Source organism: Elaeis guineensis, chromosome 1, assembly GCF_000442705.2.
Source record: "Elaeis guineensis isolate ETL-2024a chromosome 1, EG11, whole genome shotgun sequence".
Taxonomy (NCBI): Eukaryota; Viridiplantae; Streptophyta; class Magnoliopsida; order Arecales; family Arecaceae; genus Elaeis; species Elaeis guineensis.
The window spans coordinates 139947799-140009344 of record NC_025993.2 but is presented as its reverse complement, the minus strand read 5'-3'; the positions used below and the strand labels follow the sequence as shown (position 1 = coordinate 140009344).

General features: G+C 40.1%; 1 protein-coding gene across 2 annotated transcripts; it reads left to right on the top strand.

Moving 5' to 3' along the window:
• The first annotated feature begins 11774 nt into the window (after positions 1-11774).
• Positions 11775-43332, top strand: LOC105060372 (ATP-dependent DNA helicase At3g02060, chloroplastic). 2 transcript variants are annotated; one of them, XM_010944040.4, is made up of 15 exons: positions 11778-12507; positions 13872-14097; positions 15409-15654; positions 16916-17050; positions 17459-17583; positions 18588-18727; positions 19153-19223; positions 20588-20749; positions 21423-21509; positions 21741-21914; positions 23219-23263; positions 23384-23554; positions 23640-23825; positions 42470-42898; positions 42976-43206. In XM_010944040.4, exons 1-14 carry the CDS (start codon positions 11906-11908, stop codon positions 42569-42571), a joined length of 2472 nt encoding a protein of 823 aa, XP_010942342.1. In that variant the 5' UTR covers positions 11778-11905; the 3' UTR covers positions 42572-42898; positions 42976-43206. The 2 variants fall into 2 exon arrangements, with proteins under 2 accessions (XP_073118342.1, XP_010942342.1); XM_073262241.1 differs by lacking the exon at positions 23219-23263 and having other exon boundaries at positions 11775-12507; positions 42976-43332.
• The last annotated feature ends 18214 nt before the right edge of the window (positions 43333-61546 follow it).

The following is a 61546-nucleotide window of genomic DNA, read 5'->3' as shown; positions in this document are numbered from 1 at the left end:
TAAGTTTAAATTTGAAATTCAAAATTAAAATTCGAAATTCAAAAAGATTTGAAATTTGAAATTTGAAATTTGTTAGAAGTTTCAAATTTGAAATTCAAAATTTGAAATTTGAAATTTGGTTGAAATCTCAAATTTGAAATTTGAAATTTGAAATTGAAATTAATTTGAAATTTGAAATTCAAAATTCAAAATTTGAAATTTGAAATTTGGTTGAAATCTCAAATTTGAAATTTGAAATTTGAAATTCGAAATTTGAAATTTGAAATTCAAAATTCAAAATTTAAAATTCAAAGATTGAAAATTCGAAATTTGAAATTTGGTTGAAATCTCAAATTTGAAATTTAAAATTTGAAATTTGAAATTTGAAATTTGAAATTCAAAATTTAAATTTTGAAATTTGTATATTTAGATATACTTGATCCAAGTAGCAAGTAATCTAATTGGGTTGGTTGCCATGGCCGTCCGGTCATAGGAGAAAAGTAGGGTTTAAAGGCCCTCTCTTCCCATTCGATGGGGTCTCCTATGGCGGTAGGGGTGCCGATGCAATTATATCCCATGCCGATGAAGCAGCGAAAGGACTTAATTAAGAAATTTATCATGAATGTGTTAGATTAGATCTAAAAGAAAATTTATGATTTATTTTGAGTTATTTTCTGTTATGAAATGAGCAATAGAATTGCTGTTTATGAAATGTGCTGACCTGTTTGTGAAATGAGTTAACACATTTGGTGAACAGAAAATAAAATCTTTCAAATTTGAAAATTATTTTCGAAATGCCAAAACCCTGACCCATTAGCCCAAGTACTTAATTAAAAGAATTAAGTGTTGTCTAGTAGGTCTAGAATTGTGAATTAAGACCTAAGACAATTGCATAAACTTTTGGGTCAATGGGTTAGATGAATTAGGTCCATAATTGGTTAGACCTAAGGTTAGTTTTAAAAATGGACGAATTGGAGTAATTGGTCAAATCTAATCAAAAGTTGAATTAGATTAGGTCAAGGATACTCTAGACTCAACTTCAATAGTTGTAGTTGAATGGGTCCATGTCTTTAACTAGACCAAGATGGACTTAATTCATGGCTACGCGGTGGAGCTCTATTTACTAAGTTGATCAAAATTAAAACTAATGAACCGGTTGGTGTCTAAGGTAAGTTCGGCAGTTTTGACCAGTGGTTCTTAAGCGGGAGCTACTCGCATTGATTCGATCATTGACGAGTTAATGGCAAATCCCCACCACTGATCTCACTTACCTGGCCAATCTGGTAAGTTAGATTTGATTAGATCACTTGGTGATTAGAGCTCACCCATGTCATTAGGTAAATCAGTATGACTGATTTAGGTGCTCCTAATGCCAGCTTTAATTAAATCCTTTTTAATCTGACTTGGTGAAGTCAGTGGGAGGATTGAAATTGGCTGGATGATTTTCTTCTCTACTATTCTTTAATAAAATCCTCAAAAATTATTAGGTCCCTAAATGATTAAGTTATAATGATAACTAAGTCATAGCCTCCCATTAAGTGAATGATTAATGAGTCCATTAGTTCAATGATCATTGGAGGCCCAAAGGCCTGGTGCTCATTGGCTAATAGAATTATTATTCATAATATGATAATTTATTGAGTCTTTTTGATGGTGGTTAGGTTGGCCGACCAAAGTCGGGCCTGATCATTATTGGTCCGATTCACTAAATTAAGTCATGTTAATGGTTGGACCTAACCAGATCTTTTCAGTGGAGGCCAAAGCCTACTGATTAGGTTCTGGGGCAAAATAAATTACTAGAAGTTGTTTAGAGAAACAACTGGTTAAGAACCTACCCATAGATGCACATGGGTTGACCAACCAAAGTTGGGTTCGTGTGTAGTCTGTGTGGATTCTAGTATCCATTAAGGAATTAAAGTAATTTCTCGAATTGGAGGATGAGGCTACCAGTTCGTAAAAATATTGGAAAAAACTTTAGACTAAAGTCCAAGTCTTTAGTATTAATTTATGTGCTAATAGAGGTCTCGTTTTCCTTTAAGCAGCTATGGCCACTACCCTGTCGCTCCGGTCATTATTAGATAATGACAAGCTCATGGGACCCAATTTCGATAGCTGGTATCGAAAATTAAAAATCGTCCTTGAGCATGAACGGATCCTTTATGTAGTAACGGATCCAGCACCTGAGGAGCCAGCTCCGAACGCTAGTAAAGCGATCCGAGATACTTACTTGAAGTGGCTCAATGACCGCACCACCGTTCGATGTATTATGCTGGCAGCAATGAATGACGAGTTCAGCCGAAGGTTTGAGAACGCCCAGCCACAGGAGATGCTTCAAATGTTGAACGACTCCTTTGGCACGCCTGACGACGTTGAAAGGCACAAAACTAGTTGTGCTATTTTCAATGCTCGGATGAGGGATGGGCCTCAGTCACTGATCATGTACTGTATATGATCGAGATGATTGAGCGCCTAAGCAAATTGGGCTTTCCTCTGCACAAGCAGCTCGGTAAGGATGCGATCCTTAATTCCTTGCCCAAGTCCTTCCTCCCATTTCTTACTCATTTTCGAATGACAAAGCCTGCAGTAAACTACCACGGATTGTTGGGGTTGCTGCAGAACTTTGAGAAGGATCACCAACTCCATAAGGAGTCGGTGAATGTAGTGGGAGGGTCTTCTTCTCGTCGTCAACCCTTTGGAAGGGGAACAAGAATAAGAAGAAGAAAATAAGAAGGTGCAATCTCATGCTGGGACAGTAGCACGGGGTCAGACTAAGAAGCGCAAGCATGACCAGAGCCAGGCGGAATGCTTCTTTTGCAAGAAGCACGGGCATTGAAAAGGAACTGTCCTCAATACATTGCCTCCCTGGACCCGAACAGGCCAAAGAAGAAGCAAGGTAATTATATGATAACTCCTTGCAACTTTTTGATTTGTGATACTACTGCCTGGGTATTGGATACCGGAAGCCCTTATCATATTTGTAATTCGATGCAGGGTCTGCAGGTCAGTAGGAGATTTGATGAAGGCGAGAGGTTCCTGAATGTTGGAGATGGAAGCAAAGTTCCAGTTCTAGCTTTAGGAATCATGAGTCTTGTAGTCAATTCTCGTAATGTAATTCTGAGTGAATGTCACTATTGTCCAAGTTTTTTATTAAATATTATTTCTGTAGGCCTTTTGGCCATGTACGGTTATGATTTTTTAATAAAAGGAAATATTTGCAATATCATTTTGAATGGTGTTACAATATTTGTTGGACAATTAAATAATGGAATTTACTTACTATCACAGCCTGTTAATGTGGTTCAAAAATTCGGTAAACGCTCTAGAATAGATAATGTGTCAGAAGTCTACCTTTGGCACTGTAGGCTAGGTCATATCAATAAGAACAGGATAAACAGGTTGGCTCAAGAAGGAATTTTTGAAGTTAGTGATTGTGAATCACTTCCAACCTGTGAGTCCTGTCTTCTTGGAAAGATGACCAAGTCACCTTTTACTGGAAAAGGTGAGCGAGCCAGTGAACTCTTAGGTCTGGTACATTCTGATATATGTGGACCCATGAGCTCAAGTGCAAGAGGTAGATTTTTCTACTTCATAACCTTCACAGACGACCTATCTAGGTATGGGTATGTCTATTTAATGAAGCATAAGTCGGAATCATTTGAAATGTTCAAACTATTCTGAAATGAGGTAGAAAAACAAACTGGGAAGTGTATTAAAACTCTTCGATCTGATCGAGGAGGTGAATATCTTTCCAATGAGTTTCTGACGTATCTAGGGGAGAATGAGATTCTCTCTCAGTGGACTCCTCCTGAAACACCACAGCATAATGGTGTGTCTGAAAGGAGGAATCGGACCCTGTTAGACATGGTTCGATCCATGATGGGGTTTGCTGGTCTGCCGATCTCCCTCTGGGGATATGCGCTCGAATCGGCTTGTTACCTTCTAAATAGAGTTTCGAGTAAGTCTGTAGCCAAAACGCCATATGAGATATGGATAGGACGTAAGCCAGTACTCTCGTACCTTAGGATTTGGGGGTGTCCGACTTATGTTAAACGTTTAATTACAGACAAGCTTAGACCTAGGTCTGACAAGTGTAATTTTATAGGGTACCCAAAAGAGACCAAAGGGTATTATTTCTACCTTGCTGATGAGCAAAAGGTGTTTGTCAGCCTTAAGGCAATCTTTTTAGAAAAGGAGTTCCTTAGTGAAGGAACTGTTGCCTCTAAAGTCGAACTTGACGAAGTTCGACAGGTGGAAAAACCGACACATGTTACTGAACCTGAACCGATTTGATTAGATCATATCCGGAGCCCATTGATTTTGCACCCTTAAGGCGGTCTGGTAGAGTACCACATCAACCGGACAGATATTATGGTTTCTTGGTCCGGGATGGTGATCCTATCGAACTTGATGAAAATGATGAGGATCCGATCACCTACATGGATGCAATGCAGAGACCTGACTCTGAGAAATGGCTAGAGGCCATGAAATCCGAAATGGAGTCCATGAAGGTCAACGATGTGTGGACATTGGTTGACCCACCCGAAGGAGTAAAACCCATAGGGTGTAAGTGGGTCTTCAAAAGGAAGAGGGGCGCAGACGGAAAGGTGGAGACCTATAAAGCCCGTCTGGTTGCCAAGGGATATCGTCAACGTTATGATATAGACTATAACGAGATGTTTTCTCCTGTGGCAATGCTCAAATCCATTCGGATTATGCTTGCGATAGCTGCCCATCTGGACTATGAAATCTGGCAGATGGATGTGAAGACAGCTTTCCTAAACGGAGAGCTGGACGAAGAGGTGTATATGATACAACCTGAAGGGTTCACATCCACAGATGAGTCTAAGGTGTGCAAGCTACAGAGGTCCATTTATGGACTTAAGCAGGCATCTCGGAGTTGGAACATACGTTTTGATAGGACGATCAAAACGTATGGCTTCGTTAAGAACGGAGAAGAACCCTGCATTTATAAGTGGGCTAATGGTCCAGCAGTAGTATTTCTTGTATTGTATGTGGATGACATTCTCTTAATCGGGAATGATGTCCCTGCATTACAGGGAATAAAGATTTGGCTATCGTCACAGTTCTCCATGAAGGATCTGGGAGAAGCTTCCTACATCCTAGGGATGAGGATCTATAGGGATAGATCCAAAAAGTTGCTTGGCTTATCCCAGTCCACGTACATTGATACTATGCTGAAAAGGTTCAGCATGGAAAATTCCAAGAAAGGCTATCTACCGATAGGCCATGGAATTTCTCTCTCGAAGAGGGATTGTCCGACAACACCTCAAGAGAGAGAGCGTATGGATAGGATTCCATATGCTTCGGCAGTGGGATCTATCATGTACGCCATGACATGTACACGACCAGATGTGGCATACTCACTAGGGGTAGTGAGTAGATACCAATCTGATCCAGGAGAGAATCACTGGAAGGTTGTTAAAACCATCCTGAAGTATTTGAGAAATACTAAGGACCAGTGGCTTATATATGGTGAATCGGACTTGAGACTTATAGGGTTTACAGACTCTAGTTTCCAGTCTGATCGAGATGATAGCAAGAGTGTGTCAGGATTTATTTTTACCCTTAATGGTGGGGCTGTCTGCTGGAAGAGTTCCAAGCAGCACACTGTGGCTGATTCAATATGCGAGGCGGAGTATATTGCTGCATCAGATGCTGCCAAAGAAGCGGTGTGGCTGAGAAAATTCATCATCGAGCTCGGAGTAGCACCCTCCCTTGTTGGTCCAGTTCTGCTCTACTGCGACAGCTCTGGAGCCATTGCTCAGGCGAAGGAACCAAAGGCACACCAGCGGACGAAGCATATTCTGCGCCGCTACCATCTCATCCGGAAGATCGTGGATCGAGGTGACGTCGACCTTCAGAAGATCGACGGGAAGGAGAACCTGGCCAACCCATTCACTAAAGCCATTGCGGTGAAGGAGTTCAACGACTACAAGTCGAAGATGGGTATTAGATACTGCACCGATAGGCTTTAGGCCAAGTGGGAGATTGTTGGGAATAGTGTCCCAAAGCCAATCGTCAGCCTGTTGACGGTTGTGCTCCTTTTGTATTAGTACATGAATTATAAATAAATAAAAGTTATTTTGATATTTTTTCATCACAAATGTTTCATCTTCTAATGAACTCCTGTGTTGTGGTGAAGTCCTTAGGACTATTTAGACTCGACAAAGGAGGATTTGTCGTTTAGTCCTTAAACATGTTCGCGACCAAATGATACGTTGTTACCAAGGACGACAATATTTATCGAGCATAGGTCGTTGTGTGCCATATGGGTTGGTTGTCCTCATAACCAAAGAGTGTGGAGACACTGGTATGGCATACAGGTGAGATGTAATGGTACATCTGCACTGAACGTGACCAACTCCGGAGCTATTTCTGCTGTCAAGATTTGCTCCGATGGGATATGGGTATAAATGTCCCTCCGACCTGAGACCATCACGGTGACTTGCAAGCAACTCACTGCACTTAGGCACTGGACTACCTGAATTTCTAATTCAGTGACGGAAGGTTGCTGGGTGTAGTCAAGTACTTGACTTGTCGGTGCGTGTCTCAAGATGGGATTGACCACTCCAGTTTAGGAGCTGTGTACAGTCATGTTTTAATTTAGCAAAACCTTGGCCAGGGTAGTCCTAGTGAGGAGTCACAGGACTAATTGAGTTGAGCACGATTCGGATGATATCATCAGGGTTGACAGTTTAACCCTGAGTCATCCTAAACACAGGGGTCAAAAGGGATGAATTATACGGTAACCATATTCACGTAGGTTCTGAATGTTGCGATTGCGATTATTCGACCTATCCGGTCGTCGGGTACCATTGCTAGATGGTCACTTCGATTAGTACAGAAATTGGTTCCTGTGCTACCGGTTTAGGTTCGAACCTGCGGGGTCACACACATTAGAGGTTCCTTTCTGATCTGATGGCTGATTATGAGTCTTATCTATCTGGAACTCTATGATTGAGAATTAGGATTCTCTAATCATGAGTTCCACACATTTTGGGTACCGGGGTCAAAATTTTGAATTTCGAATTTTGAATTTGAAATTTGAACTCTTTGATCAGGGTTTCATATCGATGGTCTCTGATGCCTGATTGCCCATCGAATTTGGATTCAACATTTATGAGAGGTTTAATTAGTGATTTAATCACTAATTAACTCAATTTGATTGAGTAATTATTTTTGGATCAAGTCCAATTGAATTGGATTCAGTTTGGATTGACCCGATTAGGTTAAATGTTGACCTAATCGCTAAGGTGGTTTAGTCCCTGATTTGATCAGGGGTTAGATTTAGTTAATTTCTGATTTGATTAGGATTTTATTAAGCCTAATTATGTTGGGTTTAATTTGGTCTAATTGTGCTCAACCTATTTTAAACTAGGTTGGCTCAATTTGAATCAAACCACCTTGTTTTAAATTCCCTGCGTCACCCAACTTCCTTGCACCCATTTGAATTCACGAGAAGAAACTTCTCGTGAAATTTTTCTCACATAAAACCCTTCCCCACGTCCTCATTTGTGCGCCATATGGATGGATAAATTAATTAGTTAGCCATTCAAATTCAAAGCATGTTTGAATTTGAATGGATAACTTATCACTTGCCCTTTCATCCTTATCCATTTTGTGCGCCACATTACTTACACGAGAAAAGGTTTCTCGTGAAACTTTTCCATGCACAAAGAGCCACGCCCCTTCTCTTCTCACGCCCAAAAGGATAGGGATAAGTTGATTTTCGTTTGAATTCAAATTTGATTTGAATTCAAATGTGTAACCTCTTGTCTTTATCCTCTCACGCGGATAAGACACGTTCGACGTTGTTTTAAAAAGAGGAGAAAGGTGGGACGTGCGTAGAAAAATTAGGAGAGAAACTTTGGGGCGTGAGGAAGGCTTCTGCGCAAGGTGAAGGTCCAAAACCTTCCGAAAGAAAAGGAAAGAAAAGAGAGAAAATTGGGCGCAGGGTTTTTGGTGTGTACCCTAGGGTTTCTACCTAGGGTTCGGGAAGTGAGATTGGTGTGCCACGAGTGTCGTGAGTCCACCAAATTTCAGAGAGAGATCCATCAGCCTCTCAAGTAACTGTGCAGATGATCCGGAGCATCCGAGAAGTCGGCACACATCGATCGAAGGAGTTCGATCAACATCTGCCATCAAAAGGGTAAAATCACGAACTAGCATTCGTGAGGAGCTGATCAGACGGGAGCTTCGTGTGGACGATCCGTAGAGGCCAGACAGTTGGGTGGCTGCGACGTGATGATCAGAGCCCTCCGACGGTGATCAGATTGCGGTGATCGACTACCCGCAAAAGGTGATGTGTTCTGAACACAGTACTGTAAAACGTTTACTGATTCAAATTTGAATTTCAAATTTAAATGCATGCTGTTGTATCATATTTAGATCTTAGTGTAGGGTTAATTAGTATTAATTAATGAGATTAATTAATAATTCCGCTGTAAAATAGTAATTTTGAAAAAGTTTTAAAATTACCATTTTGCCCCTGCACTAAATTTTCGCTTCAATATGTTGATATGATCAACATGTATTTCATGCTATATTTATATATTTTAATTTCTGATTTAACGCTATGTAATAATCATGTAATAGGATCTTAGATCTAAGGATTCTCTGATTTTAGAAAATAAATTTTGATTTATTTTAGTCTTCCGCTGTATGATCTTGAAAAAGTTTCAAGATCTAACCCTGAAACCCTAGATTTGGTTCTTACACCACTTCGAATGAAATTCAATGGATCTATAGCATTCATATTTTCATCCATAGGATCCCAAGTCCCTATTGAAATCCAACTGATAGCCAACGTATTACAAATGCGATGATCTAACCTCAGGCTTATATGATAGAAATAAAAATAATATAATAAATAAACATACTGCATAGAAATTCAAAAATTTGCTGGATCTTAGCTTAGCTATTAGCTATTAGTTTGATACGAAGAATATACTTCATAGTTTTATTGTTATATCTATATCACTATATTTATATCATTAGAAATATTAATTATGTGTAATATTATTAGTTATAACTAACATAACTAATAATATAAAGAACCAGATATGACTAAATAGAATTTTATGTTTTTAATAGATAATTTCTAATTAACTATATGACTATAGTATATTAGTAGAGGGGTTTTAAGACTTACAAAAGCTTCAATCTACCATGATAGGAAATGGGAGAGAGGGAATGAATGCTCATATCGGAGGGTTGTCAGATTTGAGGTCAATGATCGGTGGTGTAGAGAAGTTAGAATATATCCTAATTCCTTATAAGCTCTCTTAACCCTCAAACCAGTAGTCTAAACAATCCTTATTATGGTGAGGATAGTTCTATAATTTCATATACCTCATGAATGGCATCATAGGCTAAAAAAAGTGAAGAGTGACAAACTCAAATTGAAAGTTAAGGGGACTAATTGAAACATTTTAACAAAAGGTGTAGCTCTAAATGACTGAAAGTTGATAGATGTATATTTTTTCCTTAAAAATATTAACAAACTATGCTTTTATCCATGCATGACTAATTGTGAAATATATTTATACTCAATGTTGACTTTGTGTGTATAATGAACTATGTTTTTCTTAAGATGAAAGATTATTTACTTCCAATTTTACAATCAAAAAGGAAAAATCTAAGTTAGAGATCCATACCATAGGTTATGATCTACCATACAAAAAGTACATAGAAACTGAAAGACACATATTTTGTTGCCTCCAACTTATGCGTTAAGAATATTTAAAAATAGTTAAATGGTTAAAATGACATGAGGCTATTTAGCTATGATTCAAGCATTCAAATCTATTGATTTTATTTTTGTATATATTTGAACATGTGCAGATCATGATCAATACAATGGATTCTCAAATTAAGTGGTTATTTTGTATTTTAGCACACTAATATCATGAAAATATTCTATCTTTATATCCACATGATACATAGCTTAGAGATCACAACAATAGATAATTTTTTATTTCTAGGTATTTTTCATGGCATGGATCATGATAAGCGAGAAGTTTTGAGTTAGATATTTCAATATTGATTTTGGATTCATAGGAATAAATACTTTTTCTTTTGATAGGAGAATAAACAAACACAGATGTTCATGCATGCATGTGTGTACTTTTCTTTGCTCCCCACCCTCCCACCCTCCTAGCTCACTAAATTTATTGGAGAAACCCTCCTATAGTGACTCATGAGAGATTTATAGCATATCAAAAACTTTACATATGAACAGAGCTATTGCATCTCTCTTTTATAATGGAGTTTTGCATCAAGAAGCAAATCATACCTCCATAAGAGATAGTTGAAAGAGTGCTTCTTGGAGGAACATGTTCAAAGAGAAAGTGCATCCTATATATTTCTTGATTGGATAAACCTAATCGGTGATTTCTAATAAGTCTTCTCTTTTCAAGAGGAGCAAAGTTGTTAAGGATTAAAAAAAAACAAATGATTACTCTAAAATGACTAGTTTTGATTTTGGTTCACATTTTCTGGTATTGGAAATCCATTGACTCAATTTGCAAACCTCCGGGTGAATATGTTGGCCAAATCCAAAAGGGAGTGTGTATGCCCATACCTAATTTTCTATCTTAGACATGCAAATATTTTTGACAAAGTGATGCAATGCAAGTGCTACTTATCCACTTGTGATGATGGTCATAATCAATGATCTCTTACACAATATCATGGAAGATTACATGGATGACATAGTAATAAAGACTAAAGATCTTTCATGATGTCTCGAAGACCTCCTTCTCTATCAAGTCTTTGAAGACTCCAAAAAATTCATGTGAAGATGAACCTCGAGAATCTGATACTACATTCATTATCTATTGTCTTACGGCCACCAACATGATACTTCATTAAAGATTACATCCTAAGAGATGTATACTTTCCTACTTTTATCCAAAGCTCCCTTGTTTGAAAGAGACGTCAGCGTGCTTGAAGACCAAAAGATGAGTCACTGATCTCCAGGAAACTTATCTTATAGAGATAGGAAGCCTAGTTGAGGTTATAGTAATGGATCATGTAGGCTGTAGTTATCATGCATTTAGCTCAATACTCATTCTTTGCATGCACCATACTTGACACATCTTAATCAGCTGTTGATAATTAGTTGTGATCAAGTCAGGTCTACAAATCTGAAACCCAAACCCTCCAAATCCCACATATAATATTTTAAGGTCAGGTCGGATTAGGTATATCCTAACCTAGGCATAACATTCAGTGGATCTGATTTTAAACCCATACCCAACCCATACACCAATTGTACAAGTCTAAGTCGGGTCCCGATTGGGTACTGGGTTTGTGGTTCCAGAGCCGAATAAAGTAAAGCATTGATAAAATCGGCAAATAGAAAGGGCCTTTTTCCCTTTGTTGAACCGAATTCGGCAATTGGCCAGCCGGCCGGTAACCAATGCCAAAGCGGTGAGTGAATCAAATTCAATTTCCAATATGGAAGCTGGCAACTTTCGCCAACTTTGGATAGTTTACCGTTCAGTCCGTGGAGAGGCCGGCGCCAACTTTTAACCAAACAACCTCATACCAAATTCTATTTGTAAGAGAAAAAAAAAAAAAAAAATCATCCATCAGATTTTCCTTGCATGGCATCTTTTCCGTCCATATGCTCCATCACACGGCGTCAGCTATCCTCCTATTCATGACGCCGTAAACGAACGGATTGGATGTTATCATATCAGCATATCCAACAGTAGATCATACAACCTCTTACAGATCTCTGTGAGTCTACGCACGGGGAAATTCTATCTCCTCCCTCCCTCTCCTCCACATGTATCTTCTCTTCTATCCACAAACGCTCCCAAAGCGCGCTTTCTCTGTGTCTTTCTCTAATGGCGAACTCCTTGTCTCCATAGCTCTAAGCTCTTAGAGAACTCCATTAATGGCCACAGCTAAAGGGCCTCTGCTCCCCATTCCAACCCACAAGCTTCTTTTCTCCCGCTTTCCCTCAAATCCCAAGCTCTGGAGACTCCCCACCCCCAAATTCCCTCGCCGAATCGGTCCCCAGCCCTTCCTTTTCATCCGCACCAACGCCTTCTACACCGAAGGACTCCCCATCTCCATCGCCACTCGGAAGGACAAATCCGAGGCCGAGCCGGATGACATTGGCCTATTAAACGAAAGGATTCGGAGGGAGCACAAGAGGAGGGAGGGATCGAAGGCGGGGAGCAAGCTGAATTCGGCGGAGGCTGAGAAGTATATCAAAACGGTCAAGGAGCAGCAGCAGAGGGGGCTGCAGAAGCTTAAAGGGGATGTCGATGGAAAGGAGGGTGGGTTTGGGTATCGGGTGGATCCGTACTCGCTTCGCCCTGGAGATTATGTTGTGCATAAGAAGGTGGGGATTGGCAAATTTGGGGCGATTAAGTATGACGTGCCCAAGAATTCCTCCTCGGGGCCGATAGAGTATGTTTTCATAGAGTATGCGGATGGGATGGCGAAGCTTCCCGTTAAGCAGGCGGCCCGGATGCTCTACCGCTACAATCTGTGAGTTTTCGAGGCCTCATTACACTGATGAAAGTTCACAACGTTTGATTCAAATTCGAGATGATGTTTGTAGTTGAGCTTTGAAAATGACGAATTCTGAAATTTTGGTTTCTTGTAATTTGACATTTATAGTAACTTAAGAAAAGGAAGATACTAGTCAGAACTTGGAGCCTTTTTTGTTCTAGGTTTAGCTAGGAGGCCATTTAGTTTGTGTTGGTAATGAAAGAACTGATAAACATGGTGTTTTCTATTTTAATCTTTGTTTTACTTACAGAGATCAAATTCCCTTGTAGAGGGAGAAAAAACTACGACCACCAAAATAGAAGATCATTATTCTGCTATGACTGAATGCACGATTTGATACGTTTATTATATTTTGATCATATTTTACATATCAAGACAAAATACAAGCAACAAATAAGGGAATTATTTTGTTGTTCTTATATATCATGAATTGCATCGGATGGTTTTAGACGATTAGAATCTCTCTCTCTCTCTCTCTCTCTCTCTCTCTCTCTTTTTCCGAATTGCTTCCCCCCTCTCTCTCATCTGAATTTCCTTTTTCACATGCTTTCATGCTAATTGGGCACAAAATAAGATAGTATATATGGTTTTACAGGATGAAGTCATTGTGGCAAGCATTAAAATTGCTGCCGACAGCTCTATTCATTAGTTTTAAATGATTTACTTTAGTAGTCCACCATTGTAATTTTCATTTTGAGAAGTCTGTCTTATGGCACGGGAGATGTGTTCTTATAATGGTTGATGCAGATAATCTTTTTTCCTTTATGCCAGTTAATCTAGAATCATAATATGTTTGTAAAACACAATAGAAATCCAAATCACTTTTTGTTGCAAGTTCTGGTACTATTCATTATTCAATTGTATTCGTATCATAGAAAGGTGAATTGCAGTGAAGTGAAATGGGTAAAGCTCAAAATAAATTTTCAATAGGTAGAAACCTTTTGTGAAGTTTATGACTTTGAGATCCTATTATTGACCTCATTTCTAGAGGAAAAAGTTGTACCCATCAAATGTTCACAAAAAAAATAACTTGGATGTAAAACATGCCTTCTTTTCAAAACAACATTAATTTTCCTGTATCATGCTAACTTTCTAGATGGAAGTTAAATAACTTTAAATTATATCTTGTCTCATTGATGTTGTATCTTTGCTGTAGCAAGCATGATGAAGCCGCATGTTATTGCACTTTTACATGAGATAATAGTGAGCATGTGAGGTAGAGCATGGTGTTATATATAATGGCTCACTGGAACATTTAGGGGCTGTATCCCTCCATAAGCTGCTAAGTTTTCCCTTAGAGGTTATATCTTAACCATTTATTCAGTTTTTTCTTCTTGTAGTCCAAATGAAACAAAAAAGCCACGGGCATTGAGCAAGCTGAGTGACCCTAGTACATGGGAGAGGCGAAGAATAAAGGGGAAGATTGCTGTTCAGAAAATGGTTGTTGACTTGATGGAATTATACTTGCATAGGCTGAAACAGAGAAGGCCTCCATACCCAAAGAACCCAGCCATGGCTGAATTTGCCGCACTATTTCCTTATGAGCCTACCCCAGACCAAAAGCAGGTTTACTGTCTAAGAAATCCTTGTTCTTTTATTGGTGTATGGTGTTCCATATTTCTCTCCCATCTGCGCTGAACCCAGATTAAATAAGTTTGTTATGATATACTTTTTGTATTTAGCTCTTTCCATCATGAGTTAACAGCAGTAAAAAGCTGGAAACATTTGAAAAAGTTGAAATGTCCCAATCTTTAATCTATCGCATCTCAAGCCTTGCGATGGTACAGTAAAACACATACCAAGTTCAGATACCTTCACTGTCATGTCTAACTAAAAATGTTGATTTCTGGTTGGATATATTTCAAAGAAGCTTATTGTGTACTGAAAGATCATAGATCTCACAGAGAGCAAAGAAATGCAACAGTATTGTCTTCACACCATGACAATTTTTGTCTAACTGAAATATTGCACTTTGCAATTTGTGGAGTTGGCATTTGTTGCTTCTAAAGAAACTTAGATATATTATCATGCAATCTACCTCTTAGAAATAGGATTACTTTGATTTTGTTGTATGCATAAGGACTTAATGAGCAATTCATGTGATAAGCCTAGGTGGATTAATTTTTTCCATGACTGCTTTTACAGTACTACCCGTTTACCCTAAAAAATTCTTTTCTTTTTAAAATACAATGTTTCCTGTCAATGATCTTAAATCAATGCTTTCTTTCTTTAACCTGCTGCATTCTAACAACAGCTTGCATGCATGTTATTTATACAAATGTTGTTCCTTGTGTTTCCTCGGATGCAAGGAAGAGGAATGTTTTTTAATGCTTGTGGATTCATATTGATTTTTTTTTTCTCTAAGCTCACTAGTAGCCAAACAAATTTGATTCCTGCCACTTCTTGGCATTTTTTTGACAGTGTATTAGTAAAAAAAAAAAAAAGAAGTTTTGCTGGAAAAATCCACTATCTTATCTTTTTATTACACATAATATAAAAAGCCATCATGCAATTTCTTTGTTTGTTGTTTGTTCTTTTTCTTTGATTTTTGTTTTTAAAATATGACTGCAGTGTCTCTCAGAAGTATAATATGACATAATGTTTAGGTTCTTGTTTTGTCAATAGTTTATTCTTTTCTTTGATTTATTTATTTGACTTTAGTGTCTTTCAGAAGTAGAATACCACATAATGCTCTGGGTTCTAGTTTTTGATAAAACATTTCTTTGCACATCTCGGAGTTTTGCTTGGCTCATTATTGAGGTACCCTAGCTTAAATTTTGTATACACAGATTCTCCATTTTCATTTTGGTTGATACCAACTAGATTTAGGCATCAGGCTTTCTTGGATGCTAATTGTGATGTGGCTGTGCTTGGTAGGCATTTATTGATGTTGAGAAGGATTTGACTGAAAGGGAAACTCCAATGGATAGATTGATTTGTGGAGATGTTGGGTTTGGAAAAACTGAAGTTGCATTGCGTGCTGTATTTTGTGTGGTATCCACTGGAAAACAAGCTATGGTTCTTGCACCAACTATAGTTCTAGCCAAACAGCACTTTGATCTCATTTGTGAGCGATTTTCTCGATATCCTCATATAAAGGTTGGACTTCTGAGCAGGTTTCAGGTATGTGATAATTCCAGACATGTTGAACATGTAATGGAATGTAGCAAACTCATCTCTTTAGTTTTTAAGATGCTTTTCCTTTTTTGGACCATTTATATTCTTTATTATGCATGTAGTGATACAAACATTCATTGTCAGGTGGATATTGAATATCAGAACTTTCGAATTGTTAGTTTTATTTGGAAAATAATCATGTGATACTTGCTTTTTTCTGCCATCACATTGTTGAAATTTACAGAAAGTAAAGAATCTGAAGTGGGAGAATCTCAAGAATGTATGATTGGTTCTCATGCAATGCAGAACTAAAAAAAATTAAGGATATTATGCAAAGATGCCTGTAAATGGATGAAATGCAAAATTATATACCATTAGGTAAAGAACCCCTATATCTCTTATTGTGATCAAAAGCTTTCACAGTCAGTTTGCTTCAGAAGAACTACTAGAGTGATGCTTCCTTTAAGAAATCGATTATTAATTCAGTTGGCTTAAAGGTGCTTAGTTTTTTATTGTTCCTTGCAAAATGGCACTGTACCTCAACCATTCCACCACTTTCCCCAGCACCCCTCCCCCTGCATGGTTGCTGGGAAGGAGGTTTCTTGCTTTCCATGTTTCCTTTTAGGATATTATTGCAGATACATTCGAGGATAGCTTAATGGTCATGTCACATATGACATCCATTTTTGTTCAATTGTGGACCTAGTTTGTTTATGGCATGGGCCATTTCATGGGATTTTGTTTTGTGCCTGTCCTAAGTGCAGAAATTTGCCTTGACAAATATGATCTGAAGACCAGCATGCTCAGTTATAACATATACTGAGTTTCTTAAAATTTTAACTAGAAAAATCTTTTATCATATTGAAATTTCTATTCAGTTTTAATGCTTCAATTTCTATGTGTGATTCTATTATGGAGCACCCCAAGAAAGTGACTTGAACCTTTGCACCATTTTCTGGTCATCCCACGTGGAGGTTTCAAGAGACGGACAGCTCCATAGCTCAATGCAGACAGTCGAGATCTTATTTCTGATGACACAATATCATCATATAACTCAATGTGAAATGCTCATGGTTAATAATTTGCAACCCACATGGGATCTGAATCAGCAAAGCTAATGTTTGATCTGGATGTTCTAAAGTCTAAAGTTTGCTTGGAGTGCATGTTTCAATTGTAAAAATTTATTGTAATTTTAGCTGCATGGTCTGACATGTTTACCTACCATACCTTTTTCCTTTTGGTCACCATAAGATTCTATATTTTGTAGACCAAAGCAGAAAAAGAAGGACATCTTTCAATGATTAAAAATGGGCAGCTGGACATCGTTGTTGGAACCCATGCACTTCTTGGAAATCGTGTGGTCTATAGCAATCTGGGCCTGCTGGTTGTTGATGAAGAGCAGGTATAGTCCTAATTCTATATGATTTTGTACATATTGATATCTATGTCCCTAAGAATTTAGTTAGCTTCCAGTTGAATGGTTCACACTCTTGTTAATTTCTACTAAATCGAGTTGCCTATAATTAGTTCACCCTTTCTCTCTAGGATAAGCTATGGCTCAAGCTGCAGGCAGTAATTGTCATTCTAACACAGCTACAAAAGTAGGGATATTAGGATCAAGAAAGAAATGAGTCCAGTTTTCTAATTTAAAAGCTATTAAATATCTTTAAATTATTGAACTTTTTATATACTCAAATGTATTCCTTTTATAGAAGTTAGTTATGTAATTATGCAACTAAGTTTCTTTTTGTCATGTGAAACTGTATGGAGAATGATTAATTTACAGATGTTCTAGATTTTGATTTGACAGAGGTTTGGCGTTAAACAGAAGGAAAAGATAGCATCATTTAAAACTTCAGTCGATGTTCTCACTCTGTCTGCGACACCTATTCCACGCACTCTTTATTTGGCATTGACTGGATTCCGTGATGCTAGGTAATAGTTCTTTAAGGATTTGGGTTTGTTTTCATATGTGATCTTTTTGCATGATTTGATCTGCTGCTAAATGAAACCTCAACCTGTACTTTTATGATACAAAATAAATCTGAATTGATTATATGACTTGATGATTATATTTTGGCTTTTGCACATGCAGGCTTCAAGTATGGTGCATCACATATGTTTGCTATATTAGACAACATATGCATATGCCAAACCAATCTACATCACTTGCATGCATAATAACTTAAGCTAGAGAATCAGTCATTTGCATTTTTGCTTCCTTCTTTGGAAAGTGAATTTAATTGAAAATTTTCCATATCCATAAAATTTGAATTTTATGATGAAATTTGAGGATGACTATGAATGGCTTCTGTTGCTATGTTTAATGATAGATGACCATGGTTGATCATCATTCATGGTCAACATAGTTGATATTGTATGATCATGTCTTGCCACGGTTGACAATGTTTACTTTTCAGTTCTACAAGCCTGCTATTTCTTTTTCCCTTTTCCTTTTTTTTGTTTTGGGGTGGGAGGGGGTGGGTTCACTAGTCTAGGTAGCACTGCCTTATTAGTTGTAAAAATGTCATAGGCTGAATATGCTTTTCTAATGTTTTGGTAATTTATCTGATTTCCTTAATCTATTTATGATTAACCTGTCTACTGATTGCCATCTATATAATAATATTTTCACGACATAATCCTTAAATCATAGATTTGCATGGTTGGACCTTTAAGATTAATTTCTTTGTGACTGCCCTGAGACTCATTAGCTGATCTTGTTAGGCTTGTCAGAAGTTCACAAACTTGTTACAGTTCTTCTTTATGTCTTTTTTCATGACTGTATAAATATTCAACAAAGAACTATTTAGTTAGAAAACTACTTGGTAATTTTCATATAGTTATATCTTTCTTTGTTCTATATGAATGATTTTCTTTAGTAATACCAATTTGGAACTGGTCATACTTCTACCTTGAAAATGTATTTCTTCTTTCAGTTTGATTTCAACACCACCTCCAGAAAGAGTTCCTATAAAGACTCATTTGTCATCTTATAGCAAAGATAAAGTCTTATCAGCGATCAAGTTCGAGTTGGATCGTGGTGGCCAAGTTTTCTATGTTTTACCTCGTATTAAAGGTTACATTTCTTACACTTTTAAAGAAACATTTTTTTTTTAACAACATGTACAACTGTATAAGCCATATTTCTTTTTCTTAAGTCTCTATACTCACTAAGGAATGTGGAAGAATGCATGCCACATTTCTCACTTGTTGAGCAATTTTTCTACAGACACGCACATCCATACACATTGTCATCCCTCAATCCAAGAAATAAATATTAATATTAAGATGAAGAAAATTAGAATATAATTAAATTTAGATGAAACAAGCAAACTTATAGGTGAAGAGTTGTCCATGCAAGTTTTCTGTTTGAGATACAGAATAATATAAAACATAGTACCTACGTATTGCTGCTTGTCTGTATTTGTGGTTGCAAAGTTTTTAGTATTTTTTCCTATATGGATTTCTGATGTTGGATTTTTTGGTATTCTTATTTAACAGGATTGGAAGAGGTAAAGGAATTTCTTGAGCAATCACTCCCAAATGCTTCAATCGCTATTGCTCATGGAAAGGTTGGTTGACTTAGTTAATCCATGTATACTAACAAATGGGCTTTCTTAACGTATTTGTGTATTTTTTAGTGGAGTATCGTATTCTCCATCTTCCATCACAAAAACTGGAAATTAGTTGAAGTCATTAAGTCAGCAAGCATCATAGCTTTAAACATGTTCCTATGTGGACTTAGCTTGTTTTCTGTGCTTAGCTTTAAACATGTTCCTATGTAGACTTAGCTTGTTTTCTTTGCTTTGGGTATCTTTAGTTTCTTTTCTAGCTACTCCATGCAAAATTTCTGATGTTATAGGTGGCATTTTTGGAAGCTAATTTGCTTCTCCCAATTGGCAAACTATAGAATTAAGCTTCTCTTTTCTGGGAATTTCTTTCTGAGAAAAATATAACTATTTCATGGTACACATCATGCATTGGAAAATCATCTACTTGCACCTATTGCTATTTAGTTTCAAATTGTGTGCATGAAGTGGTAGGCCTTCTTTATTTCACTACTAATCTAGTTCACAAGCCTCCGCTTTGGTGAATGATTGCCATAGTTACTGTTTTGTAAGACTTCTATAACCTTTAGGTATTTCATTATTCTTTTGCACCTTTTTCCCTTTTCACTAATTTTATTGTTGGTGCATTTCATTGGGGATGCTACTTAGGTCACAATACTCTAATTCCAGGTTCGTCGAACGAGTATTGGATGAGATACCTATTGGTGACCAGTTCGGCATGGTATGGATCTGTACTATGCTATTTTGGGGCATACTGACATGGAGAGAGTTGAAGAGGGAGAAGAAGAGAGAGGAAAATAAAGAGAGAGAGAAAGAGATTGAAAGCTCTTGGTTGCCATTCGGGGGGCGGGGGGGGGGGGGGAGCAAGAGAGGGGGAGGGAGAGGGAGGAAAGGAGGAAGAGAGAGGGCTGAGGGAAATCCTAATTCTAACCCTAGCGGAGTGAGAAAGAGAGGAGAGGGAGGGAGGAAGAGGGAGAGGGAACTGGAAGGAGGGACTTATCGGGGGAAGAGGGGGGTGGGGGGAGGTAGGGAGGTTGGCTTTCGAGAGAGCTCTGAGTGGAGAATCATCGTGAGTGGGGTTTAATAATGGAACCGGTCCCATCTTGAGTGAACGAGCTGAACCATGCTGGTCCCTGATTGGTCTGGTTTGGCACGGTGCAGCGATCTATGCTCCAATGATATTGTTTGGGAACTATTTCGTCAATACATGAACTAAGTTTTGAGGGTGAAAAGTAACTTCCATTTTTTAAGAAAGTATGACAAACATCATTCGTGGAGAATGTAAATAATTTTATTAGTGCAATAGTTAATCATCTTGTTGTTCTTGTTTTGGAGAAATTATATTTTGGATTTTTTTTTTTTTACAGCAATACTCGAAGCAACTAGAAGAAACCATGGAGAAGTTTGCTTTGGGAGAAATCGAGATTCTTATTTGCACCAATATAGTTGAAAGTGGACTGGATATCCAAAACGCCAACACCATAATAGTTCAGGATGTTCACCAATTTGGGCTGGCCCAGTTGTATCAGGTAGTGTTCAAGTTTTGCCACTTGTTCTGTATTTGCGTCATTCCTGTTTTTAGTAACTTTATCAAGTAACTCTTAAGAAAATGATAACAAGTGTGATTGTGAAAATTCAGTTTTCATTATTAGCAAATGGAATGCTGGTTAATAAATTACAAGTATCTATCTAAAGGAGATGAAAGCAGATCAGGATCAATTACCATGGCGGCATACCAGAGTGCCATCACAGTGATCCCTATCCATAACAACTCAGTTTGTGATGTACTGGAGGTCCAGGCATATCCCAGTTTGAAACTGACAGGAACCATCTAAGGATTTGATGGTACTTCGTTTAAAAGGTAGACTAGTATGGGCCTACATCAAGAAATTCAATATTTCCATCAAGCCTTTTGTTATTGACTAAGAGATGGATTCTTCTCTTATAATCCAGAGCAAGGGGCAAGTACTTTTAGATGAAATGCTTTAATCATCCTTCTAACTAAACATTATGGATAATTGTCACTACAGTTGACAATTAAACTACAAGAATCCATGCACACAAATCGTCAATAACTGAAACAAGGGTTGGCATTAGACAAGGGTCATATCACTACTGCTTATTATGTTTTATATTGTTTGTAATTTTTAATCTTTCTGTTAGGGTATTGATACCATCCGTGTTGTAATGTTTATTGAACAGTTGCGAGGGAGGGTTGGGCGAGCAGACAAGGAAGCATATGCATATTTGTTCTACCCTGACAAATCATTGCTCTCTGATCAAGCATTGGTGAGTCCTCTGCAATATCATCTTGTGTAACACATTTTTTATGCCACCGTAAATTTAGATTACAACTTCATTCTCACTGTACAAATAATTGGTGCTGTTGGTGCTTCATGATCTCTAGAACATCATAAGAGCTTTTTAATGCTTAGTTTTTCCAGCTTGGAATCAGTTCCTTTGAGCACCGAAAATAGATTATCACCACTTGGATTATTATGCTGCTCTTCTTGACTTCAGGAGAGACTTGCTGCTATCGAAGAGTATCGGGATCTGGGCCAAGGCTTTCATCTTGCAGAGAGAGACATGGGGATAAGAGGATTTGGGAATATTTTTGGTGAGCAACAGACTGGTGATATTGGAAATGTTGGTATTGATCTATTTTTTGAGATGCTCTTTGAAAGCTTGTCTGAGGTAATTTCTTGTTTGCTAGATTCTACCTTTAATTTGACTAGTGAAAATATTGAATTCACTTGAGATCCTACATGTGATCGTTATTTTTCTAATTTTTATAAAGTATAAACTTGTTTATGTATGTTCTACTTATTTCTGCAAGGAGCTTAATAGTGTTTGGTTGTTTGAGATATTTGCTTCCAAAATGCTTATGGTTGGACCTACATTTTTCCAAAAGAAGCATTTTTCAAATTTCATATTCAAAGTAATCAGTGGATTTTATTAATGTATATGCCTTAAACCTTATCCAACAAATCTTGTTCTATGTGTACGGGGTTGGCATTGATCAAGTTGTCATCACCAAAGTTTGAAAATATGTTACATTCATCTCCCAACCCTCCAGCAACCTCCCTTTATAGGTTAATGCCAAATTGGTGTTCAATGTAACTTTAGGAATTGACAAAGGCATACTATGAAAGAACCAATTTTCTGGAGGATGCCACCTTGAAAGAACTATTCTTACCACTTTTCCTCAGATCATCTGTCGTAAGGTTTGTTGAACTGTGCCAAACCGGACCATTCGAGGCGTACTAAATCATACCAGTTGGTTATTGCCACAATTCATTCCATTGATTTGAAATATGTTCAAGCTCCTACGAAAGGAAAAGAAGAAGAAGAGAGGAAAAGTGGCAGGGAGGGAGGTAGAGGGAGTAGGAGAATGAGGGTTTTCGAGCCATCACTCTCTTCCCCCCCTCCCTCTCCCTCTCCCTCTCACCCTCCCTTCCTTCGTCTTCCACTCCCTCCCTCTCCCTTTTCCTCCCTCTTCTTCTCCCTCTCCCCTTCCCTTTCCAGCTCTCCATGTGTTGATAATGCCCCGGAACAGCATAGTAGGGACCCATACCGTGCGAGCTGGTCATTGGCTGGTACCTCCCCTCCTATACTAGTTCGGCAAACCTTGACCTATCTTATGAGACTAAGTTGCTGATATGTTCTGCATGGATTCATTGTTTCAACATGTGGCCGATTTGATATGTTTTTAATAGGACTACTTTCGGCTTTTCTCTGTAGCATGATTCTGCATCCATGTCATCTGTGTCCAAGTCATGTGCTATAAATTTGATATAATGGAAAAAATAAGAAACCAAACCTTTTCAATCACCAATATTTGTTAAGACTAATAGAATTTGGAGAAGTGCTTTGGTCAAATCAGCATGCGCAATAAAAGTGCTTCAGTAATAAGCAGGATTGCTGATGCACAACACACGCAACATTCTAGTCCTTACAATTCTGCAACATCTGAAGTTGCTTCTTTTTCCCTTTTTCAGGTGGAAGAACACCGCCTTGTCTCGGTTCCTTATAGTAATGTTCAGGTGCTAATAGCATCTAAGAGAGATCTTTTCTCCAAAACCATGTGCATTTTTATTAAAACTATTCAACCTAAACTATTTATTTTGTCCTAAAATTAACCTTTTATTTCCCCATTTTTACAGCTGGATATAAATGTAACACCACACCTCTCCTCTGAGTACATAAACTATCTTGATAATCCTATTGAATTAATCAGTGAAGCAGAAAAAGCCGCAGAAAAGGACATGTGGAGTTTAATGCAATTTACTGAACATTTACGCCGCCATTATGGAAAAGAACCTCATTCCATGGAGGTAGGGAAATGAGAATTGACTATATAGTGCTCCATGTGAGAAGATCTTTGTTGACATTAAATGCCTTTTGGTCTTTTTGGTGCAGTTATTATTGAAAAGGCTCTATGTCAGGCGAATGGCTGCAGATCTAGGTATTACAAAGATATATGCATCTGGCAAGACAGTTCATATGGCCACAAACATGACAAAGAAGGTGTTCAAGATAATGACTGAGTCAATGGCATCTGATGTACATTGCAATTGTTTAGTGTTTGGTGGAAATGAAATTAAGGTGTGTATGCAGTTTTGTTATCATGTGGTGCCTTCCGCTATATGCATGATCGCAGATGCATGCATTTGCATAGTGAAAATTGCGACATGCCTTTGTTCAAATTTTTTTCTTGCACAAAATGAGGTTTAGGGTTATTGCACCTTAATGATAAGTAGGACTCTGCATTTTTGCAAGATTACTTCACAGGAAGTTATTTTTATTAGATTATATTTCATAAATATCATTGTTCTTTTGCATCAAAATCCATGATAACAAACATGACCATGTTATGGTGTCTTTTGATCATCATTTCTGACCTTGGCCTCATTGTTTAGTTTTTCTTTAATAAGTTTGTTCGTGATAGATTGTTTTTAGTAGTGCCATATTTTTTGCAACATCCTCTGTATGTATTTTTGTTTGAGCATTAAATCATGTTCTTTTTCCTTATTTAACAGTGTAATATCTACAAGCAATATGTGCCATTCACAAGAGTGATGGAGAATTTAACTTTGGTTAGCAACCATATACCAAATAGAAGCTTGAATTGTAACTTGAAATGAAAAGCAAAAAAGTATATATAAGGGATCACTCGTTTGTAATTGGTTAAGTAGGCAATATGGTCAACTGCTCATGCATACCATGATGCCGCTTTCAACTAAGTCATACCACCTGCATGTGGTAAGTTGGCTGAAACGTGGAAACATTGAACAGGGCAGGACCCATGCAGTGTTCATGTTACTAGGATAATGTTTCTTCATGCTCTGGAGTTATTCTTTTCTGTACAAATCCAGACTTCTCGTCCAACAAAATTTTAATCCTCAAGACACTACAAGTTTAAATGTGAGAGAGAGCATATCTTACATTAGCTGCCATCCAACAGTAAATCGTACTTCTAATTCAACAGGCTTCCAACACAAACACAAGGAAAGTTGGCTAAAACATGGAAACAATGAACAAGCCCCAAAGGAAGTGTGTAGATGTACATGTTACTAGGATCATGTCTGTTCACAATTTGTATTTTCCCTCCATGCCAAATCCAATCCCCCGGGGGTAGTAAAAATTTACATTGCCATGGCACCCTTGCACAAGAGAAATGGTAAGGGAGAACATATCATACATGAGTTGTCACATGATACTAGAATGAATTATTCTCTAAAATTAAAAAGTTCCAAACACAAGTAAAACTTGCTTTCTTATTATTGTTTCCTCGACCATCTCATATAAGAGGGAAATGGTTGGATATTTATCATTTACAGGATTCTATAATTTGGAAAGAGTTGTATTGTTGCAAAGCTCTGACCATGCCGCATTGGGAGATTGGTCGAGTGCCCTAGTGGGTATAGGCTACCCTTCGCGGCTCGATGGACTTCCAAAGAAAGTCCTCATGCTGGAGTGTGTTATGCCTAAGTCAGTTGGCGTTCAAGGAATAGTTGGAGGAAAGAGGTGAGTAGGAGCAGAGTATTAGCTCTGGAGTCGTGCCTTACTTGAGAGTCCCCTTGTTATCTTTTTTATATAGAGATGAGCTATAGGCTACTGCGTTGGAATCTAGTAGGCCATTAATGCCTATGAGGTCATGATCCATGGGTCATTGGGATTCGCCTAATAATCTACAATCAGGACTGTTAGTCATGGATGTCAGCCATAGGTCATGTTTGCAGATTGGATTTGTTAGTTGTGGACGTCAGTCATAGGTTGTGCCCACATTCTGAAGATTGTTGGAAGATTTCTGAAATTATCTGCGTGATTGAATAAACTGATGACTTGAGGTCGAGGTAGAACTGGGATCCTACCTTGGGTGCACTTTCACTTGTGGGCCGTTGAACGTCATTTCTTGTTGTCGGTTGTGTCCCAACCTCAGGGTCGATAACCAACCGAGCTGAAGATCGGATTGAATCGTAGTGCTGCCTTATCATGTATGCCCAAGTCTCTCTTTGATATCCGAGGTGGTTTCACTCAGCTAGGTCATCCATGGATGCTCGGCTACAATCCAAGAAGAGGTTGGGTTTAGTAGCGGGTTATCTCCATAATAGTTGTCCCCCACTCTCGAGTCTAAAGTGGCTTTACTGCTTTGAACGAAGGGAGTAGTTGGTCATTGATTATTGATATGACCTCTTCGGGGCATTTATTCTGCATTGTACGGTGGGTGGAATCTTAAGAATCCTAGACTCGCAGGAACTTGCCACATGTCAAGCGTTGGTTGGCCTTGCGTTGTGCTTCGCAGATCATCCAATGGCAAATTATTTTGAGGGTTGTGTGGCGAAGGGTCGTATGGTCAGGGGGGGCTTGAGGTGTGTGGCCTTTAATGCGGGCATTTCTTGAAAATGGCATTCTACCAGATGAGATAACTGGAGCACCTTTCTCGAAAAGTGCAGTCTTTGAGGCCATTTGGGTAATGACACTAGGCATGCAACTAGGGCGGTGGCAGGGTGCACCCTTGTCCGCTTCCCTATAAATGGAGGGGCCTTGCTATCTGAGGTTAAGCTTGCCCCATCTATCTTCCATGGTGTCAATATTGCATCCTTTCATCGAGTGTCCGAGGGTTGTCGGTGTTCACTTTTCTATGGAAGGGTTTTCTCCCACCTTTTGGTCGGCTGCAGTATATCCAGAGGGATGCACCTATGGGCATTCCAGCTTGGCATGGGAACTATTGGAAAATGTCGCCGCTCCGATTGTGCAACCGTGACGGTGTCGGCCCAAAGAGACTGATGATGCTTCAATCAACCAAGCTAGGGTGGGGGTTGATTTTCTATTGTTGAAGTTCTATCTCCTTGGTGTTGGCTTGGTCGAGGGTGCTGCAGCTTGTGCCAGCCATTGGTCCAGTCGAGTAAGCAACTATTTGGGGGGCCTCTTCAGCATTGTGCTCCACAGAAAGATCTTAAACCTTTCTAGAGGGCAGTCCTTTGTCTCTCGAACTGACTTCATCGGGTTTTTCGGAGTATCCGGGAGATGGATGAGTTCCTAAGGAGGAAGTTGTTATGCTATCTTCAATATCCTTCCGAGCAGATTATCGACCACCATGGGAAGCTTTTTCTGAATGTATGTTGTTGAGGGCTTGTTAGGCAGAGTCCGACTCCACGCCTAAGGACGTCGATCAAGCTCGTATTTTGCGTTTTCTTTCCTGTTGTAATAGGTTTGTTCAATGGAGCTGATTTGTAATAAACTCTTTCTGAATGAAATTAACATGAACCTTTCTGAATGAGATGGTTTTTTTCAATGTTTCTTCTATTGAATGATCTTGGTCCTAGGGATTGGCCCTTTGGTCCATCTGCATGGTCGTCAGCTCGATAAATCGATCGAACCATTAACGAAGTATGGATTCTTGATTCCGATCTAGGTCTGAAACCACTACACCTGAAGTCGTAGTACCTGAGGTCAGTTCTCAATCAGTTCCTTGCATTGGATTGTCTTCGTTAAGTTGGTGACGTCATCCTTTTGACAATTACCTATGTTCAGGAATGAACCGACAAGGTTTCGCTCGAGGTGGCTTTGTAATGGCATTGCCACAAGCTGCTGTCATTGTTCTCAGCCCTTGCCCGACTAGATCGAGGGCGAGCAGTGCCAGTTGGCCGGATCCCAAGGACTCCCTGACATTTCATCGAGATGGAGAATTGAGGATCCTTCTCGATATGCAATCGAGGTCGAAAATTCGTGACATCATCTTGACCGCTGGTTGCCCCCCCTGCATTTCTAATCTCGAGATGAAAGAAGAGTTGTCTTTTTAGCCACCCAGCATTCCTTGTTGTCTTGGAAAGGACCACTCGGGTGTTCCATTATTTTGTGAGTCGTGTGACCATAATGATGAGGTAGTAGAATGAAGCATTGTGTCACCTTGATTTCAGCTGATCTGGCGATTTGTGAAATCATTCTCGAATCAGCTGCAACTTGCACATGTCAAAATGCGGTTAGTGGCAGACTGTTCCCATAGATCTTGCCTTATGTGGTGTCATCACAGGCCAGATGTGATGAAGGGTTAGAAGATCCATTAGCATAGATTGCGAAATGTGTCAGCATCTATGGTAAAGAGGGAGGCTAGGCTTGGGTTTTAATTGCAACTATATAAATAGTATATATATAGTCATGTTCTTTCTTGGTTACTCTATGAGAGCTTGACTACCATAATTGAGAGAAAGTCTTTTATTCCGTCTTTCCTTCCTGTTTTGCCGATCCTGACTTTTGTCATTTTTCCAATCATTTTTTGGTTGTCCTTGTAACTTCCAGAGGTCATTTCTTTTCCCTTTATATTTTCATTTTTGCACTTTCCTTTCATCCTTCCATTGTCCTGCCTTTCTTCTTGTTTTTCTGCCTCTTTTCTTTTCTTTCTAATATTGAGTTTCGAGGACAGATCTATAGGTGGGAGCCACCTAAGGGATGAAGGCTCCCAGCCTTCCCACTGTCAGAGGGTGTCCGAGGACTTTCATTAGTCATCTACTGAGGTGGGCTCCTTATCTCGTCCCGGACAATCCTCAGTTCGGAGATCGAAAAGTCCGATCTTTGAGCACTCCTCGGGCCGAGGAGTGAGGGGTCCATCTTGATTGAGTCTGACTTTATACAATATCGGGATTTGTATCATATCTTGGGTCGGTACCAATTGTCAGCTTTGGGTCTAGGAGGATGGGTGACCCTTGTCTGAGGGGGTCGCATTGCCGTCTATGAAGAGTTTCTTTGGTCCAAACTCTGCTTCTCCCTTCACTTATTCCTTTGCAATATATTTGACCTTTATCGGATCGTCCCCGCAATCCTACTCCAAAGTCTATTCGGGTCTTTTGTTCTTTGTTGTCCTCTGCGACATCCTTCATATTCGTTCGATCTCTTTCGGGCTCTCTTTATCCTCAAGAAATATTCTCGAAAAAGGGGCTGGTGGTGTTTCGGCCCTCGACCCCATCGCCAGTTCATTACTGTCTCCTTTCTTCCATCCACGAGTGGAAGAATAGATTTTTCTGTCTCAGCCGACCACTCATGGGGCTTCAACTCTATTTGGCTGAGTCCAGTCGGACGTCAAATAGGAACGATGTGGTTCTTAACGAGGACCAAGAATATTTGCGACTTCTGATCGGTGCCAAGGTACCTCCCTAGCATCAGCTGCTGACCAAACATAATCTGTAGGATGCCGGATTGAATTCGGTCAGTTCTTTTGGTATAGTCTTAGTTCTTCTCTATCTTTCTCGCAGTATCCATTCTTATTTGACTAACTTTTTTGCTTGATTTTGCAGTTATGAGGCCTTCTGTTGAGATGATCTGGCATGCTGCAAAGAGGTCGGAATCCTCCCGACGAGATCCTTCTTGGGGACTTTGAGCTCGAAGAAGTAGAGGGGTGGGGCTGATAGCTCCCGATGCAGAGGGTGGCCCCTGCACCGACTAGAGTCGCCTCGCCCCCATTGATGCCAAGGTCGCAGGCTTCAAGGTTAGCCTTGGTCGAGGCCAAGGATGATCTCAGTCATTGCCGGTGTAGCTCTATCAGCGCTTGCTCCACTAGTGCCTTTAGGATCGAGATCATCTTGGGCTCTTGCTTCACTTGTTCGATGTTCGACCATGCTAGAATCCTCTACTGCTCTTGCTGGTTCATTGTTGGGCCTAGCCTGAGGAAGGTGCCACAGCCACCCTCAGAGCCCACCACCACCCTCTTTCGAACACATCCAAAGAGGGTTTTGTCACCTTGGGGATGAGGGTTCGGGCGAGTGATTCTGCCCTTTGCAACCCTCAACTTGTGCAAGATCTGATGAAAATAACTTTGCTGCTAGCAAACTGGGGGGAGAGGAGGGCTCATCCTGTGGATGAGATTATGTCCTTTTCCTACACATCACTCCTTGTGGCAAGCTTGCTTCACCTTCCACCTCTTTTTGTTGATGCTCCGATCTCTTAATTTAGCCACTTTTTTCTGCTCTTTTTGCAGCTAATACATTATATTACTATCATGCATGAAGGACTGATGGCCTTCAGCTGGCTCAGCCATTCTCTGGAAGAAAAGGCCCAAACTGTCAAGGCTTGGGCTGAAGTCGCCAAGGAGCTCCTCAGGGTGGCCGAGGAGCGAGAAGCCAAGAGTTGAGGAGAAGGCTCAAAAGGATGCCGAGCTCATCGCTATCTAGGAGAAGGTAGTTGAGCTTGAGGCTCAACTAGCAAAGGAGAAAAAGGCTATCATAGAGCTCGATCTTTATGAGCCAGCCCTCGTGGCTTTGGAGGAGAAGAAGAAAGCCACTGAGGAGGCTGCCAAGGTCACCGAGGAGAAGGCCATAGCTGCCAAGGCTGCCTCCCAAAATGCTGCTGCTGCGGCCATCTTTGATTTCAAAGGTTCCTAGGAATTTGTCGAGGAGGTCGCTGAAGGATTAATGGAAGCTTATCGGCTCAGCTTTGACGATTGCAAAGCTTAAGTTGTCCTGCTATTTTTGGACCTTAAGTTGAGCAAGCTTGGGGCCATTGATGAAGTCGAGGAAGGTCTTGAGACCTCTTTGGAGCAGCTAGCGATAGAGCTTAAGCCTGAGTCTAACACAGACTCCGAGCCTTCCGTTGAGATTTGATGTCTCGAGATTCGATCTACATTGAGCTCACAGAGAGGTTCAGGACGACGAACGAAGTTCAACGAGCCCAAGAACAGTCCAAACGGAGTCCAGACGGCAAAGATACGCACGAAAGAAGCTCGAAGCAGGTGGCACGACACACGAGGCGACGGAGGCCGGTGGCGGCGTAGTAGGGCCCGACGGACGTGCATGAGCGAGTAGACACGCACGGCCCAGCGTGAGGGTTGGTCCAATGCACGTCCGGGCTCCCAGGCCCAGCACGGTCCATTGTGGACCACAGGGTGTTGGGCAGTCCATGGATGTCGTGTGGACTGATCACACGGTCCACGCACGGTCCACGGACATTTTTGCCTGATCTAACGGCTCTGGAGCGAGCCGTTCACGATCGAACGGCTGAGGATGACTCTAGACGTGATTAGGCTTGATCTGAGGCTATAGTGCGCGATTGGACGGCTCTGGTGTGAGCCGATCACGATTGGACGGCCATGGATTGTTCTAGGATTGATTGGGACTCAGTATTTTGGGTGTAATAGTATTTTTGAGATTCTGGAGCCTGTATAGTTCGATTGACGAGTCGTTTGTTGCGTCGGATAGCTGGTGACGTCCTGGAGGTACAGAAAGGTTCAAGAGAGATTTTAGAGAGCTTTTGTTAGAATTTTAGGGCTTCTTGTTAAGAGACTCTTGCACAAGGGTTGAGTGGTGAGTTCCTCTTGTATTGGTTATGTTTTATTTCTCATAGTGAAGCTTGCATGCCCCATGAAGGTAGGCTTGAGACCGATCCACGTATTTATATTGTATTTCTTGTTTTATTTCTTTTTTTCTGCTACACCGTGTGGTACCAGATCTTGCACAACAATTGGTATCAGAGCAAGGTGGTACCAGAGCATAGGTTGCGGTGGTGGTAATCGAGATAGAAGATGAAGAAGACAAGCACAATCAAAATGGAGATCAACATGTTTGATGGAAAGAGCAATTTTTTCTTATGGCAGGCGAGGATGAAGGATGTGCTCATCCAGTAAGAGTTGATCGATACTTTCTTATGCGAGAAGCTGACTATCATGGAGGTGCGGATTGGAGATGGCTCCAAATGCAGGCGGTGAGTACGATTTGCTTGTACTTAGTGGATGAGGTGGTGATCCATATGCTTGGCGAGACTTCCCTGATGATGCTATTGTCGAAACTCAAGTTGTAAATAGCGAAGTCTCTGACCAACATTCTCTTCCTCTGGAGGCAGTTCTACCAGCTGCGGATGACTGAGGGATAGAGTGTGCAAGAGTATCTCAGCCACTTCTGAAATCCTCACCGACCTCAGCATTGGCGAGAAAGTTGAGGAGAAGACCAGGGCGCTGTTCTTGCTAGCGTCGTTTCTCCCTTCGAATGAGTCTTTGGTGACTGCTTTCTAGTAGAGAAGAGCACTATCGAGATGGACGAGATCACCACGGCGATTCTCCAGAATAAGGTTCTCAGGGGGGAAATTTAGCTTCGAGCTCAAGCGGCGGCAGCTTAGCTTTGGTGATTTCTGGAGGAGCAGGAGATAGCAAACAGAGCGACAGGAGATCGCGACAAGGGTGGTCCAAGTCCAGAATGAAAAATTTAAGCAAGATCAGATGTTATCGATGTGACAAGTTGGGGCATCTAGTCAGAGATTTTTCTCAACTCAGGAATCGAACGAGGGCTACTACAGCGACAGTCAGTAGCGAGTCAGAGGATGATGTTCTGAAAATATCTGACGAAGTATCTATTTCTTTCCAGTAGTGAATTTTAGATTTTGCATGCACCTATCATGTATGTTGTAGAGAGGAGCAGTTTGACTCTCTAGAGAGCAGTGATGGCACTGCTTATCTATTGGATGGATTGAACTGTGCGATCAGAGGCATCGGGACGGTTAGTTGGAGGACATGATGGTATAGTGAGGAGATTGGGGGAGATCCGATACATATTTGATTTCAGATGGAATCTTATCTCATTGAGCAGACTGGATTCGAGAGGCTACAGGACGGTAGCTGGTGGAGGAATCCTGAAGGTGTTGTGCAGCGATAGGATTATTCTGGAGGAAAAGAAAAGAATGAGAGGACATTACTACCTGATGGAGAGCCAAGTGCGAGGTGGAGCTTTAGGAGCCAGGAGCCCAGAGTGAGGTGGAGCTCCAGATGGTGGATCGAACACTAGACGGGAGACTCGGGAGGATGAGAGGCGACGTCATAGAGTGAAGTTTCTATTGTCGCAGAAGATTTTTCGAGTAGATCTTTGATCAGAGTGGACACAATCTATGACGGAGGTGGGATCGAGCGGCCTGACTCGCTTCCATATTTGCCCATCCATGAGACAGCAGGCATGTCCCAGGACATGAGGATGAGACGGATCATAGACCAGAGATTTTTGGAGGCCGAATATCGAGTCGAGATGGAGATTGTTGAGATTTGATACCTCAAGATTCGATCCATATTGAGCTCACAGCAAGGTCCAGGATGATGAATGGAGTCCAACGAGTCCAAGAATAGTCCAAACGGAGTCCAGACGGTGAAGATACATGCGAAAAAAGCTCGAAGTAGGTGGCACGACGCACGAGGCGGCAGAGGCCGGTGGTGGTGCAGTCAGGTCCAATGGACATGCGCACGTGTAGGCAGGCCTAGCATGGGCGCGCATGTGGGCTGGCCCAGCGCACGTGCAGGTGCCCAAGCCTAGCGCCCTGTGCGGTCCATCATGGACCACAGGGTGCTGGGCGGTCCATGGATGCCGTGTGGACCGATCACGCGGTCCACACAGTCCACCGGCATTTTTGCACGATCCGATGGCTCTGGAGTGAGCCATTCGTGATCGGACGGTTGAGGATGACTTCGGGGCGTGATCTGAGGCTATAGTGCACGATCGGACGGCCCTGGTGCGAGCCAGTCATGATCAGATGGCCACGGATTGTTCTAGGGTTGATTGAGACTCAGTATTCCTAGTGAATACTGTTTTTGAGATTCTGAAGTCTATATAGCTCCGATTGACGAGTCATTTGTTGCGTCGGATAGCTGGTGACGTCTTGGAGGTGCAGAAAGGCTTCAAGAGAGGTTTCAGAGAGCTTTTGTCAGGGTTTTGGGGCTTCTTGTTGAGAGACTTTTGTATAAGGGTTGAGTAAGTTTTTCTTGTATTGGTTGTATTTATTCTCTCATAGTGAAGCTTGCACGCTCCATGGAGGTAGGCTTGAGGCCGATCCACATATTTGTATTGTGTTTCTTGTTTTATTTTTTCTTTCTTTCGCTGCAGCATGTGGTACTGAATTCTGCACAATAATTGGTATCAAAGCAGGTGATATTCCAACACCTTCGACCACTCCTTACACTGAAAAAGATTTTTAATGATGCTTTTTGCTAATAAAAAAGTCTATCTTTTGGTCGAATTGTCCTCCCCTCGCTTTTTATTTCATGCAGCTGACCTTTTGTCCCTTTTGCAAGTGCCCGATAGACTTCGATCAGTTCAAAGCTTCTATGGAAGAAAAGGTCCAAGAGGTTGATGCTTGGGCGAGGGCTGTCGAGAAGGAGGCAGCCAAAGAGATAAAGAAAGTTGTCGAAGAAGTGAAGGAGGCTACTAAAAAGATAGCTCAGCTTGAGATCGAGATTCTAGCCATCGTCGAAAGTCGGATCTTCCTCAGATACTTGGTTGAGATGGAAAAATCAGTAGCAAGGGGGCTTCGGAAACATTTCGCTGATACAGTTGAAGTGAACAAGTTGGCGATGAGGGAGCACCGTGAGACCTTCAAGGAGATGATTAAGGCAGAAAGGTCGATGGCAAAGGAGCTCCTGGAAAAGATCAGACTGGTTGAACAACATGCCACCATAGAGAGAGTCATGCCCTAGGTTGAAGCCATAGAAACTTCCATATGGGCCTACGCCTCGATTTTGAGGAATGCAAATCTATGGTCTGACGGTTTTGTTCGGCTAACATCAATCTGTTGTTTCCTCGGATGTTAGTGGGGATAGGCGATCCCTAATGTAGTCTCCTTCAGGAGTTGAGGATGCTCCCATTGTTGCACTTATTTTTTTTCTTTTTTTGCTCGGGACTCCCCTGAGTTTGTAAAAAAGATAATCTCCTTTTAGTAATGAAAGCTTTATTTGCATTTCCACTTGTAGTCTATTAAGACCATGTGATCGAGTTGAATTATTCCCAAGTCGTGTGGTCGGCTATTCTTTGAGTGGCCTTTGTAGTTGCGAAAACTAATAGTCAAGTAGGTGTCAAAGTTGATTCATAAAAAATTGAAGTATCGAGTTCGGGCTCACAGACTTTTCGCAATCGGATTTAGCTAATTCCTTTGGTCGGGTGTCAACCATCTCTTATTTCTAACATTGTGGTTTTTTCTATAATGTTTTGGTCGGATGTCAGCCATCCGCTACTTCAATATTGAGGTTGGATATCAGCCGACCATTATTTCTCTTATCGTGGTCAGGTGTCAGTCGACCGCTACATCATATACTTAAGTCAAGCATCAGTCGACCAATATATTAATGTTGTGGTGGGTATCAGTCGGCCAACTTGATCGATTTTCTATCGAACATCTTGCCATAGCTCACCGACCAAACCATGGTTGTTCAAATGGATAACCTTTCCCATAGTCAACTTTTATTGAACAAAAACTATATGTAAATTAAGTGTTTCATTATATAATCATTGAAAGTAAAACTTACTGGTAATATATCTGAAGAATTTCGGTATTTCAAATGTGGGGGATTGGAGAGCCATCAAGATTTTCAAGCTTGTACGCTTTTGGTCTGAATACCTCCTTGACTCTATAAGAGCCCTCCCAATTTGAGAACAACTTTTCTTGCTCCATCGGTTTAGAGACTTCAGCTCGTCTTAAGATGAGATTTCCTTAGCGAAAAGCCTTAGACTTAAACCGAGCGTTGTAATAACGAGCCATCTATTGTTGGTATGCTGCCATTTTCAATCAAGCTCATTTCGAGATTTCTTTAATTAGGTCGAGGTCGACATGTTGTCGATTTAAGTTACTTGATTCGTCGTAGTGCTCCACTCTTATAGAGGGAATATCGATTTCTACGGAAATCACTATTTTGGTTCCAAATGGTTGGTTGAATAGGTCTTCGCAGTCGGGATCCAGGATGTCATCTAGTGGGCCCATAAGATGTGCACAACTCCATCCAGAGTCCTTTGGCCTAATTCAGCCTCACCTTTAAATCTCGCAGAATAGTCCTATTCATTACCTCGGCTTCTCCATTCGACTGTGGATGCCCCATCAAGATAAGTTTGTGGGTAATGTGGAGTTCTTCACAAAATTTCTTGCACTTTGGGTTGTCTAATTGTTGCCTGTTATCCATGATAATAATTCGTCGCAATCCAAATAAGCAAATGACCGACTTCAAAAGACATCTTTGACCTTCTCAATGATCTGAGCGGTGGCTCCGTCTCAACCCATTTAGTAAAGTAGTCAGTTCCCACGATGAGGAATTTTTGTTGTTCGGTTGCTTGTGGGAATGGATCAAGAATATCCATTCCCCATTATGAGAAAGGCCAAGGTGCCGTGATTGGGGTTAACTGGCTCGTAGGTTGCCTTTGGATATCGGCATACCTTTGACATTGATCACACTTCCGAACTAGGTCCATTGCATCCTGCTGCATTGTCGGCCAACAGTGGCATTATTGCAGCACTTTGTAGGCCAGCGATCTATCTCCAAGTGGTTCTCGCAAATGCCCTCATGTATCTCTCGGAGAGCATATATAGTTGGCTTCTGAGGGCCGAAGACATTTGAGTAGAGATAGAGAGAATAATTTTTTGTACAGTTCCCTCCAAGAGCACATATAAGATGACATTCATCTCAGCTGCGTGCCTCCAAAAGGTTGTCGGGGAGAACTCCATCCATTAAGTAGTCAATGATGAGATCTATCCAGCTCGGTTCCTGCTCTACTGATAGTACTTTGTATTGTCGATGCTCGATTTCTCCACGTGCTTTACGTACACCTTGAGCCCATTATATCCCGATGTGGCAAGACGGGATAGGCGTCTGTTCAAACATTCTCCAACCTCAGAATATAAATAATTTCAAAGTAATTAAAGGTTGATTTCAAAATTGGTAACTAAGGTATGTTGAACCGGTACCGTTGCCGTATCGGCTGGCCAACGGTATGATTCGATAAGGTTTCATACCGTACCGAACCGAGACCCGAATCGACAGAAGAAAAAGAGAGAAAGAGAGAGAAATAGAGAGAGGAGAAGAAAGAAAAAGAGGAGGAAAAGGAGCCGACAGGGCCGTCGGACGGCCTTTGATTGGCCGTCGTGGCCGTCGGAGGTGCAGTCCACCCGCGCGCAGCCGCGAGCGTGAAACAGGGGCATCGCCCCTGTTTCGTGATTTTTTTAAAAAACATAGTTTTAAGTGAAGCCGACAAATAGTTTGCCAGCTTCATGATTTTTATTTTTTTTAAAAAATTTCTTGAGTCGGCACCCCAATTGTCGACTTCATGAGTTTAAAAAAAAAAAAAGAAAAACCAAAACAGACGATCGTCTGTTTCGAAAAAGAAGGGGGCTCCGCCGCTCGACCGTCCTTAGGCCGTCGGCATCGGCTCGCCGGCCATGAGGCCTCACGATGGAGGCGCCATCCGTCCGGTAGGTCCCTCCCCTCGAGTGCTCTCTCTCTCTTTCTCACTCTCTTGAAAGCCCAATCGGGCGATGAAGAGCTCAGAAGCCCTCCAACGGCCGCAGCCGGCCACCGCCGGCCTCCGACGGCTCTCACCTCCCTCTCCTCTCTCTCTCTCACTTTTTCTCTTTTTTTCTTTCATACCGCTGGTGTATCGAATTTACCAGCCGAATCGTGTCGGTTCCCACCAGTCCGGTACGATACGGGATGTACCGACGGTTCGGCACGATATGGCAAACTTTGCTAGTAACTTTTGGAGATATCTTGACATAGTAGAGTCTCAAACTGCATACTCGCCTCGGACTTATCTGGCCACTAGTGAGTCGGTGAAGGTTTTTAATTTTTTTTATCCTAAGTTCTTTGGTCACTCTTAAACTGATCAGTAGGGCTTCATATTTGGTTTGATTATTGGAAGCATTGAAGGTGAACTGGAAGGCGACTCGGTCATCATTCCTTTTGAATTGGTCAAGATAAGCCCAGCTCCGCTCCCTTGGGAGTTTGACGCACCGTCGACATATAGAATCCATGCAGCTTGGGGATTTGCTTGTCAATCTGAAGCCGTTCTATCGTCGAGGATGGTGTATTGGACAATGAAGTCAGCCAAGATCTAAGCTTTCATTGATGATCGGGGGTGATAAGAAATGTCAAACTTACTAAGTTTGATTGCGCACTTCGCTATCCTTCTTGAGGTGTCAGGTTGCTACACCAAGCCTCTCAGTGGCTGGTTGATTAGGACCATAACCGAGTGTGCTTGGAAATAGGGCTTTAGTCATTGTATGGAGGTAACGAGCGTGTAGATCATCTTTTTGCCTGAGAGTACCTTATCTTGGCATTGTGCAAAACTTGGCTTGCATAGTAAATTGGCTTTTGCACTCTCTTTTCATCTTCTCGGACCAAGACCGAGCTGACTACCGCTGTCAAGGCAGCAAGATAATAACGTCTCTCCCTTGTGAGGCTTTGATGGCAGTGGAGGTGCACCCGGTACCTCTTTAATTATTCAAAGGCTTCTCGGTATTCATCTGACCAAACAGTCTTTTATATGTCGAAGGATCTTGAAGAAAGAAAGGCATCTTTTTGTCAATTTTGAAATAAATTGGTTAAGGATCATGATGCATTCGGTCAGATGCTGAACTTCTTTCTTTGAAGCTAGGTGTTTCATATCAAGAATCACTTGTATCTTTTTTGGATTGGCCTTGATTCCTCATCTCGTAATCATAAAATTGAGAAACTTTTCTGAAGTAACGCCTAAGATGTACTTGCTCGAGTTTAATTTCATTCGGTGCCACCTCAACGCATTGAATGCCTCCTTCAAGTCGCTTATGTGTTGATCGACCTCGATGCTCTTCGCTAGCATATAGTTGACGTAAACTTTCATATTTTGATCGATCTGGTCCTTGAAAACTTTGTTGACAAGTCGCTAATAAGTGGCTCTAGCATTCTTGAGCCCAAACGGTATGACCTTGTAGCAATATAGATCCTTCTCAGTCATCAAAGCTGTTTTCTTTTCATCCTCGGGGGTCAATCGGATTTGTTTGTATCCAAAAAAGACGTCCATAAAGCTCAGCAATTTATGGCCTGATGTCGCATCCACTAGATGATCAATTCTAGATAAAGAAAAATGATCCTTAGAATATGTTTTATTTAAGTCGGTATAGTCGATATAGATTCTCTACTTTTCGTTAGTCTTTTTTGATCATGATGATGTTGGCCAACCACTCTAGGTAGTGCACTTTCTAAATAAAATCCGCAACCAATAGCTTACCTCTTTGTTGATTGTCTGTTGTCTTTCTAGAGTAAAGCCCCTCTTCTTCTATCAAATAGGTTTATGCATTAGGTCAACATTTAATTTGGACAATTACTTCAAGAGGATTCTCGACATGTCCGAAGTTGACCAGATTAAGATATATGCATTTCTACAGAAAATCTAGAAGTCAATTTTGGAATTTAGTGGTTAGCAACGATCCGACCTGTACGTTCTTTGTAGGATCCTTATCTTTAAGAGGGATCGAATTGTGTTGCTTAATGGGTTCGCCTCAGCTCTCCTAACCTCATGGATCCAACCCTTTGATCAGTAGGGTCTCTCGTGGCTTTTTCCTTTGATAGTCGCTATGAAGCATTGTCAGGAAAGCTATTGTCCCCCTCGCATTTCGTCCATCTCATTCATCATCGAAAAACAGACGAGAAGGTGGTAAGTTGACACAGCTGCTCGGAGCACATTCAATCTAGATCGGTCTGGTATTACATTATAGGCCAAAGGTGCGCGGATGATGAGGAAAGTCAATTGCACTATGGTTTTTGAGGTTTTTGGCCTACAGTCATTGGGAGAAAATTTTTTCTTTGAGTCGCCAAAAAACCCTATTAGTGGGGTGTTAATCTTTTTAGTTGATCTGTGGACAGGTTTATTTGGGAGAATGCATCGTAAAATAATACATCAACGGAACTTCTATCATCTACCGGAGTTCTTTTTACATCGTAATTAGCTATTGTTATAGAAACAACAACAATGTCGTCATGAGAAGTTTGAACTCCCAAACATCATCGTCAGTAAAGAAATAACATCACCACCCTGCTGCCTCTTTGGGGTGAGCTCCACTCTTTGCCTCCCCAAGGTCCATGCCTTCATAGATCATATGGATCATACCAGCCGTTGGTTGGTTGCTTGTTCCCTCATTGGCCTTTAGTCGAGCTGGTTGGTTGGTCGCCGTGTGAGCCACACAATCACGGATGAACTTCCCAAGATAGCCACGTTGTATCAGGGCCTCTATTTTGTCCTTCAATTGAATGCACTTTTCTGTGTCGTATCCGTGGTCGTGATGAAACCGACAATACTTGCGGTTGCGCATCTTTCAGTGTGGTCTTCATGAGTCAGGGCCTTCAGAGGTACTTTTGTCCCTCAATCTTTATGAGGATTTGTGCATGGGAGGCTGAAAGGGGAGTGTTCTTATGGAACTTGTAGGCCAGACTCCTTCGCTTAGACTTGGTCATCATCGGGGGGCTTCCTTCTCACACAAGCTCTGTCCAGTTCTTTCCAAGCTTGCTTCTTCTTAGGAAATCTTTTTCTTTCGGCTTGCCGATTAGTTGCATCTTCCTTAGCTCGAGCATACTTCAGTGCTTGGTGAGGACCTCAAAGTAGGCTTTGGGAAACTTTTTGTCTAGAGAGAAAGTGAGCCTGGACCTTCACAGTCTTTGCTTCATGGCCGACATGGCCATAGCTTTGTTCAAGTTGTGAAAAGTAGCGTTATTGAAGCATGCCACGTAATCCTTTAAGGACTCCTCTTCCCATTGTTGGATCGAAAAGAGGCTATCCAAATTCTATGGCTGCCTTCTATTGCTACCGAAGTGTGCCACAAATTGCTTCTCTAATTGTTTGAAAGAGTGAATGGTAGCTGGTTGAAGACCAGAATACTAGATGCGGACAGACTTCTTGAAAGTCATAAGAAAAGCGAGACAGAGAAGGGTGTCAGTCGTCCTTTGAGTCATCATGAGAGCTTTATAGCTTTTAAGATGGTCGAGTGGGTCCGAAGAGTTGTCATAGGCTTCCAACTGCGGCATGTTGAACCAAGATGGGATTTGTTCTTCCATAATTTTTTTGGACAATGGAGGATGGGTGTTGAATCTGAGGCTATCTGCCTGACTCCTATTGTCCTTCTGCAGCTCGGCAAGTCGTCGATCAAGCTCTTGATCATAGTCGTCCAATTGACGAAATTCACTATGGGGTTGGGAATATCTCGAGATCGAGTCTTCATCGGATGATTCGGATGGAGAATGACATCGCTTCTCCTACCTCAAGATTTGGTGGCGAGGGGGAATTTGTGGGGTTGGAGAATCTGGATGATGAGATTGTCGAGTAGGCTGGGATCGTTGGTTGTGTCGGGAAGGAGTAGCATGTGACCTAGCTTTTTAGGCTGTTGTTGCCTACTGCTTGTTGGAGACTTTGGAGGCGGTCGTAATAGTTTGCACTTGTTGTAGCAGGGTGGCAAACTACTGTTGGTCTGCTACCATGACGGGATGGGAAGAAGGTATGCTACCATGACGGGACGGGAAGAACTCGGCTCAACTTGTAGAGTTGGTCGTTCGTCCCTTCATGAAGAACGCCGACTGAAATTAGCCGAAGCATTCTACGCTCTTGTTCTTGCTATTTCTTTAGGGTTGATTTCTTCCTCTATTTGGTGCGCTAATCTGTTGCCACTAAGCTCTGACGGTGCCATGTCGGAAGATTGGTTGGACACCCTAGCAGGTGCAGGCTACGCTCGCGGCTCAATGGACCTGCAAGGAAAGTCCTCACATCGAAGTGTCTGATGGGGAATCCTCCGATGTCTAAGTCAGCCGGAGTTCAGCGAACAATTGAAGGATGAAAGAGGTGAGTAGGAGTGGAGTATTAGCTTTGGAGTCGAGCCCTACCCGAGGGTCCCCTTATTACCTCTTTTATACAAAGACAGAGCCATAGGTTGTTGTGCCGAAATCTGATAGGCTGTTAGTACTTACGAGGCTATGATCCGACAGACCATTGGGATTAGCCATTAACCCATAATCAGGGCTGTTAGTCATGGGCGTCAGTTGTAGGTTGTAACTATAGATCGGGTTCGTTAGTCATCGGTGTCAGTCGTAGGTCGTGCCCATGTTCTGAAGGTTGTTGGAAGATTCGTGAAATTGTCTGTGTGACGTGTGACTTCTGGTCGAGACAGAACCAGGATCCTACCTCGGGTGCATTGGTGCTCGTGCGGGCCGTTGAACATCGTTTCTTCTTATCCGCTGGGTCCCGACCTTGGGTTCGATGACCAACTGAGCTGAAGATCGGGCCGATATCATAGTGCTGCCTTGTCGTGGGTGCCTGGATCTCTCCCTCTCTCTCTCTCTGATATCCGGGGTGGTTTGGCCTGGCCAGGTTTTCAATGGATGCTTGGCTACGATTCGAGGAGGAGAGGTTGGGTTTGGTAGTGGGTTATCCCTGTAACAAATTGTTTGTACATTTCTTTATTATACCTTTTCTACTCCCTTGCATCATATTTTTTCGGACAGACAATATATCAGAAGGACTAACTTTTAAAATCTTTTTAGGTGTATACTGATGTATTTGAATGCTTGTTCTTAAAAATCTTATTGACTCATTACATTCTCCCCAATTTAGATACATGGGAAGCATGTTGTGTCCAACTCATAAATATTGCCAGCAAGCTCAGAGATGTAAAAATATTCTACAAACTTATCATGCACAGAAAACAGTGTCAAATTCCTACTCTAATATCTACATCTCCTCGCTTCATTACCATTCTCTATGTGATAACTTCGGCTGATATTTAATATCCAGAAATGGCACTTTATGCGATAATGGTCCATGATCTGGGTCTATTTTTTAAGACCAAATGGTTTTGTAGCTTGGTTCTAGGATATTAGTATTCTAAGTGCAGAATTATGCTATTTATACACAAATCCGTGCTTTGCACAGTTAAATAAAATTGAGCATTCAAAATTCTGCAAAATATATTGGTGGTTTAATATATTTTATTTTTGTCCCAATTTGCAGGCTGAACTTCTTTTGGAGCTACCGAAAGAGCAACTCCTCAATTGGATTTTTCAGTGCTTGGCAGAGCTCTATGCTGCATTGCCCGCTCTTGTCAAGTACTAGTTCTCCATGGAGCAATTTTAGCCAACTCTTTCTGGCTTCTGCTGAGATTGCATTGTAGTGGTATTGTGCAAAATGAACAGGCACCTTGACTTCTCCATCGTGATACATGCTGAGGAAGCCTGCAATATGTTACTTCCCTGATGTCAAGTTTTCGTCTTTTGACATTTGACGTGCTCGTGGTTAATGCGGAGCTCCATTTCATGGACCAAGGATGGATTATTCTATTCTACCTTACAGCCATGAGGCCCATAACTAACGCTATTACAGATTTTTCTTTTTGCGGCAAGGAGTCTGATGGTGAATTCTGACCCTGATATGCAAACACTGGTAGGTAAAGCTATTCTTTAAAATCTTTAATAACGATATTTGCTTGATTCCTACTGATGTATTGTTCAAACTGGCAGGATTTGCCTGAACAGAATGATGGGACAGCATAAACCCTATTTGTCATTTCGGAATGTTTTCCATGAGGCAGCTTGGCTAACACCACACATTCACAAGAAGTTTCATGCCAGTTGGTTACTAACCTGACACAGGATTTATTACAATTAAAATATACAACCTAATTAGATGTCATTGATTTTCCACTGTGAAGGTTTATATTTTTTATAAAAATGCTATCAAAATTTCAGGAATCCCCTTGGGGTTTTATGGTCTATGAGTTGCATTCCTGCTCAGGGCCATGACTGGTTGTTGCAAGAACTAGCATAGCAATATTCTCCTGTCAATTTGTTTAATATGAATTGGTGTATGGATGAAAAGTGTTGTGCTGGAGGAACGAAACATGTATCACCAAGGAATTCTCTAGAGATTTTACATTTTGACTGATCTATGGGGATGTTTGGTTCGTAACCAAAATGGAATGGGAATGAGAATTGGAATGTTTTAGAATCGGAATCGGAATGGCCAAATCTTCTGAAGCATTTGGTTCGTGATCGGAATAGAAATCGGAATCGAAATTGAAATAAAAATTTGAATCTATAAAGGAGAATAGGGATTGAGTTCTATATAGATTGAGTCATTTTTATTTCACCCTGGAATTGGAATGGGATTTCTTTCAACCAAACGATTGGAATGGGAGTCATCTATTCTAATTTCGATTTCAGACTTCCACTCTCTCCAACCTAACACCTCTTATGTTTCTATTTGTTAATGTCATTATATCAATAGATTTGCATGGTCACTGCTTAAAAACAAGTGGATCATAGCTTGTGGGTTTCTAGTTATTGATTTATTTTTTTCATATAGTTTTTTCTTGGGTAAAGATCAGGTTTTTTATTTAAAGACATTTCTAAAGCAAGGATCATATCAAATAGATACCTATAACCATTGTCATTGCCATTCGAGCTTGCCTGAATTATTTGCTAATCCTTGCTAACCTCTGAATTGCTGTAAACTGTCGTTTTAGACTGGGGAACATGGATTATATCCTTTCCTCACCGGCGCACGCTCAAATGCTCATTGCAATAGCCATATAACGTCATTTTGTCTTCCATCAAGCGGAAAATGTTTTTTTTTTCCCCTTTGCATCCTTTATTTCTTTCTTTCCCTGATGGTAGTTTGTCCAAAAAGGAATTTAAAAAAAAGATTCTGCATAAGAGTTGCAAAAGTGTCTGACCTCTAAGAAAGAGGTTGCGCAATAGTAAGGTTGAAGCTGGAATGAGATAGAATATTGTTAGTGGCTAATGGGTGCAAGAATAAGTTGAAGACCGGCATTCTCTTCCTGGTTCTAATCTCTGATACATAGCTGAGCTTTTTTGTTTGTGATATGGGTGTATGTTTGGTCATTATTAAAATTCATTGCTTAATGTAGAACAAATATTAATAACACATATATTACGATGCTTGTAGTCATTAAGGTTTATTGCTTAATGTTTAATAAAATTTTTGACTTTTGAAATCTTCTATTTATTATAATTTGTTATAATATCATATTACATTTTAAGAACGGTCAAAAAAAAGATGTAAAAATTGTGCCTCATGTATTGTATGTAGCTGGTATTATTGATGTTGTTAATGATGTGAGTTTATGCTCGATTATTATTAAAGTTGTTTGCTTAACATACAAGAAAAATGTGACTATTGAAATCTTTTATTTATTATAATTTATTATATGATTATATTGTGTTTTAAAAATAGTTGGAAAAGAAGAAAAAGTTGCATTATAAAAGTTTTTCATTCACCATGTAGGTACCAATTTTACTGACACCAATATGATGATGGAAATTTCTTCTCGGTTATTATTAAAGTTCTTTATTTAATAGCAAATAAAAATTTAACTATTAAAGAATTCTATTTATTATACTTTGTTATTTTATTATATTGTATTTGAAGAATAGTTGGAAAAACGTAAACCTTATATTACCATAGTTGTATTTATAATCAATCATTAGATTTAATCTTATAGTTGATAATGGGTTCACCTGAAATAAAATCAAGCAGTGATTTACGCTTAGAATATGCTTGGATCAAACTTGAATTGAGTTTGATTGAAGCTTGAATCAAACATGAAGGATTGGCGTTTCAATTAAGCGTGAATCAAGCTTGAGTCCAGCTCCATTCAAAGTTGATGCAAGCTTGGATGAATTTCAACTCAATAAAAGCTAGTAAGCTATTTGAAATTGGCTCAAGTTTGCCTCAATTGCAATCAAGCTCGGATTAGGCTTGATCAAATAATTTTAACCAAGCTTGATTTCAATTTTTAAGCTTGAAATTAATTTCGAACCAAGATTGACCGACTCAAGCTTGAATCAATCGCCCCCCAGACATTTCTTACAGAAAAGATTATACAAAAGCACCTTGGATAATTATCAATTATCTCATGACTACAAAAAGGATAATAAAAATGATTAATTAGATTTGATTTAGCTTTTATTTCAGGAGGAGGAAAATGCTATAATCATGACCATTTCAAGATATTTTAGTTGAGAAATTCTTTATGCGCTACAGGACGGTGTGAAAAATCCGACATAGAGCACACCGCTTTATGTGATTGGTCCACGAAGCCATCACTTTCTAATACGCATTTAATATATACAGTTCTGCTTTTTTGTTAAAAGTTTTGTATTATGAAAACACCCTTGCTCTTTGAAAAAATTATGACATACTGTGACATATTATGATTTTCTATATATGGGATGTCATAATATGACTCAAAAAATTATGATATTCTATGACATATTATGACATCCTGTGTCAAATTATGACTTCCTACATGCAGGATGTTATAATATGGTCTAGGATTCATAATATAGAATGAGACATTTTTGTCCAACCACTTTCCAACATATATTTAATGTTTGTAGTTCTGCTTTTCGTTTGAAAATTTTGAATGATGACAATACCTCTACTCTTCAAAAAAATTATGATATCATATGGCATATTATGATATTCTACGTCAAAATTATGACTTCTTATATGCAGGATGTCATAATATAGATATAAGATATTATAAATTTTTTCAAAGAACAGAAATATTTTTGTCATTCAAAAATTTTCAAACAAAAAAAATAAAACTATCGATATTAAATGTGTATTGAAAAATGATAACTATATCGATCAATAATATAAAGCAATGCGCTTTACTTCGGATTTTTTGCATCGCATGTGGTGCGCAAAGAATTTCGCATTTCAATTTTCACGTGAAGACCATCTTTTGGGAGGACTCTTTCCCAGTTTTTCCAATGGCGAGCTGGCTGTGCATTTCTGTGTGGTTGGTAATAGGATAAGCTCGGCATCGATTGGACTATTTAATTCTTTTAGTTTTGATCCACGCACAAACAAAACTATTTTTTTGATAAATTAGATAAATTAAATCAAATGAAGGTAATTAGGAAAAATAAAAAATTATCTGGCCTTCTTATGTATTGATATAGACTGGGACTGAAATCAGATTGGATATAGATTGGATACCAATATATGCATATCCATATTTGTTTTACCAAATACAAATATGGATATGAATATTATTTGGATATATACAAAAATTCATATCCATATTTATTTTAAACAGATATGAATATAACTCGGATACTGAAAGTATGGATACAATTACTGATATAAGTTGGATAATTAAATTTTATGACCATAGAATCAAAGATATTATTAAATAGATAATAAATTAAGTTAATAATATATTTATATAGTTGTATATTTTTTTAAAAAATAATAAGTGCTATATAAAATTATATAAAATTATAAATAGATTCGAATATTCGGATATAGATTGGATAGTTGTCTATCTATATCTATATCTACTTTTCTTTGATGGATATGGATACAGATATTAGTCGGATCCTCAAATTTCTATATACATCCAGATTAATTCGGATATGAAAATAGATTCAGACGGATATTATCCATATCACTTTCACCACTAATATAGACAATAAAAAATATCAAGACAAAAATAAAGAGAAATAAATATAAAATAAAAAATAGCAATTGTTGGGGGCTAATTTGTCATCCATATCAAAGATATGAGTCAGCAGAAAGTCATGTGATGAAGTATACAGGACCAACACCATAGCACTATTAGAGATGAATGTGACCGATCTCAGAGGTAGATATCTCTCCCCGAACCATGAGAGGGCTGTCTGAGGGAGATCACTTAGCACATAACTTCGGCTCTCTCCGATCCTAACTTCAGCCCTTAGCGATCCTTACACTTGGCGACCTTCCCAATCAAAACATTAGAGTCCGACTGGTCCGACTTCGGCTGGTAACTAAGAATCCACCAATCGATCCCAATCCCTATAGCAGGCTAACATCTGAATAGATCAATCTTAGATTTTGATGGCAAATGTACTTTCAGACTCCAATCTTTATCCCAGTGAAAACAACTGGTCCTGGCTACCTTCATTCGGTGCCTATATGTATCGGATTACTTTGAAGTCTTTTCAACTGAAGCAAGTTCGGTCCTACCTGTGCCCTCGTTTCAAATTCAAATGTGCCTACGACACCACAGCTAACTCCAAAACAGATAAGGCAAATGTAACTACCCAATTTTGAAGATTTCGATCAAAAATTTTGCCATATCATGTCCAAATCGGCTAGGCAACCTGTCCAAAATGATCTTTCAGCCCTCACCTACAAAATAACCTCCAAAGGACCCCCAAGGTATGCGCACATAATCTCTCTCGAATGCTTCTTTTCTTTTATTTTTTTGAAACCTGATTTGAGCATCGGAGGGTCCTCACTGGAACCAACTTCGGTCAGGACTTATCTTGCAGGTCACTTCTTTGGAAGGATTGCCACCACTACAGCCTATTCGATTGAGAGTCGGATTTCAGCAATAAAAGATTGGCGCTAAAGGAAGGGCACTGACTTGATTTTGAGGAGCAAGAGATCGAGATCATGGCTCCACGCAAACATCTTTCTGATGATCCAACACCACCACCTCCCAGGTGGTGGAGAACATGGCCAACCCCCAGGCCCAGGTGCAGCTTCAGGAGGTTCTCTACTATTGTGCAGACGAACTTCAATACGTGGAATAAGGAATACACCAGCAACACACCAAAGAGGGGTGCTGCCCCTCTTTGAAGATGGCGGCTAGGGTTTAGGCATGCAAAACACGAGAGAAGGAGAGAAAGATTGAGAGAGAAAAGCTATTGTATTAGTTTCACACAAAATATATTATCATACATGGTTTATATACCCTAGGGTTTCCACATAAACCCTAAAAAACTCCAGTTGAAAAACTCTCCTGACTGAACTCAATACATGAAAGCACTCACTGAGCCCATGTCTCACATGCTCTCATCCTTTGGACTTGTTCTCAGTCCAAACTCTTGAGTTATCCATCCTTGGAACTCATAAATCTAAGCCCAAGATCTTAGGATCACAACTTGATCCTAGACCAAAATAGACTCCCGTACATATTCAACCTGCACGAACTGGGTCGGCTCAATTGGGACTGGATCGATCCAGTTCTCAGCAACCTACAGAAAACTTGAACGATGCACTTTTTATTATGTTCTCAATTAGTCAACTCAGCTAGGACTGAGTCAATCCACCTGGACCGAGTTGGCTTAGTCTGATATTGAGTCGACTCACTTTTTGTACTATGCCAAAATATCGAGACTCCTCTCTCTCTGGCATGCCCTATGACTTGATCAACCCGTCCCAAATTGAGTCGATCCAATGCCCTAAAACTACTCTTCCACCACAGACTTTAGCCCTTCTTTGGTATCTCGCTCCACCTTGTGTCCTCAGATATTCGAAGCTCCAAAAAAGCCCTTCGAAGTCCCCGCCACCTGAACCTCGAGCCCGTGAAAGCTATGCACCACCTCCACCCTATGATAACTCCTGTCCTAATGAACCAGAAGCCTATCAATCTAGCTCTACTTGTGGTCACCTCCAAAGCTATGGGGGCACCACAGAATCCCTACAATCTCCATCTTGGTGCCCTCAAAGCCTTGGCGATCTTCGCTCTTCATCGAGGTCCAATCCTCTGCACGATCTGATCAATGAGGAGTAAACCAACTGTGCAGACCTCCTCACCACTGTTGTATACCTCAGCCTTAGAGCTATCCAAAAGACCACCACTACCTCTATTATGGCTAAAAATCTTGTCCTGCGTCTGGGCACCTCTCTTGTAGGTCTTTCCATCAGTGGCTAAGCCCACTACTGATCCAACAGCTACATCCACTGCTGTCATCGTAACTCCATCTGTCATGACACCCAGTGACTCCATCCATCACTGCTCCAGCGGCTTTTGACCATCACTGCTCCATCTGTGACTCCAGTAGCCACAGTTCTAGTGATGTAGCCCATGGCTACCCGTCGCTCCCTTAGTGGCTTCGATCACCACTCTCCCAGTGGTTGTGACGGCCGCTACCCCTGTGACATGCACCGTCGTAGCATCGAAAACTCCTAGAGTGACTGCAGCTCCACTCCTTTGCCTCCAACCCTCTAATGGCCTAAGTTGGTGGAAGCCTCCTCATAGGTCCTGTTAGATGTGTGCCCTAGATGCCAGATTGGCTGACACATTCCTGTACAAATGTAAGGGCAAATTTATAATTTTGACTATAAATGAATAAAAGGGTTATTCTACTATCACATTGTGTACATTATGTCTGTGATACATCCTTTGAGTTAGTAAGAATGTTAATTCATATTTTAAGAGTTGAAAATTTAAGGCATGAATTTACATAACTAACTCATAAACAGCTCCTGACCATAGGATCATCACGAGGATGGTGATCGATCCGGAAGGTTGGTGTACGATCGCTTTCTTAGGATAGATGTGTCTTGAGTCTACGGTGTGGAGACACCAGAGCGAGAGTAAAATATTCATTGAGAATGAGAGTACTGAGCATGACTACCTTGAGCAGTCATAAGGAAGTCTACCTTCTCGTCGATGACTAGCTCGATGCTGCAGCTGTGTGTCTAGTTCTTTGACTTGAGGTGCATCGACAGTTCACCTTGAGTGTGTTATAGTTTGACTACACCATAACTCGGTCTCCTAGCCATTCAGAACTTTGAGGTGTATGTTGGCTGTAGCATATTTATTGTAGGAACTAGATTGCACCAAGATGGGATCTATCAATCTCGGTAGATAAGAGGAGTAGTCCTATGATGATTGAAAGATTGAGTCCTTAAGCCCATGGCCATGGCAGAGTGAAATAATGAAAAAGAATTTTCTATTTGGATTTCACATCGGACTCGGATCGATCGATCGATTCATATGACTGATGTTGGGTTTGACGAGTTTACCTTAACCCTAATTCAGTCAGAACTCATGATAGAGGAACTCAATTACACAGGTAGCTGCACGAGAGGTTCATCTTCATTTCTGATAGATTGCCACCATATACTGCTAGGTGTCACTGGTGGATTTTAGAAGCAATTAGAATGATCTTGATGATCGATCATTCTAATTGTCTGAATCAGAAGAGTTCTGATCCATCGAAAGGAGTTTCGATGATGTCGATGATGAGATCACGACATGTCTCATTACCATACAGAAATGAGCCTAATTAGGTTACACAAACAAGAGTTAGGGTCTGGATGTCATCAATTGAGCTAGCCCAGTTTGATTGATTTGGATTAGATCCAATTAGGTTTAAGAAAATCATGCTAGCACACGATTGAGCCTAACTTTCTCCTCGTGTAATCTTTTCTATCTCGACTGAGCCAAATGTGATTTGACTCACCCAGAGAACCTTGAGAAGGTTTCTTACAGTCTGACTGGAGCCAGTCTAGCTCAAAAAAGACTTATCTTAATTCATAAGATGAATTTAAGACAACACCTGCTAATTCTTGTCACTTGCCATTTTCGTTTTAGGACATTGATCAAACGTTGACCCATGGACCTTGGACTGAAGGCCACTTGGCAAGATGTCATTGGAGAGTTTTAGTGGAGTGTCCACCTGCTAAATTAGCCCTCAATGTGGGTGCCATAATCAGATATGGCGTGCGCCCCAAGTGGATAAGGATAGAGTCCCATGAGATGAGGACTCTGATCCCTTGATCAACTTGAACTGTGGGGTGCCAATCTCACTGTGCTTATCCAGTGTTGGCGCCAATAGTAGGAGGGTTTGGTGGGTTCTTATCTAATATGATCAGATGATATCACTCCATCAATTAAAATTTTTTCAAAATTAATTAAAATTTTTTGATTGATCGAATGATGTGGCACTGCATGGCGCAGCAGGGTCTATTTAAACCCTGTCTGCACTGAGGGTTTAAAAAAATCTACTCAATATCTAGCAAAAATATGAAACCCCTCCACTTCTCCATGCCCCCTCTACTCCTCTCCCTCCCCTCTTCATGTCCAAGAGGTTGGGCATTCATCTGGTGCTTGTCCAAGGTGTAGTGGCTCCCTGATCAGAAGGCTGCAAGGATTTATCGAGAAGCTACTACTCCAGCTTCAGAAGATCTTTTGAAGATCTTGCAGATCAGATCTAGATCTAATTTTTGGAGTAAAATTTATGAGGAGAAGATGATCTAGATCCTGCTCGAGTAGATATCGGTAGAGGCCAGGCAACTGCATGGCTATTTTAGAACCTCGGGTGTTGCTGCGATCATCTACAGGGTAATTTAGTTACCCTAGAGGTATTCCTCTAATCCTCAAATTTTAGATTTAATTTTAGATTAAATATTAGATAATAAGAATCAAATCTAATAGATCTTAGATCTGAAATAAAGTAGAATAATTTTTTTTATAAAAATATTCTGCCTCAGATCTCATTAGATCTGCAAGATCCTACAAGAAAAAATGATTTTTCTTCAACTGGTATCAGAGCCAGGTTGATGGCTCTATTTCAGATCTAATTTAGATCTAATTTTTATTTTGATTTATCTGATATTAATAAATTTCAGATATCATATCAGATATGATAGGATCTAAAATCAAAAAAATTTAAAATTAAATCTAAGTAGATCTAACATGTATGAGATGCATGACTAGACTAGGAGTAGTTTGATCTATGAATAGTCTTATAGTTTTATGTTTTAATGTGATTAAAATATAAATTAGATCTAATTTATTCTTTATTTTTTTGATATTATAAATATTATATTTAGATAAAAAATAAAAAATAAATTTTAATTAATACATAAGATTGATCTGTTGCATGCCTAGACTAGTTGTAGAATTGTTCTAGTAATTATCTAGAATAGATTTTATATTGAATAGTTCAATTTAAATCTTTTTTTTAGATATTATATGTGATGTATCAGATCTGAAAGTAAGCTAATTAGATCAAATTTTAATACATGAGATGTATGCAAAGCATGTATAAGTTAGATCTAAAATTATATATGTGATATGTAACTTAAATCTAACTAGTTTTGTAGTTAAATTAATATTTCTGATTAAGATATTCCTCATGGCTGTCTGGTCATAAGAATAAAGTAGAGTTTAAGACCCTCTCCTCTCATTCAATGGGGTGTTCTTATGGCATGTAGGGGTGCTGTGCGTTCATCCTTAATCAGAAATCAAAATTTACTTTTCTACAAAATCCTAGATCCTGAAACCCTAGGATTTATTTACATATTTTGTTTATGAACCCAAGACTTAATTAATGAATTAAGCTTATGAAATTAAATTAGGTCTAAAATTGAGAATTTCAGATCTAAGTCATTTTCATAAAATTGGGTTCAAATTTGGGTAGCTTAATTAGGTCTAGCGGTTGATTAAACCGAATCAAAAGTTGGTTAGGTGGGATCATGAAAGCTAATAATTGACCAGCCTAATAGGATTAAGTCTAGGTCAAGGTCGAATCACATTTAGAAGTGACTCGATCAAGTTAAGACCTAATTTGGCTCAGTGGTTAGAGCCTGGATTGTAAACTAACCCAATTGATTCTGGTTCGATAATTTGGTGTCTAAGATAAGTTGGGCGGATGCAACCGACTGATTTTTAATTGGGAGCTACTCGATTCGAATGCATTCTTGTCAAGTTAATAGCATATCTTTCCCACCGGTCTCACTTACCTGGCCATATGTATCAACCCAGTTCTGATTTGAAGTGGCTAACAATTTAAGTTAGCCCATGTCACTAGGTTAGTCATAATTGTTATGACTATATCAAGTCAAGTTTAATGAGACCTAAATCAAATTTCTCTAAAAAAATATTAAGTCTAAGGTCTTCCACCATTGTGGATGTGCGGGCCCTTCCCGGGGTTGATTGTTCTCAGCTGGTTACAGTGGCTCAGTTGCACCAGAAAGATGCAACCATATCCATTAGGCATTGGATGCTACGGATTAGAGGATAGATTGTGCTCAATATTTCAGATACGGTGAGGGACCCAATCAGCTATCTAATTCGTGCAAATGGTAGGTCTGACTTAACTAAGGATTGAAGCAATATTCCAAGCACGGTGAGCTTCATGAATTAGAGACCAAATTTTGGATGCACTATGATTAGAAAATCATTGGACAAGAGTTGTTCACTCATCGGTTGACCCATCACCAATAACTGTTAGGTGAGCTGATGAGCCAGTCAGTGAGACCGCACCACCCACTAGAAATCACTAATCATAGAGATTTTCACATCTCTACCTTGGGAGTGTAGGGATCTAAAAAAATAGTGAGAGCTTAATTTGTTTAAAAATAAAATCCCTAAACAAATTGATTAAGTCTGATTACAAAATCTAACTAGAAACTTTTGACTCTCTATAGAAAATATGTCTGCGTCCAACCTCCTGACCAAAATACTAGACACCCACAGATTGACTGGACCCAATTTCAAAGATTGGTTGAGGAACTACAGAATTATTCTGAGTTTCGAGAAACCAACTCATGTCTTGGACCAGGATCCACCTGCCATGTCAGCACGTCCGACTGCTGAATAGAGAGCGTCTCTGAAAAAGTGGATGGATGAAAATAACAAAGCCAGATACTACATGTTGGGTGCAATGTCTGATTACTTGCAGTGCCAGCATGAGAATATTATGACTACCCATCAAATGTTGGCTCACCTACAAGAGTTGTTTGGTGAACAAAGTCATGCAGCCAAGTATCAAGTCTGCCAAAGACTTTTTAAGGCTAAAATGCATGATGGGCAGTCAGTCCAAGATCATTGTTTGACAATGATCAAGGACCTTGAGGAGCTTGAGAAGCTCGGTATCATCTTAGACAAAGATTTTCAGATTGATATGATCCTTCAGTCCTTGTCCGATGCATATGGTCAGTTCATCATGAACTTCCATATGCATAAGATGTAGTGTACCTTGGCTGAGTTAATGAACATGTTGGTTACAGTTGAGCTTTCTTTGAAAAGTTCAAAAGGCTCAGTCCTTACTGTGGAGCAGATTTCTTCCAAGAGAAAGTCTTTTGAAAGAAGAAAAAGTCTGCGAAGAAGCAGAAGGTGGATGGAAAAAGGAAGAAGACGGAACTGAAGAAGAAGGCTGCTGAAAAGAAAAAATATTTCCACTGCAATTTAGATGGCCATTGAAAACAAACTGTCCTCAGTACCTGGCCACCCTGAAGAACAAGAAGGATGGTCCTTCTGGAGGTATGCTCGTTATAGAATCTAATCTTATGATTTTCTCTGTATCCAGTTGGGTACTTGACTCTGGTTCTAGTACTCATTTGTGCACTTTTATGCAGGGTCTTGAGGAGAGCAGGAAGCTGAGGGATGGGGATATGATCCTATGCATCGAGAACAGAGCAAGAGTTGTTGCTGTGGCCATGAAAACCTACCCTCTGCGATTATCGTTAGGATTAGATTTAGTTCTTAGAGATTGTTATTATGTGTCTACAGCAAGCAGAAATTTGATTTCTATTTTATGTTTAGCATAAGAAGGCTATGTGATTCACTTTCATAAGAACCATTGTAACATATTTTATGAAAATAATAAAGTTGTAAATAGTTTTCTTATTAATGGTCTCTATCAGCTACATATTGATGTATCTGTATTTTATATTGAGTAAAATGTGAATGCCATGGAATTAAAAGGCCTAGAGATAGTCTAAATGATAGGTATCTGTGGCACCTAAGCTAGGTCATATAGCGGAAGACAGGGTTAGCAAATTGAAGAAATTTGGCTATTGAGTCCATTGACTTTCGAGTCATATCCAGTTTGTGAATCATGCCTTCAAGGCAAAATGACCAAGCTTCCTTTTACAGGACATAGGGAAAGGGCCACAGACCTACTTGTCCTAGTACATACAGATGTGTGCGGTCCATTTGATGTGCCAGCTAGAGGCAACTATGTCTATTTCATTACCTTCATCGATGATATGTCTAGGTACGGATATGTGTTTCTAATGAAACACAAGTCTGAAGCCTTTGAAAAGTTCAAAGAATTCAAACATGAGGTAGAAAAACAAACAGAAAAGCCCATTAAGGTTCTTCGATCAGATCGAGGAGGTGAATACCTTAGTCGGGAGTTCCTAGACTATCTTAAAGATAATGGCATAGTCTCTCAATGGACTCACCTGGAACGTCACAACTCAACGGGGTTTCAGAACGGAGGAATCGGATCCTATTATATATGGTCCATTTTATGATGAGCTTCACGGACCTCCCTGAGTTTCTTTGAGGATATTGTCTCATGACAGCAATATATGTATTAAATAGAGTTTTCTCTAAAACCATTCCTACCACACCTTATGAGATATGGCATGGTAAGAAGCCAAGTCTGAGTCATCTCAGAATTTGAGGTTGTCCGGCTCATGTCAAGAGAAGTTAGAGTTCAGATCTTTTAGAGCTCGATTCATAGGATATCCTAAAGAGTCATTAGGATACTATTTTTATATTCAAAAGATCACAATGTGATTGTGAATCGACATGCTATTTTTTTTAAAAAATAGTTTATTCAAGATGGTGGCATCGGAAGAATAATTAAGCTCAAGGAGAATGTCTCCCAAGAGTAACGAGCTAAAGAACCTGAAGAACCCAATCAATTAGAACCAGTCCTAACACAACCTCTTCCACCTCGTAGATCGACTAGAATTTTTCATCCTCCTGAAAGGTACTTAGGTACTATATAAGAGGAAGTAGAGGAAATATTCCTCATGAAAAATGGAGCTCATGGTGATGACCCCAAGACCTATGATGAGGCGATATCAGATATCGACTTCGAGAAATGGTTAGAGGCAATGAGATCAGAAATTGACTCGATGCACTCAAACCAAGTCTGGACCTTGGTAGATCCACCTGAAGATATTGTACCTATTAGGTGTAAATAGATTTTCAAGAGAAAGATAGGTGCAGATGGAATGTGGAGACATTCAAGGCTAGGCTCGTAGGAAAGATTATAGTTAGCACGAAGGCATTGACTATCAGGATACCTTCTCGCCCGTAGCCATGCTAAAATTCATCCACACATTGCTTGCTGTTGCAGCCTATTTTGATTATGAAATATGGCAGATGGACATGAAAATGACGTTCTTAAATAGATATCTTGAGGAAGATATCTATATGGAACAATCGCTTGGTTTCACATCCAGTGATGATGATCACAAGGTCTGCAAGCTGCAAAGATCCATTTATGAACTTAAGCAAGCATCTCGGAGCTGGAATACTCATTTCAATGATGTGATTAAAATGTTTGGTTTCATCAAGAACGAGGAGGAACCATGTGTATTTAAGAAGGTCAGTGGGAGCGCAGTTGTCTTCCTCATACTGTACGTAGATGACATCCTCCTGATTGAGAATGATATTTCCATATTGACCTCAGTCAAAATATGATTGTCTAAGGAGTTCTCTATGAAAGATCTAGGAGAGGCATCCTTTATACTGGGTATTAAGGTCTATAGAGATAGACTAAATAGGATGCTAGGACTTTCACAGAAGATGTACATAGAGGAGGTGCTAAAAAGGTTTAGCATGGAAAACTCTAAAAGAGGTTTATTACCTTTTAGACATGGCATTTATCTCTCCAATAAGATGTGCCCTAGCACACCTGAAGAGATTGAATGCATGAGCAAGATCCCTTATGCTTCGGTAATAGGGAGCCTCATGTATGCCATTCTATGTACATGACTTGATATAGCCCATGCTGTGAGTGTCACAAGTAGATATCAGTCGAATCCAGATGAAGAGCACTGGACTTCTGTGAAATATATCTTTAAGTACTTGAGAAAGACTAAGGATATGTTTCTAGTCTTTTGGAATGGAGAACTCCAGGTTTAGAGATTTACAGACTCAGACTTTATATTTGATATAGATGATCGAAAGTCGACTTCTAGAAGTCTGTTCATTTGCAATGGTGGTGCAGTTAGCTGGAAGAGTTCCAAGCAGATGGTGATTGCTGATTCCACCATGGAGGCAGAATATATTGCTGCATCGAAAGATGCAAAGGAGGCATTCTGGTACAAGAAGTTTACCGCAGAGCTTGGAGTGATGTCATCGGATGCCATCCCTCTTTACTGCGACAATAATGGTGCCATAGCCTTAGCTAAGGAGCCAAAGTCTCATCAGAAGTCCAAGCATATCGAGCGGCGATTTCATCTAATCCGTGATTATCTCGAAAAGGATTATGTCGAGGTTAAGAGGGTCAACTCCACAGACAATGTGGCAGACCCACTGACAAAGCCATTAGGCCAGCAGAAGATCGAAGCCCACCTTGAGAAGATGGGACTTAGATATGTAGCCAATTGGCATTAGATCAAGTGGGAGTTTGTTAGATGTGTGCCCTAGATGCCAGATTGACTAACACATTTCTGTACAAATATAAGGGTAAATTTATAATTTTGACTATAAATGAATAAAAGAGTTATTCTATGATCACATTGTGTACATTATGTCTGTGATACATCCTTTGAGTTAGTAGAAATGTTAATTCATATTTTCAAAAGTTAAAAATTTAAGGTATGAATTTACATAACTAACTCATAAATAGCTCCTGACCATAGGATCATCACGAGGATGGTGATCGATCTGGAAGGTTGGTGTACGATCGCTTTCTTAGGGTAGATGTGTCTTGAGTCTACGATGTGGAAACACCAGAGTGAGAGTATAGGTATTCGTTGAGAATGAGAGTACTGAGCGTGATCACCTCGGCAGTCATAAGGAAGTCTACCTTCTCGTCGATGACTAGCTGATGCTGTAGCTGTGTGTCTAGTTCTTTGACCTAAGGTGCATCGACAGTTCACCTTGAGTGTGTTATAGTTTGACTACACTATAACTCGATCTCCTAGCCATTCGAAATTCTGAGGTGTATGTTGGCTGTAGCATATTCATTGTAGGAACCAGATTGCACCAAGATGGGATCTATCAACCTCGGTAGATAAGAAGAGTAGTCCTATGATGATCGAAAAATTGAGTCCTTAAGCCCATGGCCATGGCAGAGTAAAATAATGGAAAAGAGTTTTCCATTGGGATTTCACATCGGACTCAGATCGATCGATTGATTCATATGATTATGTTGGGTTTGACGAGTTCACCTTAACCCTAATTCAGTTGGGACTCATGATAGAGAAACTCAATTACACAGGTAGCTGCATCGAGAGGTTCATCTTTATTTCTGATGGGTTGTCACCATATACTGTTAGGTATCACTGATGAATTTTGAGAGTAATTAGAATGATCTTGATGATCGATCATTCTAATTGTCTGAATCAGAAGAGTTCTGGTCCATCGAAAGGAGTTTCGATGATGTCGATGATGAGATCATGACATGTCTCGTTACCATACGAAAATGAACCTAACTGGGTCACACAAATAAGAGTTAGGATCTGGATGTCATCAATTGAGCTAGCCCAGTTCGATTAATTTGGATTAGATCCAATTAGGTTCAAGAAAATCATGCTAGCACACGATTGAGCCTAACTTTCTCCTCATGTAATCTTTTCTATCTTGACTGAGCCAAATATGATTTGACTCACCCAGAGAACATTGAGAAGGTTTCTCACAGTCTGACTGGAGCCAGTCCAGTTCAGAAAAGATTTATCTTAATTCATGAGATGAATTTAAGACAATACTTGCTAATTCCTGTCACCTGCCATTTTCATTTTAGACATTGGTCAAACGTTGACCCATGGACCTTAGACTGAAGGCCACTTGGCAAGAGGTCATTGGAGAGTTTTAGTGGAGTGTCCACTTGCTAAATTAGCCCTCAATGTGGGTGCCATAATTAGATATGGCGTGCACCCCAAGTGGATAAGGATAGAGTCCCATGAGATGAAGACTCTGATCCCTTGATCAACTTGGACTGTGGGGCGCCAATCTCACTGTGCTTATCCAGTGTTGGCACCAACAGTAGGAGGGTTTGGTGGGATTCTTATTCGATATGATCAGATGACATCACTCCACCAATTAAAATTTTTTTAAAATTAATTAAAATTTTTTGATTGGTCGAATGATGTGGCACTGCATGGCGCAGCAAGGTCTATATAAACCCTGTCTGCGCCTAGGGTTTAAAAAAATCTGCTCAATACCCAACAAAAATGTAAAACCCCTCCATTTCTCTATACCCCCTCTGCTCCTCTCCCTCCCCTCTTTACGTCCAAGAGGTTGGGCGTCCATCTGGTGCTTGTCCAAGGTGTGGTGGCTCTCTGATCTGAAGGCTGTAGGGATTTGTCGAGAAGCTGCTGCTCCAGCTTCAGAAGATCTTTTGAAGATCTTGCAAATCAGATCTAGATCTAATTTTTGGAGCAAAGATTCATGAGGAGAAGATGATCTAGATCCTACTTGAGTGGATACAGGTAGAGGCCAGGTGACTGCGTGGCTATTTTAGAACCTCGGATATTGTTGCGATCATCTACAGGGTAATCTAGTTACCCTAGAGGTATTCCTCTAATCCTCAAGTTTTAGATTTAATTTTAGATTAAATATTAGATAATAAGAATAAGATCTAATAGATCTTAGATCTGAAATAAAGTAGGATATTTTTTTTAAAAATATTCCACCCCAGATCTCATTAGATATGGAAGATCCTACAAGGAAAAAGCTGATTTTTCCTTCAGGTCCTTGGGTCTTCCGTCGCCGTCGTAGCATCAACCTTCGATGCATACATCTTTAGGCTGACTCTTGATGCCCGCTCACCACTACCTGAGCAATTAGGAAACTTCAACTCCCTCTACACCTCCCTGCCTAGAGCCCGTGCCATGGCCATGGACTTCCTCTTCACCCGTGAAGGAATCTCTCTCCTGTGCTCCTCCTCCACATGTGGACACACCAATCCTTTGTGTTCTACCTCCCCATTATTCCGATGACCCCACAACTGGCAGATCTGATAAGCATATCATCAACTATCCAATCTATACTGACTAAACCTCCGACTGATCTTCCGTAGCTAAAGCAATCACCTCGACCTCTCTAGACACAACAGATCTCTCTAACTGGTACAAACAACTCCTCAGCCTCCTCTCTCTCATCACAATCCTATCACCTTTGGAGACATTTAGAATCCTTGAATTGCTTCTGAAAGTGCAGCCCTTTTCCTCCAAGTACTCAAGTGATACTATGCTCCTTCTGAGATCTGAGACATGATGCACATCTATCAATGTCTCCACCCTCCCGTCAAACATCCTCAGCTTAATGGAATCCACTCCTACAACATCATAAGAGCTTCCATCTCTAAGTATCACTCACTACCCCTCACCCACCTATGTGTAAGAAGTAAACTGTTGCTCCTAGATTGATTTTGATGACTACAAAATAGTTTGAAGGGATACAAATATTTTTTATTTGAAAAATACCTTATGCTCTACAGGGGCAAAATCATAATTTCATCAAAACTCTGATTTGATAGCATCATCGTGTAGAACAAATGATATGTAATCTATTGGTGAAAGTTTCATGGTTTTTGGACTTATATTTTTGGAGTTATGAAGGTTTGAAGTTCATGAGTCGACTCATGAGTCAACTCATGAAAACTATGAGCTGATTGGCACGCAAAGATTAGCCATGGCACGCTGGTTTTCTGGCTTGGCACGACCTGTGAGTCGACTCATGAGTCGACCCACAAGGCATGAGTCGACTCATGAGTCGACCTCTGCTGTTTTGGGCCAAGAAAATCCAGAAACCAAATCTCTGGACTTTGCAACAGAGGTCGACTCATGAGTCGACCCCTGAGGCATGAGTCGACTCATGAGTCGACTCATATGACGGGATTTGCTGTAACGGCTAGTTTTGGCCAGATTTGGTTGCTTTTAATGCTGCTTTTTGTGCTCTAACGGCTCTTTTCTGCCTAGTTTGTTTTTCCTGTCTCTTAAGCTATAAAAGGTTTCAAAAGGTGGAAAACAAAAAGGAGAGAGATCCAAATATCCAAGAGGCATTCAAGTGATTTGAAAAGAAAAAATCAAGAGCATTCAAGAGGCATTCAAGTACATTCAAGAGAAGGTTTTTCAAGCCAACTACTCAACATCATAAAGAACTCATTTAAAAGCCTTCAAGAAGCCATCAATCAAGCTCACAACTCCTCAAGCATTTACTTCATCTCTCATCCACTTTGAGGAAATCAAGAGGGGCTTCTTCATTTGAGTAAAGCGTATTTATTGTTATATTCGCTCACTTAAGGAGCTATTCTTGTACTTATTTATGCTCTAAACTGATTTTATCTTGTGAGTAATTATTTT

What these genes read in the sequence shown, in the direction of transcription:
- LOC105060372 (XM_010944040.4), top strand. Translation starts at nt 11,906, where the DNA reads ATGGCCACAGCTAAAGGGCCTCTGCTCCCCATTCCAACCCACAAGCTT. An exon ending in TCGCTATTGCTCATGGAAAG is followed by an intron (nt 19,224 to 20,587) that starts GTTGGTTGACTT and finishes TTTTTTTTACAG; the next exon opens with CAATACTCGAAGCAACTAGA. An exon ending in TTCCTTATAGTAATGTTCAG is followed by an intron (nt 23,264 to 23,383) that starts GTGCTAATAGCA and finishes CCATTTTTACAG; the next exon opens with CTGGATATAAATGTAACACC.